We start from the raw sequence: 72,089 nt of genomic DNA on the forward strand, positions 1-72,089 counted from the left end.
GGTGTTGGAGAAGACTCCTGAGAATAGCACGGACAGCCAAGAAAACGTATGATTCGGTTACAGTGGCGATGGGGGCACCGTTGGAAGATCTGAAGGACAGATGACAACATTATGGAGAAATCTATGTGATCACTAAGAGCCAACAGTGATTTGATGATATGTAATCAATTAATTTGGGAAGTTTTAGGGTAGAGAGTTGTAAACACTGGACTCGTATATACGGGTTTTTACTCTGCATTATTTCGAGCTTCTGCAGAGGCCAAAAATGGCATCAACTACTCGCCCATTTCCGCCTTCTAGAGGCTGATCGTTTCCCCCTTTCAACTCCGACCGAATTTCAAGCGATTATTCTCCGCCGCTAGGGGGCACAAGAGACTCACGGACGCAACCTAAAGAGGGCAAAGGAGTTCCAAAAGAGGGCGCGGCTTTGATGAGATTGCCGGGCGAAGATTGGAGCGCTGGAAGCCGAGAGGGCGCGGCTACGAGCCGAAGGGTTATGGCTTTGACGTCATCGTTCCAAACGTCGCTCTTACGAAGGGGAGGAGAAGCGTACTTCAGGTGGAGACGCCTTGCGACCCGGGAGTGGGCGTGGCTGTCCCAGTAAAAGAACGATTCCTCTCCCCTATCAGAAGCAGGGGAGGAGGGAGAGGGCGTGGCTCCCGGGGAAGCCACCACCCACCCACCCACCCCCGCCGCGGCGCGTAAACTACGCTCGAAGGAAGGGGGCGTGGTTTCAGGGAGGGTGGGGAGGGGTGTGTGTGTGAGAGAGAGAGAGAGAGAGAGAGAGAGAGACGGCTGGTTGCCATGGGTTCGCTTCCGGCGCTGCCGGGCGGAAGTGGCTGGAATTCTGCTGCTGGTTGGTGTCTGGCGTCGTCGCCGTCGCTCAGTGTAAGCGAGGGTGGGGGGGGAGAGGACAGAGCAGGCGGGTGTCCCGTTTTACCCTGACTGCTCGCAGGAGGGAGGGCAACGGCTCCCAGAGGGAGAGCCTGGCCGAGGCAGTTTGGGGGAGGAACCGGGAGGGGGCGCGGGGCTGGTGGAGCTCAGGACGCCAGCTTTTCTCTCCGGAGAATGACTTGTCTTCTTCTTCTTTAATAAAACCTGTGGCGAGGGAAGGAAGAGGACCCCCTTCCCCCAACGTTGCTGAGGCCGGGATAGCGCCTGATCCAAGTCCCGACGTTCAATTCCGACAAGGGAAACCAATGGGGAAAACTCCTAAAGATGGGTGCACGAACAACCGCAGCATTAATAACTACAGATGAACGTGGGGAGCTTACCTACCTAAGACCGGGCCAGGGTATTGGTTTGTCTAGTCTAGTATTGGCCTTTCTGATTGGCAGCTGAGATGTCAGTGGAGATATCTCCCAAACTGGTTTTTTGGGCAGGGTATAGAGGCAGGTGTACAGTGGATGCGTGTGCACCCCCTATGTGAGGAGATAGCGAGTGGCGGGTTCTTTTCTTGCCTTAATTCTGGAGGTGAGATGGTGGAGGAACTCTGTTGCTCCCATCTTTTGGATCATGGGGATGTCTTTGCTGAGCCTAACATTTTAGATTTTGTTAAGGGGATGCCAAAAAAGAAAGCTGGATCAAGGGAAAGCTTGAAGCCCAACGATGCTTCGGGAATTAGCAACGCTGGTCAAACCGTATGGCAGTAACTTATCCCAAGATCAGGAATGTTTTCTAACCCGGATTTACCTGTTATGCAGGGCACGGTGGCTGAGACTGGAACAACTGGAAGAAGATCCTGCATGAATAATTTCAATCCAGAACAAATATGTTTATTTCTGTTTGCCTTTGAGAACTATTCCATGGACAGATTTAAGTTTGAGGACAAGATCTGAGGAGTCAGCCAGGATATGATAATGGGACATTGTGACTTGTGCACGCAACAGTACACATACTGTAGAATGGACATCGTACTGTAGAATGGACATCTATGTTATGAGATGGAAAATTCTTTAAGAACCTTAAAGACTTGAGGGGAATTATCTTGGGATCAGAAAACCAAGTCATAAACCCTGAAGTAGTGGCAGAGCTTACACGAATACTCTTTCATATTTCGGGCATAAGAAGATCTATCTAGGCAGCTAAAGAAGCATCACTCACTTTGTGCACTCATCTGCACTGATTCTTCAAGAAGCAGCTTGGAAGGGGGAGGGGGGTGTCAAGAGGGCCCCCCTCCCCCCAGAGAGTGTTTTTGACTCTCCATCCTACATCTATGGAGCAAAGTTGTTTACCAGGTGAGATTTATTATAGTGGAATGGGATTGGGTATAATTCATTTGAGGTGTTTTATTTATAACGCTGGAAGAATGTGGTTGCATGTCAACATTCAGTGCATTTTCTACATGCTTATGATTGTTTTAAGTTTCTTGCCCTAGGACAGGGATGTCAAACTGCTAGCTCGCAGGCCAGATGCATCACGAGGAAACCACGCCCACCCCATTGCGGGCAATGGGGGGGAAAGTTCTGATGAAAAGTTTGACATGTCTGTCCTAGGAGTAGGATCAGTTAAAAGCCAACTTCTTTAGATTTCTTTTTGTGTGTAATTTTCTTCTAGCATATAAGGTAAGTTGATTGATGGATTGATGTTTGTTTGGCTTTCATTTATTTATTCTTGGGCAGTGTTTCAATTTAGCTTCATAGTCACAGTACTTTAAATATTTGTAGTTTCTTGTGAAAATATTTTTAATGTTGGCAGTACTTGAACATTTGTATATAGAACTTGGACCTCCAGAAGTTAGCAATAATTAATGCAGGAACAGGTTTTATGGTCCTATAGCATGAACATATGTTCTTGAAGAAATGTACAACTTTCCACAGTTTCATAAAGGGATTTCAGGAGAATCCAGGAATTGGAACTATATTAGTCTTTAGGGCAGAGAAAGACCATATATAAATTTTGGGGGGGGAGGCCAATAACATAGGATAATTACATTGTGAATTGTACATATTAGTCCATATGTATTCTTTTAGAATGATAATGAGACATATTTGATAAGTATTCTCAGGACCATTATAGCTCTGATTCCTGGAAACTTAATGTGAAAATGTGTTCCTATTCATATGTTCTGAATAATGCCAGATTTTATAATCATTTGTACTGAGAAAAGGTATGAATAGGACAATGCCCAATTTGATCCTGACATTTGTCAAGCCCAGTTTTGACCACATTTGAATAGCTAGCTATCCTGGTTTGATAGTTATATCAAGAATTGTTGCATTCTTAAAATCTGCGACATCTTACAAGTAAAAGTTGTTATGCATAAACTATATCATTATTTTATTTAAAGCAGCAGATGCTAAAAAGGTTTTTTTTAGTTTATATTTATGTAATTTGCAGCTCTCTGATGCAAGTGTTTTGACCAAAGATTTAAGTACCCTTCTTTATAGGGGTCCTGATGATACATATTTATTAAAATATCTGCATAATTTATTTCAAGCATAACAAGTTTCAGAAGAGCCCGTAATTCTCTTGAGAGTTGAATGTGGATTTCTTCAAATCATTCTCGATACTAAATTGGCCAGTTATTTTGAACTGGAGTGAGAAGATGAATGATAAACTGATTTATTTCATTTAGATGCTGCACAGCGCCTTACATTATAAAAACAATACAGTGTGAATAATAAAGCACTACAAAGGACAAGAAAGATGTTTCCAATATGCTGGGTGTGCCAAATAAAAGAGGCTGTATGGTTTTGTTTCAACCAGTAGTGCAGGGAAATGAGAAATGATATCAGCTCTCTTAACTAGCAAGACAAGGAACGGTGGTAGACCTTCAAGACACCAAAGCTTTGCCAAGTAATTTATTATTACATACTATTAAAGGTAATAAAACATTCTGTGCCTCTTTCTCTCACGTGTCCACGTTGCAATGGACTAGGAGCCACTTCATTTTAGTTAGGAGGGACAGTTTCTACCTGGCCCTATTTCTGGTAATGGACTGATCTCTTTATCAGTCTCTCGGCTTTTAGTCATGTGAGACTGTGCTCTCACAAATTGTCTCCTTCAGCATAACTGATCAGTTGATATACTGAAGGAAGTAATTTGAGTAATCAGACATATGCAGCCTCTGTGTTTAAATACATTGTATGTACGTCTGTTCGGTTTGCACAGTATACGAACAGATCAGCAATGCTGAATTTGCTTCCATGATAATTGGTCAGGCTGGTCCCCAAAGGGAGGTTTTGGTCCACCTTTATCAGATGCTTGCAGGTAATCCTTGACTTAGAAACATTCAGTTAGCGACCGTTTGGAGTTACAGAGGTGCTGGAGAAAGTGACACGTGACCGGTTCTTGCACATACGACCATTGCAATATTCCCAGGTTATCAGAATTCAGGTTAACTTTTTTCAGTGTTGGGCTAAATTTACCCTTGCTGGCGTAAACATGTCTCTTGGCGATTATTGTTGTTAACATTTTGGAATGATGCCTAGTAAGAAGAATTGTGGTTTCAAGTCAAATCTGATTTCTAAAGTTCTCTGAATAGTGCTCTGTACAGGTAGTCCTCGAGTTACGAGTTCAGCGGAGCCTGCCCAGTCCACTCGTAACTCGAAAACTCGGAGTGAATTTTGTACCTCCAACAAGATCACTCCCTGGCTCATTAAAACGCATGCATGCAGCTCGTTAAGTGAGCATGAGGTATCTCAGGGTGGGGAAGGCCGTGGGGGACCTAGTGATGGAGCAGGTCCCCAAGGCCTTCCCGACCCACTAAGATACCTCATGCTTCCCCCTCCCTTCCTGCCGCACCAGACTCACCTTGAAAAGATCTGTCTCCTCTCTGCCTCAGTTCCTGCTGCCGCCCGGATCTGAGGCCAGGGGACGTTCCGTGTCCCAATCTGGGCGCTGGATGCCTTCTCCAGGCTACCACCAACTGGATTTCAGGCCAGGGGACACTTCCACAGCCCTCCGGTGGCCCATTTCCGGGCAGCAGCGGCCTAGAGAAGGCATCTGGGGCCTGGATCAGGCCGCCGGAGGGCCAAATAGCAGCCCCCGGCTTCGGTTCCATTCTCTGTTGCAGAGAACAGAGGCCTAAAATACTATGAGATCACGCGAGGTCAGTAGCATGAGATCTCGCCCCACCGATCTTGCTCGATCCTGCTTTACTCTAAGCCTCCATTCTCTCGAGAATGTACTGAAGGCCTGGAGCAGCTAAGAAAGCGAAGGGTCTCGATCTTCGCAAGGTGAGTGTTGAAGGCCTGGTGCCTAGGGAGACCCGGGGCGGGGCTGGCGATGGAGGGAATAACCAGGGTGAATGTTGCAGCGCCACTGAGGTCACTCATAAGGGTGAACGACTGCGGTGGTGCTGCAATATTTGTAATTTTGGGACTTGCTCGTAAGCACTAGGGGGCACTTATCGCATAACTTCAAACGAGCTATAAGTGATTACCTGTATTTCTTTCCAGAACTAGGGGGCTTTTTAAATGTCTGATAAAAAATTTTTTTCAGTTTGATGACATTTCCAATAATTACTACTATATATATTGTCAATAAAAGGGACGCGGTGGCTCAGTGGGTTAGGACGCTGAGCTTGGCGATCGGAAGGTCGGCAGTTTGGCGGGTCGAATCCCGAGTGCCGCGTAACAGAGTGAGCGCCTGTTACTCGTCCCAGCTTCTGCCAACCTAGCAGTTCGAAAGCACGTAAAAATGCAAGTAGAAAAATAGGGACCACTACGGTGGGAAGGTAACAGCGTTCCGTGCGCCTTTGGCGTCTAGTCATGCCGGCCACATGACCACGGAGATGTCCTCGGACAAGCGCTGGCTCTTCGGCTTTGAAACAGAGATGAGCACTGGCCCCTAGAGTCGGAAACGACTAGCACGCATGTGCGGGGGAAACTTTACCTTTACTTACGGTATATTGTCAATGCTGGCAATTATTGACAGAGTTGTATACCATCTATAAAATGTTTTCCATTGGTTTCTTCATAACTTACAATCTAGAGTAAATTTATATTCCATAATTCTTCCCTTTGTTGGTTTGTGATTGTTCCTTTAAGGTTTAAAACACTGTATCATGCAGGGTTTTTTTTAATTTCTTCAGTCTCCATGAGTATATATACACCCTAGTAAGTGACCTTGATTCTGTATGAACATTTCAAATTCTGTCTTATTGCTTAGAAGCTGTCCCTCATTTTTAGATCAGTTGTATTCTTCCAGAATAAAATGAAGAATTCATGTGTGATTCTAATCTAAAGAGTCTTCCCATGGCTAGTTAATTCAGTATGAGAGCATATAACTACTTCCTTTGCTGAAATTGGAACTAACCATTTTGGCTCAGATATGAGTCACATGTGGGAGGATCCAGGAAAAGCTCATGTGTCAATAATGACTTGTGTTCAAGAAGATCTCTTTTACTTTCAGAGCTGTCAGCAAAACCACTGCTCCAGGAAGAAATCACTCTATTTTAAATAAAGAAACATGATTTAGTAAGACTGTAAAAAAAAGCTTAATATCTTTTACAAGAATAATAATATCAACTAACTGGATTGGCTAATGGCCTATTCTCAAATAGAGTTAGGAAGCGATAGACAAAATATGAAGACATTTCCCCCGATCAGCAAATGGTCAGAGTTGTGCTGGCTTCATATGCGATAACTTCCACTTAGTTATCAGACTTCATCTTTAGTAATGTGTATTGTTTAGTTTATGCTAAGTTATTTAGTAATGCCTAGTGGTTAAGGTGCTGGCCCACAAAGCTGTGAGTTTAGTCCCAATTAAGGCATGAAAGCGGTCCCTCACTTTCAGTCATCCGATGGTGGTGGGTGTGGGGAACATAGGAACTAATATTAGGTATATTTGTTGCCTTGAGTTACTTATAAAAATAAAAAGGGTGGGATATAAATAAATAAAAACCTAAATTTATAAATTGACTTGATCTTTAAAAAAAAAAGCTGCCTTGAGCTTCACTTTTGCGATGAGCCATGAATTGCTAGGGTTTATTGAACAAGCTTGATACACAAATGAAGGCGAATAGACGTGTCCCAGGATAATGTTGCAGGAAGGTGACACAGAGAAGTTATCCTGAGGATGGGGGCTCCAGCAGGAATCCGAAAGCTCGGAAGACAAAACTGGTCTCAGTGACCAGCCCAGATTGGATCCTGCAAGCTTGATTTAATCTAGTATGTGAATAATGACCATTATACTCTCTGAAGCGATGAGATTTAGGGTTCAGCACAGGTTAACATGAATTCAGTGTTCTAGGAATGCTTACAGTTCTGGAGAAGAACTAATTTTATTAGCATTAAATATTGAAAGCCATTTCAGTGCAGTTGTGTGGCTTGGCAGAATCTATGAATAAACATTGCCAAGCTCAAGAGATTTTTTTTTTTTGCAAAGCTAGAAATCTTTGACTGGTTGTGCTGAGGTTTTATGCTCAGCATTTGGTTGCCAGTGTGCGAGATGGGGAATTCTGAAAGTTGAGGTCCACACTTCTTAAAGTTGCCAAGTTGGAAAAATGCTGATTTTAAATGTTTAAAGAATTGCGATGCTGGGTAATACAGCTTTAGATTTCTGGCTAGTCTTGGTGCACTTTCCCTCAACATAACAAACAGAATTGTAATAAGTAAATTGGTTGTCAATTTAGGATCACAATTGGGACCAGAATTTCTGTTCTTAAGCAAGCGCATTGTTGAGTGAGTCACGCTCAATTTGGCCAGAGTTGTTAAGTGAACCAGTCAAGTAAATCCAGCTTCCCCCATTGACCCATCAGAAACCAGCTGGGAAGATCACAAATGGGGATCACATGACCCCCTGGGCACTGCCATAGTCGTGAATAACAGGAGTAATAGTAAATATAAAGGCTACTCCTTACCACAAGTGCATTGGCCTATGTTAGGCCTGACTACTAGGAGAGTTTTTTCAACCTTAGCAATTTTAAGATATTTGAATTTCATCTCCCAGAATTCTCGGAGTTCAAGTCCAAATGCATTTAAAATTGCCAAGGTTGAGAAACACTGCTCTAAGGCAATGACTTGCGTTACCTTTTGACTTAAAAAAATGATTGCACAGAAGATGCAAACTTCCCCTTTTCACTTTTCAAAAGGCTTTTTTTTTTTAAAAAAAAAATAAGAAATTCAGCAGGTCATTGTGCTTATTTTAAAGCAGGGGTCCCCAACCCCCGGTTGCATGCCAGCAACCGGTCAGCACAAGCAAGCAAAGCCCCATCCATGGGATGCAGGCAGCACACAAAACCACACACACTCCGGTCCGCAGAAAAACCTTTCTCTATGGAACCAGTCCCTGGTGCCCAAAGGTTTGGGGACCTCTGCTTTAAAGTGTTTGCTAGCTAGGTATTTAATTGTTTCTCTCTGTCTCCTTAAAATAACAGTAGCCATGCAATCAAAAAAAAATGTGGCACTTTAGCAACTACATTATCTTGGATGTCCTGTTAATATAATAATGGTCCGTGTTTTAATCTTTACAGGCTGCCTGGAGTCACTGATGTGAGAAAGGTGGCCACGTAAACAATTTAAATAAAAAAGTAAAGATAAGTGATGCAAACGTTTGTGGGATGTATCCACTTCATCGGATAGATTGAATTTTAGGTTTATTGGGACATAATATGCCTCCTGTATCTTCTGAGATAGGGAGCAAATTGAAAACAATCGAGAAATGCAAAAAAAATACAGCCCTTACAGACCGTTACCTTCCTTATAGCGATCAACTTTGCACGTAGACACAATAAAAATACAGCCTGACCTGCTGGCTTTGCCTCACCATCTCCCTATTGACATTCAACCAGTTTAATAACATTCTGTCTGTTTGGCTCACTAAAGTTGCACTGCTCAGTTGGGTTGTATATTTTTGCACACTTTGTTCCTGACACCCTGTTCTTGCCTCCACTTTGAGTTGCCAGTAGGAAAAGCTAGGTCATATAGCCTAATTGGGGAAAGCAGCAAAACTTTGAAGAGAGTGTTGTTGGCAATTGGTGACAAGTCTTAAAAGAAATAGGTCAGGATGGAAGAGTTTTATAGGATGAATGCTGGCTCTTCTGTGGTTGAGCAAAAAACAGATCTCGCTATTGTGTGGCCAATGCTAATAAATGATCCAATCCAGAAAGAATGCCACCGGCCTGTGGGCATATTGTATGGAATATTTAACAAAATTTGGAAGATCACAATCAGCACTGCCAGAAAAGTGGAATCTGATGAGCATTAGCTACTTTGAAAGGTTGTATTTTTTTAAGCATTACATTCTCTGGAAAACTCTTAAGGTCTTCTAATATTTACAAGGAGGGAATACTAAATCATTTGTAGTTATAAGCCCTGACCTGCTTTCAGCAGTTATAGCTGTCTAGAAACTTTTGTAAATGAACCGAAACAGATTTTGAGTACTTTGACATTGTCATTTTTATATGCTTTCATTCTGGATAATGTACATTTTTCTCTGGGGGAAAATAACTCAAAAATGTAGTTACGTAGTTAGGAAATACTGCTCACAACTGTGAGAGACATATCAGCAGACATATGCAAGACTTTTGTTGTCCGGCTTAAAATGGTGGTTATGTACAAAAACATACAGGTGGTCCTTGGGTTACAGTGATAGTTGGGACCAGGACTGCTGTCGCTAAGCAGTGCAGCTATAAAGTGCAACATTAGTGATGGCAATCCCAATCCTGATTGCCACTATAACCCAAGACTACCTGTATATCTTTTGGTCATAATCATCCTAAATTGGATAACATTCTTCCATATGGTAATGCAATTATATTTAAATTATATTTAGACCCAGAGACCCTTTCAATCTTACTTTATTCTCCCATTTTGACATGGATCGATTTTTGCTTCCATTGTTGATACAGGTACTCCTCATTCAATGTCCACTTCTTTAGCAACCATTCAAAGTCACAATGTCACTGAACAAGGACTACTTGCAACAGGCCCTTGTCATTGTGGCTGTCACAGTGTCTCTCAGTCATGTGGTCACCATTTACGACCTTCAGTGCTGACTTTCAACAACAGGGAAGCTGATAGGAAGTCACAAATGGCAATCATTGGATCACAGGTCGCTGCAACAGTATGGGGTTTGCCTACCGGCAACTGGGACTGCCAGAACTGTTGTCCTAAATCAGTATGATTGCATGACATTGCACCTTACAACAGCATCACAGTTCCCAATCCCAATAACTTTCAGTAAGCAAGGACTCCTTTGTAACCCCCTAGAAAATAGCCATGTGATGACTTGACTAACATTAGCTTGCTGCGCACTGTCCCTCCTGTATGCAGAAGTGGAGGAAGAAGACAAGGGTGAAATCCCAAGTAAATGTTAACATTACGGTAGTAATTTCCTTTGAATTTGCAGTCACCTATCATCTGGTACCCTGCTTAAGTGTATGTGTTAAGAGCGTGGGGAACTATGGTAGGAGAAATATATGTAGGTGATGGTAAAAGAGGAGGAATCATGAAGCAACATACTTCTAGGTGTCAGTCATGAGGTTCTAATGCAGGGGTGTCAAACTCGCAATGTCATGTGACGTGACTTTTTTGCCATTGTCGGCAGTGGGGTGGGCACGGTTTTGCTATGATGCATCCAGCCCGCAGGCCCACAGCTTGACACCCGTGTTCTAATGGGTTAACAGATAGATGGAATTCTTCAGACCTCTATTCAGATCAGAAGCCTGGGTTTCATTGTAGTCTTATTTTGATGCTTTTTCTTATTAGTTCAATGTAAGTATATGATTTTTATCTTATCTATAGAGAGGGTGGCCAAAGTATTTGAGTACTTTGGCCACCTAATGAGAAGGAAGGACTCACTGGAGAAGAGCCTAATGCTGGGAAAGATTGAGGGCAAGAGAAGAAAGGGACGACAGAGAATGAGGTGGCTGGATGGAGTCACTGAAGCAGTAGGCGTGAGCTTAAAGGGACTCCAGAAGATGGTAGAAGACAGAAAGGCCTGGAGGAACATTGTCCATAGGGTCACAATGGGTCGGACACGACTTCGCAACTAACAACAAAAAAGAGAGGGTGGATAGGAAGTGTGTATAAGCATATGTACTAAGCTGAATGTAATCTGTAATTAAAAATACACCTAAGCATCTCAGTTTGAGGCATAACAAGTAAGCTTTCTGACAGATTTTTGTAAGGACTTTTTATGTTCCATCTTCTGCAGATACATGTGGAAATCATAATGACACAGCAGGCTACAATGGTGATGCTCAGTTGTTTCTTCAAGAGTGGAATAGCATACTTCTTAAAGGACATCTGGGGTTTTCTGAATTTTTGGAAGCGTGTATAAATTTGGCATATATGGCACCAAAGGAAGATTATGTATTTGTTTAAAAATACGAGGAGGTCACAGGCTTTAAAATGTCAGTTAAGTTGTATAATAGATGAAATCCTAGGATATACTTTTTAAATAACCTGTTAAATCTGGGCACAGTGAAATAGACTGAAACCTTTTGGAAACCTCACTTTCCAAAAAATAATACAAGGATTCTCATGTTTAAGATGTTGGCTTTAGGTTTGAACAGTAAATACAGTGGCTTCATCCCAAGTTCATTGCAAATATCAAATCTATCTTGTTTACGTTCTGTACCCTTTAAAACATGTGATATACAAAAAAAGCATTAGACCTACTTTTTTAAAAACAATGCTGTTGTGGTACTTTATTTTTCTCCCAGCACAATGACATGCTGCTACAAAGCACAGTGCTGTTTATACATTCCTTAAAAGAACAAAGCATAACCAAATAATAATTATTATAAATTTAACTTGAAAGTTCTAGTTTTGAAGATCCGTTGGCAACACGCCTTATGCTTCAAAGACTACCTTTAGGGTAGGATTAATTCTTTTTTCAATACAGTAGTACATCGTTAATGTTTCTAAAAAAGGGATAACATACATTAAGGAACCAATTCAAATTGACTTTTCAGTTGATTTGCCAAAGATACTAGCCCATTAATATTTTTTTACAAGTGCTCTTTTAGGATTGCTTGTGCTTTATGCAAAATCATATTCTCCAAAGCGTCTGAAGGCAGGACAAGAAGCAGTGGCGTAGCGTGGGGGGTGCAGGGGGGGCCGGCCGCACCGGGCGCAAAATCTGGGGGGGCGCTCGCACTCGCAGCTCTCTGCCCCTGCCTGGCTCAATCACTCTCTCTCACTGCAGTGCTGGCTGTGCGAATCTGAGCCGCCGGATCGCCGCCCACGGGTTAGGGGGCGCAAATTACTTGCTTTGCCCCGGGTGCTGACAACCCACGCTACGCCACTGACAAGAAGCAACAGATGGAAACTAGTCAAGGAGAGAAGCAACCTGGGAGAAACTTCCTGACAGTTAGGACAATTAACCAGTGGTGAATGCTCCAACACTGGAAGTTTTTAAGAAGAGACTGGACAGCCATTTGTCTGAAATGGTATAGGGTTTCCTGCCCGAGCAGGGGGTTGGACTAGATGACCTCCAAGTTCCCTTCCAACATTATTATTATTATTATTATTATTATTATTATTATTATTATTATTATTATTATTATCATCATCATCATCATCATCATCATCATCATCTTTGCTTCCTCATTTGGAAACAATTCTTATCACTATCAACTGAACAAATGAAAGATTGCTTCAAAGGTTTGTTATGTGTGTGTCTTATGTATTGGTCTGTTAAAATACCAAGATGTTTGCTGTAAAAGAGTGGGGGAAATTTTCACTGAAAAAGAAATGCTAAATCGGAAATGACAACTTAAATCTTTCTGATCTAAAATAAAATTGTTGTAAGCATTTTAAGTAATTGAAATGAGAGGAGAGCTGCTAAAATGAGTGCATTAGCTCAACAGGTGTCTGTCCACAAGGACGTAGCAACTTTCAGATTGGTACAATTTGAGAGCCAATTGTAGTAGTTGGAAACTAAAAGAGGCACATTTGCCTAGGGATCTCTAGCACAGGAAATGCTTCTGTGTTCAGTTGACTGTTATCTATATTCCTTTTCTAGAGACTGATGTGCTGCCTTTAGGAGTTTTATAAACAGAAAGATAGCAGATATTTTACTTGCTTATTAATGTATTTTTGCTACATCCGGTTGTAAATGTTGTCTAGGGGCCCCAAGTGGCACATATAAACAGAACCTCTGAATGTGTTGCACTCAGTCAGATTTTGTTTCATTAGCCTTTGAGTTATTCATGGACTAGAAGAGGTCCTTTGTCATGAGGCCACCAACTGCATTTCATGGTGGGAGTCACCGGCCCAGAAAAAAACGTTAAAAGATAAAACAGATGTAGCCTGAAAGAAATGGTCCTCCCAAATAATCTATTTTATGAAACATTACGAATGTTGTCTTATGTGTGTCTATAAACCTGCTTCGGATATTCAGTCTCTTTGTACACATTTGCTTTGCTGTTATCAAACACGGTGCCCCAGACGGAGCAAATAGGAGTCAGTTTCTTGTATGTGTAGGGATTTGTTAGTAGAATAGAGTAGAATTCTTTATTGGCCAAGTGTGATTGGACACACACGGAATTAAGTCTCCGGTGCATAAGCTCTCAGTGTACATACAAACATAAGCTCTCAGTGTACACGCAAACAACAAAGTGATAAATCATAAATTGTAAATCGTAAGATACCATCGTAAATCATAAGATAGAAACAACAAACTGATAAAGCATAAGATACCAATAGGAGAAGGTAATAGGAAAAATGAGAAGGATAATAGCGATACAGCCCTACTACATGGGTAAATATCCTTAGGCGTAAGACAGGGCTGTGGGAATTAGGTGTTTAGCAAACTGATGGCTTGGGGAGAAAAACTGTCTTCGTGTCTAGTTGTTTTGGCATGCAGTGCTCTATAGCGGCATCCTAAGGGTAGGAGTTGAAACAGTTTATATCCAGGATGTGAGGAATCTGGTAGATAGTTTTTCAGCCCTCTTTCTGACCTGTCCAGTACACAGGTCCTCAATGGAAGGCAGTGTAACAGCCTCTTTAAAAGAGTGGTTATAAATCAAAATAGTTAGTGGTACAGCATCATATAGTTCTGAACTCAGAACAGAGAGGAGAAATTGTCTAGTAGTGGGATTTCATCCATTCTAAGAAGACAGCCCAGCAAGTTTTCTTTTTTTGTCTAGTTTCCCAACTTAGATTTAAATCATCTCGGGCAACTTTACTGACTACTATAAAAAAATTAATATCTTGTGAAATCTTAAAGGTTATCAGATTGTTCTGTACCAGCCTGCTACCGGCCCTGCAGAAAAGGCAGGGACAACCCCTTTTACAAGAAGGCAAGAGGCTGGAATTACGCCTGCCAAATTTATTGCTACAAAAACAAATAGAACAAGACACGAACCAAAAAACAGGAGCTTTTCAAGCGGTTGCCTTCAGCAAACCAGCCCTCCCACGCATTCCCCCTTAAATACAGTTCAGGGCGTGGCTTCTCTCTGCCTCCTTCCGAGGAGCCCCATTGCCTTCCTCTGTTTACTCCTGATTGACTGCCTCCTGCGTCGGGCGTCCTTGAACAGGGCCAGCTGTGGGTCATCTTCATCCACGCTGTCAGGCTCACACGGCAGGGTCTGCGTCGTGACCAGGTGGGAGGGGCCTGGCTGAGGGCTCTCATCAAACTGTCCAACCACCTCAGCAAGCTCTTCAACACCCCCCTCCTCCTCCTCCTCTGAGTTGTCCGACCCAACTGCCGAACCCACAGGCTGACCCTGAATCACAACATAGATTCATTGTGTCATGAGCTAGAACAGGGGTAGGCAGCCTCGGCTCTTTTATGACTCATGGACTTCAACTTCCATAGCTGACTCAGGAATTCTGGGAGTTGAAGTCCATGAGTCATAAAAGAGCCGAGGTTGCCTACCCCTGAGCTAGAATCTACTTCGGGAAGTGCAAAGGCCGTTGTCTCTGTTACAGTAAATATCACTGGAAAGAAGGAAGGAAATTGGATGGAAAGGCTTTGAATTCGTTCACTGTAACATTTATGTAGAGCAATTAAGCATAACGACTGTTCATAATAACAGGACAATTGAAAGACTGTTCACACACATAATTCTAGGTCAGCGTATACTGGGGGTCTTCTGTAATAACCTTACATAAGTAAATTTATGGAGTTGTCATAGATAAATTGTAGAACCTGGCTTAGCTTCTGGATTTGTTACTGAGGTCAAGTAACTGCGATAAATGGTTTAAAGCCAGGATGAAGCTTTTTTTCCTCCTTCCTTAGAGCATTCAAGCTTCTCCCTGTTTGTTTCAGTTCAAAGCTGGATTGAATTAGGGACTTGCTAAAAAGGAACCAAATTATGCCTAACAGCCCACACATATTCAATATACTACAGCCCTAAGCCAGTTACACAATTTGGGTTAACAGGTGTACAAAAAGTTGTTGACCAGGAAGTTTCCAGAATGAAAAGTGTGGTCTCCAAGTGGCTCTAACAGCTTTTCCCCCCCCCTTAGTGCTAGAAACTGTCTTTGATCTTCTTGCTCAGCTAAAGATAAACTGAGTCTGTTTTTTTCTGTTTAACATCTGGTGCCTTCTTGAAAGTGCTAAGTGTTGTTTTTTTTCAGATAAGCCCAGTTGCTTGAGGAATGCTCTCTGCTCTGCTTCCCCTACTCTTCTTCTTTATGTAGATATGAGTCTGGGTTTGTACTAATATTTCACCCTGCATTTTTTTAATACTTAGTTTATACTATCAAAAACAGTACCATAAAAAAACAGATTAGAAACACAAGTTAAAATAGGCAGTAAAATGGTAAGTGAGCACCTGTCCACCCTAGACGAGCCCAAATCACCAGGACCAGATGGACTGTATAATAAGCTGACTTAATTAAGAACACCATAAGCAGTAAAAATACAGAGAAAACAAGCTGTTATAATTAAGATACGGTATAATAAGCAAAAAAAATGAGCAGGACCTGTCTGTAAAATGTATTTCGGCAAACCTGACTTAAGAATATTAAAGGTAAAGGTAAAGGTTCCCCCGCACATGCGTGCTAGTCGTTTCCGACTCTAGGGGCCGGTGGTCATCTCCGTTTCAAAGCCAAAGAGCCAGCGCTTGTCCGAGGAAGTCTCCGTGGTCATGTGGCCGGCATGACTAGATGCCAAAGGCGCACGGAACGCTGTTACCTTCCCACCGTAGTGGTCCCTATTTTTCTACTTGCATTTTTACGTGCTTTTGAACTGCTAGGTTGGCAGAAGCTGGGACGAGTAACAGGCACTCACTCTGTTACGCGGCACTCGGGATTCTACCCGTCAAACTGCCGACCTTCTGATCGACAAGCTCAGCGTCCTAACCCACTGAGCCACCGCGTCCCTTTAAGAATATTACATGAATAAAAATAATTTCCTCAGCTACCAAAAGAATGGAGCTAGTCCTGTTTTCCCTTTCATGGCCTTCCAGAAATCTGGAGTAACTGCCAAGACGGCCCACTTTCAAGTCTCTTTAAAAAAACATGCCACAAGTGTTAGCAAGAAAGAGAGCACATCTTCTACTGCAGATTCTTAAAATCTGAGAAAGCTCACGTGATGCGCTTGTGGTTTCTCAGTTTGAATTGATAAGAGTATCAGGCTTTGTGGGTCATAATTACCACTTTGAGTTGTATTCAGAATCTGACCACTGGTTAAGGAAACTGATTAGGATTGAATATACTCTCCATAATTTACTAGTCAGTACTGCATCTGCGGAGATTGTGAATTGACTGCAGTTTTGGTGTGCTTCCCAAAAGTAGCTGCGTACAAAATGTGTTACAGTCGAAAGTGCTAAGGCATCATGTATATTGCGCAGTTATTTTCATGAAGGATTGGACTCATTTGAGCAAATTTAAGTGTGTGATAAAGGTATTATTCTACTACATTGATAAGCTAGAACAGTGATGACGAACCTTTTAGAGACCGAGTGCCCAAACTGCAACCCAAAACCCACTTATTTATCGCAAAGTGCCAGGGCCACATCAGCATTGTGGTGCCCTTGGGGGGGGGCAGGGAGGCGCTTCTGAGTGCCACCTCTGGCACGCAAAAAAAACGGGGGCGCAAAAATGGGCCACCGTGCTGCAAGGCACAAAAATGGCTGCTACCGTGCTGCAAGGCACAAAAATGGCTGCTACCGTGCCGCGGGGTGCCGATACAAGGCTGGGTGGGGCTCCTGCTCCGGGCGGCGGTGGTAGCCTAATGGACCTGCTGCTGGCGGCGGTGGCGTGCGTGCCAACAGAGAGGGCTCTGAGTGCCACCTCTGGCAGGCGTGCCATAGGTTCGGCACCACTGAGCTAGAAGGTAAAGGATTGGAATGTCCTTTTGCCATCAATATTTGTGAATCGCGTGCAGGTGGATTTGGAGATGTTAATATCGGTGACTGATCTGAATGTTCAGCGTTGCTATTTGTGCTCAGACATGAATGCTTGTCTAGTTCTTCTTTTATAAGTGCCTTTATTGTTGGGTTGTAAGTCCATTGTTTTCTAGCCTTGTGGACAGTCCAGGGAAGTACTTGACCTAACTGAGTAAGCTGCTGCATTTTGAGTCGGAGCGACTGGTGTTATTTCTGCGGGAGAACCTGCCGTTAGGCCTGATCAAAATCTGGACAATCGACGGCTCCCTTTCCGTCTGAAGCAAAAATAGTCTTTGGAAAAGCTTTGCCCTTACAAGCATCCCTCCCAGCTGCACGTTCCTTTGTGTCAGCCAAAATGTAAGGAACCGGGAGTGAGCAGCTGAGGCGATGGATGGGAGAGTCCTGCCAAAGCCTCGTACGCTGTTTGAAGAAAGTAGGTAATGGCGGGCAAAAATTTGAAGAGCAGTTTGTTGACGTCTTAAGTTACATGAAAGAAAGTGGCTTAAGGAGCGAAGCTTTTTTTTTTTTCCTTTTGAAGGTCGGAATGAAAACACTTTAGGCCAAATTGAGATGTCAGTCTTCTGCTTCTCTACTTCTTTTCAAGAAACCGGTTTTGAAACAGAATGGAGAATTATTTGTCCTTTCTTGGAATCAAATAATACCAGTTCTCTGGATATCCTTTCTGGTTGTCGAGTCCCTCTTCCTTCCTGTTGATTCTCATGGAAAGACATGTTATTCCCATGGTCAGAAGGCACGTGATATAGCAACAAGAAAGGAAAGAAAGAAAGAGAGAGAGAGAGAGAGAGAGAGAGGGAGGGAGAGAGAGAAAGAAAGAAAGAAGAAAGAAAGAAAGAAAGAAAGAAAGAAAGAAAGAAAGAAAGAAAGAAAGAAAGAAAGAAAGAAAAAGAAGGAAGGAAAGAAAGAAAGGAAAGAAGGAAGAGAAAGAAAGAAGAAAGAAAGAAGAAAGAAAGAAAGAAAGAAAGAAAGAAAGAAAGAAAGAAAGAAAGAAAGAAAGGATTTGATTCTTTGCAGATAGAGGTTTCCATGATTTCAAACAATTCCCTAGAACTACATCTCTTTTGGATTTGGATTTTCTGGTTTTTGTTGTTGTTGTTCTTTTGTTTTTTAATTCATCCCAGTATTATACAGAAGATCAAGTTGATGCAGATTTCTCTTTCCCGTTGGTGATCAGGCAGCTGTGCTGCAAATGGAGGTAGATTGTCTTTTCCTAATTTTATGTCAGGCTTTCTTCCCTGTCTCTTGCAGACAGAGTAGAATTTTGATTTATTCCAATAAAAGCCAATTTAATTAAGAGGACAAAGAAAATTTAGAGTATTTTTCTTGACCTTCCAAACCTCTCGATAACTGATTTTATGGATTTGCCTGGAAAGCAAAACCAAATGTAATCAGTTTAGAAGTGCTGCTTTTACATAACAGAGTATAAATGCTAAAAGGCCTCCATTATCTGTTTACAGTTAAACCTGGTCCTCTTAAATTTATTTGATTACCAATAGAATAAATCAAAATCCCTCTACCCTACAAACACTTTTAATTGGAAAGAATTTTAACGTAATCTAAATCAGGCCTGTGCAGTACAGCGCTTAGTTCCAGAAGGGTGCTTTTACCATGTGCACATAAACTACGTGGGAACTGCAGAGTACAGCCTTTTATTCCCAGGACAAGACACAGCTGCTTTAAAGAGTGGCAGGTGGATGCTGTGTTCATGTTCTGAAGCACCTTTTAGGGGTTAAACTCAAAGCACCACATAGCTCTTTGAATAACATCTGTCACAGAACAGGTAATACAGGCTATCTTTGATTTACAACTGTTTGTTTAGTGACTGCTTGAAGTTACAATGGCACTGGAAACAAGGGTTACTCGGGACCATTTTTCACACAACCGTTGCAGCATCCCCCCCACAGTCACACGATCAAAATTCAGACACTTGGCAACTGGTTTTTTGTTTTGTTTTTTTTATGATGGTTGCAGTGTCCTGGGTAACAGGATCCCCTTTTGCGACCTTCTGGCAAGCAGGGGGAAGCCAGATTCACTTAGCAGTTTTATTTTTTTTATTTTATTTTAATTCCATTTATATCCCGCCCTTCTCCAAAGACTCAGGGCGGCTTACAAGCTTAGCAGTAGCCTTCATTCTATGTATATGCCTGCTTATTAGGGCTTTCACACACACCCCAAGCGGCATTATTACAAAGTCAGCTTAATTGCCCCCAACAGTCTGGGTCCTCATTTTACCTACCTCGCAAGGATGGAAGGCTGAGTCAACCTTGAGCCTGGTGGGATGCGAACCTGCACTACTTGCAGGCAGCTGGTGTTACTTAAGGAGGCATTAGCCCACTGCTAATCACTAGTTGCAGTGATTCACTTAACAACTGTGGCAGGAAAGTTCATAATATGGAGCAAAACTCACTTTAACGACTGTCTTTGCTTAGCAACAGAAATGTTAGGCTCAGTAGCGGTTGTAAGTACTTATAAGCTATGCTAGATGCGCCTTCCCGTTCAGCCAGAGCTCATTGTGCTGGTGGAAGAGTCAACAGTGCATCCCAACAGGAAGGACGGATTAGCGCTTCCGTCTTATCTTCCAGCCTCTGTTGCGTTACAGGACTTGGGCGGGATGGCCAGAGTTGGGGATCTAATGCACTAGAGACCTCAATGTTTTGACTGGCTTCCCTTCAGTTCTGCTTTCCCCGTCCTGTATCCTGTTTATTCCTGAACAGCTTTCTCTTCCTTCGGATTGCCCAAAAGAAACAAGCCAACAATTGACTGGGAAGAGAATAGTTAATGGTTAACTCTCCTCTGTGGTGAAACGTGGCAGCAGAAATTAGCTCATTGTGGTCCTTTGCTTGCTTTGCTAGCTAATCATCTCCAGGAAAGCTGTTTTCTCGACTAGAGTCTTTCCCCCCCCCCCCCCAGCATTTTTAACTTGTCCTTTTCTACCGATAATTTGTATTCATCTTTTCCCTAAGATTGCTAATTGGAGGTACTAACTCCGGCCCCATCCCACACGCACGGCTAATAAAACAGGACCTCATTTGATTTGATTTTGATTTTATTTTTTTTCCCGGGTTGGCTAATTGCACCTTGATAAGGATCTTGTCATATGATGTGAAAGGAGGAATTGGAATTTGTTTCCTGCTTCGACTTTAGTGGAATTGCGGCATCCAGTGCGATACCAATAACGGAAATTAAAAAAAAAAAATCCAAGCCTTCGCCTTTCCCCACGTTTGTGTCAGGGCAGCAACTCCAAAGGTGGCCTGACTAAAAAGCACAGCCGTGTAGAGAGTGCGAGAGCTTGTCTTACCATCTTCAGCTGGCTGCGTAGGTTTGTGAGTATTGGAAGCGAAAGGCCCCGTGGCTTTCTTTGGGCATGTGAGACTTCAGCCTTTTTCTCTGCTCAGGTTGGAGGGAAGAAGGGGCCCTGACTTCCTGACTGCGAGGGCCGTCCTGTGCAACCTCTTTAACCCTGCCCTCCTTCCCCCTCCAAGGGAGGGGTCACGATTTCGACTTCCCTTTGGGGAAATGAAACAAGCATTCAGGGCTTCAGACTTGGCAGGGCTGCTGTCCCAAGCATTGGCTTTGCCGTTTTTTTGCTCTGTATCCCCACACAGATCTGACAGAGAACGGCAACTTTGCTGCCTTCTTGCCATTCGGAATTGGATCCTGGTATCAAAAGATTGTTCAAGCGATTCATGGTGCCTGACGGACAGCAGCTTCATAACAATGGGTGAGCATGGAGAGCGGTAGAGAAAAGGGCTGAGCAAACAGGTAAAGGCAGAACTTAACAGCAGAGTGTTCTCGAGCTGGCTCTGTTTCTGTGTTAGGACACAGGAGGTGGTGTCTCCAAAGTAGGCTTGATACTAATCTGCTTAGTATCTGTTGATTTAAACAGCTTTGTAGAGGGAGGAAAACGCTGGTACCAAATGTGTGACAGGGATATGGTGATGATGGTACAAGCTGAACTTTTTTTTTCCCCACCCTCAAAAAATGGCTGTACAGAGAGAGGGATTAAGGAACACTATAAGCAAAAGTTTAAAGTTGCGAGGGCCTTTGCATATTTCTAAAAGTGAATGAATTCCAGCTGTACTCAGTAATTCCGTGAAGGATTATAAGGAATATGGTGCGTAGGGACAGTATATAAGCAATCATATATGTCTTGGAAAGTGATTGTGGCTCTGTGTAAAAATTTGGGAATACAATGCGTGGTCTTGGAAATAACTGATTGCAGGAATTTATATTCAGGTGTGGACTTGAATTGCTGTACCATATACAGCACATGTATCTTTTTATTCTTTAAAATAGTATAATTTCCTAGCCGTGCTGTGTGAATTGTGGGTGTTCCCGCAGATTCCTGCTACCTTTGTATATATTTTCCCTAAAATAAATATCCAGAATCATTGAGAGCCTGAATAGTTTCTTTAATGAATTGTGCTTTTGTCACATCAGTCCTCTTCGTTCCTATTGGTGTGGGGCAATGAGAGTTGAAAGCCAGTACTTACAACCGCATTTGGGAGCAGAATTTCCATTGCTGAGCAAGGTGGTTGTTAAGTTAGTCGCAGGCAATTTTGCAGCCTTTTCTGCCATGGTTGTTAAACTGAATCTTGCAGTCATTAAGTGAATCCAGCTTCTCCCAGTGATTTTGCTCGTCGGAAGCCAACTGGGAAGGTTGCAAATGGCGATCACATGACTTGGGGATGCTGCAACCATGGTAAATACATGCCAGTTGGCAAGCACCCAAATTTTGATGACATGACTTTGAAGAGGTTGCCACTGTTGTAAGGTCCCTCTTGATGTAACTTTGAACAGTCGCTAAACCAAGGATTGTAAGTTGAGGAATAATAAAACTAGATAATGTGTTCTTTTCAATAAATGTGGGGAAATTGTATTCTCCAAAGGTGACATTTATTTATAAGAATTTATTTATAAGAATTTATAAGTATTCGACACTTTTCAGTTTGTCTTCTTGGAATGGATTATATATATAAAAAAGAACTGTTCAAGATACTCACAAACTGACTGAAGCTAAAGGTAAATCATGAATGGTCACTGATTTTTCATTCCAGCTTTGCTTTTTTCTACTAGTAAGAAGTGCTAAACAGACTTGGTGAGCCTTGCTTTGTGCACTGCTAAATATTATTTATGAGAATTGAAAATGCTGCTTTGGTAAGAGAGAAACAAGCTAGGGGTCCAGGGTGCACATAGCCCAAAAATAAGTAATGGATGTGATTTTGCTTAGTTACACCCCCAAGAGACGAAGACAAGCAGGAATAATTTGGCAGTATCACATACTATGTATTTATAATTAATCTCTCCACATTCTGGCCCAACAGAATGTGCACTAAGGGATGTATTCTTTGAAGCTGTGCCATAATTGCAACAAATTTGTGGTGGCTTCTGGACACTGTTTAGCGTGTGTGTAGAAGTATAACTAAAACTCAAGGTTAAAGGACTGCTTAGGGATAGCCTGTGTCGCTAATCTACCTTAGGATAACTTGCTGATAGTTGCTATTTACTTTTTTTTGTTGCTACAATGTTTGCTGAACCTGATTGTACCATTTTGAGGCAACTGAAATTTTGTAAGTTTCAATGCTTTTTGGTCTTCCTTCCAGATTGAAGAATTGAACGCATCTGTTTTCTCTCAATTCCCCCCCCCCTCCCCATTTCTTTCCTGGACAGCAGAGTAGAGAGCAGAACTGGGTTCCTGTGAATATAAAACAGGATGGAAGAGGGTGTTTCCATCAAATTTAAGCTGAGGCTGCAGCTGCACCGAATTCCTGAATAGCCCAAATTAGTTTATTTAGCCCAATACAGCATGAAAACACATTTTCTCTGGGTAGGACTTGATTTAGAATTTGCTAAACAACTTTTTTTTAAAAAAAAATATGTCTGAAGCACACCTATCCAATTTTATTCCTGTCAAAGATAATTAATGTTGTTAAGCTATTTGAGAAGTGTTTCTCATATATCTTCAGCTGTCTGTTTACACATGGGCTATATAATCCTAGTCAAGGATAAAGGGAGTTATCATCTCCAGATGGAGCTAGAAATAAACTTAAGAGAATTGGAGTTTGATCAGCCTTGTGCTTTACAATTTGCTGAATTAGCTATTTATTTTATTAGTAATTAGATTTAAATCCCTAGAAACATGGAGGAAATATCTTCAGATCCTCCATAAATATAATGAGAAGATCCAAACCCAGTTCAGAATTTAGAAATGGCCCCCTAACTTTCATAGAGTTTAATTCTAACGGAAGCAAAGTGTGATGTTAGAACCGATTGCTCATTTATTTATTAGAATAACATATTTCTTTCAGGCACCCAGGTACAGTGCGTAACATTTAGTTTTAGTTTAGTTTAGTTTTATTAAATTTTTATACCGCCCTTCTCCCGAAGGACTCAGGGCGGTGTACAGGGCAATAAATATCAGAATATAAATACAAAAGTTAAAAGAAGTTAAAAGAATTAAATAAACATGCCCTCCGGGTGAGATTCAAGGTGTTAGTAATGACTTACAAAGCCCTACATGGCATGGGTCCGGATTACCTACGGCAACACCTGCGGCCGGCGTCAACTTCCCTCCGTCCAGGGTGCCTCCGATCAAAGAATGCCGATTGGTGGCCCCCAGGGGGAGGGCGTTCTCTGTGGGTGCGCCAGACCTATGGAACCGCTTGCCGGTTGAGCTCCGGACGGCCCCCGACCTTCGCTCCTTCCGGCGCGACTTAAAAACATATCTATTCGAGCAGTCTGACCTGGTCTGATGGGTTAGGGTTGGGGTTTTAATATGTTTTAATACTGTTTTAAACTGGGCTAAATATTTAATTGTTTTTTTAACTTTTGTATTCCGCTTTTTTATATTTATTGCCCTGTACACCGCCCTGAGTCCTTCGGGAGAAGGGCGGTATAAAAATATAATAAATAATAATAATAATAATATAATACAATGATTAAAACTATATTAAAATTAGACCCAACCCCAAACCCATCAAACCAGGCCAGATTGTTCAAATAAATAAGTTTTTAAATCGCGCCGGAAGGAGCGAAGGTCGGGGGCCATCCGGAGCTCAACCGGCAAGCGGTTCCATAGGTCTGGCGCGCCCACAGAGAATGCCCTCCCCCTGGGGGCCACCAATCGACATTGATTTCTTTCTTTTTTCCTGCCACAACTTTCCTATGAGATCTGCTGAATTGATAGACCACTAGTGACTAATTGGTCCAAAATTACCCAATGAGAGTGGGGTTGAGAATGGGATTGAGCCTGGTTCCCCAATTAGAACCAGCACCTTGTTCACTCTATGATCTGTGGTGACTTTGAGTTGGGGCCACGCTGTGGTGGTGGCTTCTCTGAAGGAGTCTTGAAGGAGGTGAGAGTGCCCCTCCCCCTCCTCAAGAGGCAATCCCTGCACTCAGGGGTTTTATCCTTGTTTTTCCTAAAAAAGGGAAGGTAGTCTTATGGTTAGGCACCAGGCTAGAAACCAGGAGACTGTGAGTTCTAGTCCCCCTTTAGGCGGGAAGGTTGGGTGACTTTGGGCCAATCATTCTCTCTCAGCCCAGTTCAATTCACAGGGTTGTTGCTATGGGGAAAATCGGAGGAGGAAGGAGCATTAGAAATGTGACCGCTTTTGAGTTATTTATTTTTTAAAAAAAGGCAGGATTTTTTTTTTAAAAAAATTGTGGGATTTTGGAGGAAGTAGATCATCTCCCCGTAGAATGGTTTCAGTTCAGCTTCAGATCAGGATTTAGTATGGAGATAACCGAGATGGAGGTGGTGCATCTGTCCTCGTGCTCCATGATTTTTTTAGTGGTTTTCAGTGTCATCAGTTGTAGTAGCCTTCCAGATTGGTCTGGGGGTTTGGGGATCAGGAGTGCCATTGGACGGGTGTTCTCTTGTCAGTGTTGGCTGTTGGGACAGTTCAATCTGTCCACCCCTCTGGGGTGCTACAGGCCTTGACACACTCTCTCTCTCCTTCTCTTCAACATTTATGTGAAACCAGTTACCAAGTTATCCCCTGTTTTGCGTTCTGAGATCAATTGATACTACTCTTTATCTTTTATATATTTTGACACCCCCCCCAAAACCTGGCTAAATGATATTGTCAGAGTTTTGTCCCAGCGCTTGGAGGTTATGTAGGCCTGGGATGGGGAGAAACTGACTCCAACTCAATCCCACCAAGACTTGAACGGATTTAACAACCAACTGGATCTGGGAATATTCCCCCCTTAACTTTAGATGGGATTGCACTTCCCCTTCAGGATCTTTCTGGACCTACCACTCCCATTCAATTGGCAGGTGACAAGGTCTTGGTTAGACTTATACAGGGAGTCCTCTTTTAGTGACTACAATTGAAAACCTGATCTCTAAGCAAAGCGGTTGATGCTAAGTGAAACTGGAATTCTTTCTTATGATCTTACTTCAACTTTTTCTTTGCTTTTCACAGGCCTGCAAAGATCGCAAATGTGATTGATTTGTAAAGTTATTTTTTTTCATCACTGTCATAAGTGTGAACTGTGATTGTTAAATGAGGCAATTGTTAAATGAGGACTACCTGTAATGAGGACTAACACCATGGGATACAGTCTTTTTTTTATTGAAAAGTTTTAACATACAGTTTATCTTTAACAGTCCCCCCTCCCCCTCCCCTCTCCCTCCCTCCCTCCCCCTCCCCCCCTCCCCCCCCCCCCGACTTCCCAGAGCTAAATACAAGGTATAAAAAAAAATCATAAACAACCATATACTAACAACCATAAACTCTAAAATCCATCACTCTCTAGCTTATATAGGATAATACAAACCTTAATAATATTAAATATATATAGAAAAGAATAAAGAAAGAAAAAAAAGGGAAATAAAGAAAGAAAAAAAGAAGGAAGACTTATTCAAATGCTACATGAAACTTCTTAACCCTATATTTGTTCTGGATATACTCAACCCATTTTCTCCATTCCATAATATAACGTTCTTGCGAGTGATCTTTCAAGTAAGACGAAATCTTTGCCATCTCTGCCAGGTCGGAAACCTTTAAAGTCCATTCTTCTATGGTCGGCAGTTCCTCTTTCTTCCAATACTGACCTATTAAAAGTCTTGCTGCCGTAATTAAGTTCAACATCAACTTAGTGTCCACAACCGTAGCATCTGTGATTATTCCCAACAAGAAGAGTTGCGGACAAAACTTTATCCTTTGCTTGAAAATCTTCTGCATATTCCACCAAATTTGTATCCAAAAGGCCTTAACCTTTTTGCAAGTCCACCATACGTGAAAATATGTTGCATCTTCATCACCACACCTCCAACATTTTGGTTGATAATTCGGATACATACTTGCAAGCTTTTTAGGATCTAAATGCCATCTATAAAACATTTTATAAAAGTTCTCTCTTAGATTTTGAGCTTGTGTGAATTTTACGTTCCTCACCCAAATCTTTTCCCACGTGTCTATTGTAATAACTTCTTGAATATTTTGGGCCCATTTTATCATACAATCCTTAACAAGTTCTGTTTCTGAGTCAATCTCTATCAATGCAAGAGATATCCGTTTAATATGTGCTGGACCCTGATTTCTGATTTGCTTTATCAGATTTTCATCAGTCATTGTAAAACCATTTTTCTGATCTTCTTTCCACCTGGCCCATAGCTGAGTATATTGAAACCAATTCTGAACAATCTTCTCATCTCGCAAGAGACTATATGATTTCAAACACCAGACATTTCTTTCCAAGCTCAGAATCTCCTTGTACGTAGTCACATCATGTTTGAAACCAGCATGTATATTTTCTATTGCGTGTTTTGGAATTGCCCACAATGGTATCTTACAATCTAGCTTATGTCTGTACTTCTTCCAAACCCTCAGCAATGCCTGTCTTAAAATATGCACTCTAAACACATTATCTACCTTCTTATCATATAACAAATATGCATGCCAGCCAAACAACAAATCGTGGCCCTCAAGATTTAATAATCTCTCTTGTGTCAAATTAATCCAATCACTTATTCCTACTAACGCAGCAGCTTCATAATATAGTTTAAGATTGGGCATTTTAAGACCACCTCTCTCACGAGTATCCTGCATAATCTTAAGTTTAACTCGTGGCCTTTTCCCTGCCCAAACAAATTTATTGATACCTCTCTGCCATTCCTCCAAATTAGAATCTTTCTTAAGAACCGGTATCATTTGAAATAAAAATAAGAATTTAGGCAGGACATTCATTTTGCTGCGATCCATCCCAACAAAGACAATTGCAATTTTTCCCAACTCTCCATTTCTTTTTGGATTTTTCCCCATAATTTTTCATAATTATTTTTGTATAATTTTGTATTAGAGGGCGACAGAAGCACCCCCAAATATTTGACCCTTTTAACAATCTCAAATCCAGTTAATCCTTCTAAAAGAGCCTTTTGCGAAGCTGTCATATTTTTGGCCAGAATTTTAGTTTTTTGTATATTAACCTTAAATCCAGAAACCTTCCCATATTGTATTATTATCTCCATCAGGTCCACAACAGAGTTCTCCGGCTGGGTCACTGTAACAACCAGATCATCTGCGAACGCTCTCAATCTATAATCCTGATCTCTAATCTGTATACCCTTAATTTTTCCCGAATTCCGTATTATGGGATACAGTCTTGATTATCTGAGGGAATGCCTGTCTCTCTTAGTGTCTGCCGTGCTGGTCCCTTTGATTAAACAATGTCATCTATTGAGATCCAGGAAGCATGTCTCCCCTATGGAATGAATTCCATATCTACGTAGCTCCCACACTTTTGGTCTCATGGGAAGTCTTAAAAAGCTGGTTATTCTACGATATCTTGACCTAAGGCTATTGGGGCACCTATTGGATATGTTTGTATGCGTTGGGTTGTTGGTTAGATTCACTATCTTGTTCCCTATTTTTTTTTGTATGCGTGTGTCTATTTTTCTCTATATTATACTTCTTTTGTCTTGTTTTATGGTGGGCCGAGGTGGGGCAGGACCTAAATTTAAATAAATAAATAAATCTAAATTGTCACCAAGTTCAGACTAAATCCATCTTGAAGTACGTTGGAGGTTAAAATGCAGTTATCTCAAGGTGGAGGTGCATATGTATGTATATGCATGTTTTAATATGTACGGTAATAATTCTGAATTCAGTGTTTTTGAGGGAAGCATGTTTACTAGATAGGTAACTGAAGCGAATGCTTTTTTCTTTTTCTTTTAATGAATCCAAAGGAGCAAAGCACTTTGAGAAATTGGCCTGCGTGTGCTCTTGGTGTTCTCTTTTTAGACCAGATTTTCCCTTCTGAGGCTCCAAGCTGGAACCACATGAAGCAGGGGAAGCCCCCGATCTGTTGACCTCCTTTTCCTGTTCAAATGAGGTCAGAGTTCAGTGGTAGGCAATCAAACTGGTTCAGCTGCCAGAAACTTTCCTCTGACAGCTTGATAAATGCTCCCGATGTTCTAGAGTAGCTATTAAGTCTAGCAGTGTTTCTCAACCTCAGCAGTTTTAAGAAGTGTTGACTTCGACTCCCAGAACGGTCAAACCAACATCTTAAAGTTGCTGAGGCTGAAAAACACTGGCCTGGTGATAAGACTCAGAACATGAGTTACTGACTTCTCCTAGATGGATTTGTCTGGCCTTTCCTTTCTCATGAATCCACAAAGGCTTGACTCCTTTGTTTAATTGTGTTTTAATACTCAGGACTGTCCTTTTCCTATATATATATATATATATATATATATATATATATATATATATATATATATATATATATATATATAGGAAATATATATATATATCTCATATATCTCCTCTTGCTTCTCAGCTAACAAAGCGAGAGAGATCCTGTGGCTTAGAGGTGAAAACAACTGCCTAATGTGCAATCAGCCCAGGTTCGAATCTCAGAACGGTATGGCTGACTGATGAAAACTAATAAGTTTGAAATGCATATCAGTCTCCCTTAATTCTTTGTTAGCAATTTAAAATTTACACAAATATGAGCTGTCACCGGTGTGACTACTGCCTGTCGATGGCCTTCAGGTTAGGCTGACACAGGAAATAAAGATTTGTCCCATGTTTGGGGCCTAGCAAGGTAATCTAAAAATAGTTAACAAGCATTTTATATATATATATATATATATATATATATATATATATATATATATATATATATATATATATATATATATATATATATATATGTATATGTATATATATGTATATATGTAAATTGTATATATGTATATGTATATATTGTATATGTATATATATATACATATATTGTATATGTATATATATATACATATATTGTATATGTATACATATATTGTGTATATATATATATATATATATATATATGTAAATTATTCAAATTGCTAATAAAGAATTTTAGGGAGGCTGAAATGATCATTTCGAACTTCTTATGTTCTCATCAGTCATAAGTCAACTTCTGTCCAACACACATAATCTCCCCCTCCTCGAAGGATTGAATGTCAGAAGGTGAGTACTTAAGACACTCTTTGCTGTCATTGTCCTCTACTGCTTAGAACTGTGGCTTACACGATTGCTATGCCCTGCCGTTCTTGAAGGAAAAAAATAATTTTGTTGCAATCATGTACTCTCTATCTAGTTCGGCTGTGAGGAAAAGTGGGATTTTACTTACCATTGGGTTCTAAAAGTTTGATGGTCTTCAAACTGGAACTCCACAGAGGCATATGTGAAAGAATTCTATTATGTCTCCCTCAGTTAGGACTTGCATCTTACGAATTCATGCAATATGCATTTGAAATGTTTTTTCTTTAAGTGGGGTGGGTGGGTGGGTGGGTGGTAACATGATGCCACATTTAAGTACCTGTTTTTCTTCTGTTCAATCATGTTAGTTTCCAGACTGCCTGGACAAGTCCCTGCAGTCTACTTGGCAAGGTTTTTCAGAAATGGTTTGCCATTGCCTCCCTCCTACGACTGCGGCAGAGTGACTGCCCCAAGTTCACCCAAGCTGGTTTTGTGTTTAAATGGGACTAGAACTCACAATCTCTTGGTTTCTAGCCTGGTTCCTTCACCAAACTGGCTCTCCTAAGTTCATTTATTTAGCTGCAAAAGGCAGAATCCTGCATGCTGAATAAAGGTTAAAATAAAAGTTTATTAATTTAGCACACTATTTTCGTTAGCGATTCTTAGGGTCGAATACATAAAACAAGTTACAATTTTGTTGCTATAATTTTTGCATTTTGGGCATATGGGTACCGTTTTCACATCTGCTTTTAAATTTTTGTGAAAACATGATTTATGTGGTTTTTTTAAAAAAAAATAGCTTCGTAGAAACTTGAAATGTAAAATAGCGTGTTCTGCTCTGTGCATATTTGAGAAATTCAAATTATTTTGCTTTGCATTGAAATATAAATCAACCAATGTAACTATGATCAGTGGTGGGATTCAGATATGTGAACAACCGGTCCTGTGTGCGGATGCCGCTTCCGGAAGTCCATTCTGGGCCTGGGCAACAAAAAATTAGCTACTGGTTCTGCTGAACTGGTGCGAACTGGCTGAATCCCACCACTGACTATGATCCTTGATTTTCTCCCAAAATATAAAAACATCTTTCTGCCTCTTGTTTCTGAAGAACTGATAATGATTACAGTGCAATTTATGGGATGGATGTGCTAATACATGATTATTAGTCATTCCAATTGAAATGACTTTGCAAGAGTTCATTGTGAGACAAACAATAGTTCCTGCCTGAAATCTGAATCTGCCTTGGATTAGTAAATAACCTGTGTTGGTTTTAAAACTGCCTTCTTGATCCTCTAGAGGATGATCCTCTAGAGCAGGGGTCTTCAAACTTGGCCCTTTTATGATTGGTGGACTTCAACTGCCAGAATTCCTCAGCCAGGCAGGCTAGCTGAGGAATTCTGGGAGTTGAAGTCCACAAGTCTTAAAGTGGCCAAGTTTGAGGACCCCTGCTCTAGAGGATCAACCTCTGTTCTGTTTTGCTGTGAGACTGAGATAATCAGCCTAGTGTCCTCCAGGAATTGTTAATTTCAGCTCTTGTAAGTCGCAGTCCAAATGGCCATCAGAAACATGTAGTAGGAGTTCAAAGTCAAAGCACTAGCCAGGGGTAGGCAACCTTGGCTCTTTTATGAATTCTGGGAGTTGAAGTCTACGAGTCATAAAAGAGCCAAGGTTGCCTGTCCCTGCACTAGACAAAGTGAGACAATCTTCTTTTGCTGTAGTTGGAAAGTACAGGTAATTCTCAACTTAAACTGAAAGTGTGACCGGAATTTCAGTCATAAATCATGACAGTTGTAAGTTGAGGCATCCACATGACCAGGCCTGATTTTATGACCATTTGGATGGCATTCATTAAGCAAATCACTTGATAAGTCTGAATCCATTCTCCCATCTGAGCATTTTTTGCCGGAAGCCAGCAAAAATCACTGTCATGTGACCATGTGACACTACAGCCCATCATAATGTCAGCCACTTGCCAAGTGCCCGAAATGTGTGGAAGCACAACATTTTACAACAGCAGGAAGATATTTACCTGCCATAAAGCACCCTTTCTGAGACTACTGTAATTCCAAATGGTCATTAAATGACCATTTGTAAGTCAAGGACTACTTGTGGTGTCTATATGGGTGAGTGTATATGTATAAGAGAGAGAAAAGGAATTATTTTGATTTGTAGTTCTCAGTTTCAGAGGAATGCCTAATGGAATTATTGTCTCTGAGATTTACTAAAATAAAACTTGTGTGCATTCCTAAGCACAATTATCTCACATTCTGTAAATTGACTATCTTTGTGGTCATGTTTGTAGGTCAAATCACTGATTCCACTGTAGGCAAAACTTTGTTCGGTGAAACATAATAAGAAATTGAAACATAATAAGAGGTTTTGTGTTGTGGAATATTCTGGAAAGACAATGCTAATACTGAAGTACTCTTTGTCAGCACATCCTAATCTTTATTTTGCAAGGCAAATACGAAAACCTAGTTTCCTGTTCTGAAAAGGAACTGAACTTTGTTTTTATTAGAGGAAAAACAGTTTTGTTGAGAATTTTTTTTTTAAAAAAAGACTAGTCTCAGTTACTTGCTGCTGCTTGGATAAATTTCAATTGATTTAAGAGGAGGAAAAATAGAGTCCGATCCACTTAGACCTTTTCTCCCAATTAGTAAACTACTATCTAGAAAACTGTTCTTCTGCTTTAAAAGATAAAATAGTAAAACCCCTTGTTAACAAGACTGCATATGGGTGATCCTGATGGGCCTAGCTCACCACACCCACGCCGGCAGAAGAGGCATGTTCTGGGCCCCCTTGGTGAAGGAGTCACGAGTCCAAGAGAAGAGCCTTTCATACTGCTGAAAATCTCCAAAATATGAAAAAGTATTGGTATGTTTCCTCATCAAAAGCTGCAACTTAGGCCCGTAAGACAAAGCCTAAAGGCACACAGCATGTTACCCTTTGAAAAAAAAATGCTGAAATCAGACAAGGCAAATCTTTGCAATTGGAATTATGTAGGTATGTCTGTGCAGGAATGCACTGTTACATAAAGGCAATACTTTTATTACAAAGTCATGGATGCACTTCAGAATACTGTACGTGTTTTGCTCTACTGTAAACTTTGTGGCGTGTCTCAAAAACTTTCAGTGTGTGTTAAATAAAGAAACAGTGGCATTGCGATCCCGGAGAAACCATTTTGAAATAAGCCAACTTTAGACATCCGGGAGCCTTATATAGCGTATTCCTATTACAAGAATGAGGGCCAATTTTTTTTTGTTGTTGTTCAAAACAACTTCTGGGAATGTCCCAGAATGTCAGAGAAATTGTCCCAATTCTGTTTCTCTCCTCCTCCCACTCTTCTCTGTTAAAGCGTAGTCAAAATACACTTTTCTGATGTAATGCCATTGAAACCTGTGGGTTTACAGTTATCGGAAAATTGCCAGAGAACCAGTTTGGTGAAGTATTTAAGGCACTTGACTAGAGACCAAGAATTCTAGTCCTGCTTTAGGCACAAAGCCAGCTGGGTGGCTTGGGGCCAGTCCTTCTCTCTCAGCCCTAGGAAGCAGACATTGGCAAACCACTTCTGAAATCTTGCCAGGAGAACTGAAGTGCCATTTCAACCCAGTGGGACTAGCCTGCCCCACTCCAGCAGAAGGGGCCTGCTATGGACCCCATGTATTCAGCAATTCCCATAGACAGGGTCAAGGAGAAAGAGCCTTGTCCACTGTGGCCCCCAATCCTATGGAACGATCTTCCACCATTTTGGCCTTCCGGAAGGGTATTAAAACTTGGCTTTGCCAGTTGGCTTTTGGCCCGGTGGGGTGGGGGGAGGCGGCACTCACCGCCGGAGTGCTGGTTGACAGGGTAAGAAGACCTCAAAAAAAAAAAAAAAGCTAGAAATCCTGATCTGGATTGGATGTGCTAGCTTGAGATCACCATAGGCTAATTTGTCTGGAGAAAATTAGACTGCAGAAGACTGGAGTTCAGTTGACACTGCTGTTCATTTTATTTTATTTTTAATTATTATGTGTTGTGCCTTAGTTCTGGCTACATGTCAGTTCTCAATAGAGTAAACCAAATACGGTGTTGCCGTGGGGCTCTTCTATTTCCATTCAACACACTTGTTTCACATCCCACAAAGAGCCTTGGTGGAGCAGTGGGCTAATGCCTCCTTAAGCAACACCAGCTGCCTGCAATTAGTGCAGGTTCGAGTCCCACCAGGCTCAAGGTTGACTCAGCCTTCCATCCTTCCGAGGTAGGTAAAATGAGGACCCAGATTGTTGGGGGCAATAAGCTGACTTTGTAATAATGCTGCTTGGGGGCGGGGGGGAGCGAAAGCCCTAATAAGCAAGCATGTACATAGAATGAAGGCTATTGCTAAGCACATTGGTTTGTGCTTCTTAGATTGTAAGCCGCCCTGAGTCTTCGGAGAAGGGCGGGATATAAATGGAAATTTTTTTAAAAAAAAGAGCACTAGGTAACAGCTGTGCCTTCTGTAGATGATACCGTCTGTAACAAGTAGGAATGTTTTCATTTGTTTAAAAAGTGCAGTAAGATCAGGTACCAAAGCGCCTGCAGACCTGCCCTGTTAATTATGGGGAAGCTCCCCAAAGACTTAATGGAGTGCTGGAACTTTTGCTGAAGGGGAATTAAGAAGGCTACTGATCCAGCTGCTAAGCAGCAGAGGCCACAGCAGAGTTAAGACGATCAGGGATTTGTTTTGAAGAGACCAACTGGTCTATAGAGTCAAGTCATTATTTGTTTTAAGTTTATGTCCCACTTTTTTTTTCTTCCACAACATTCTCTTCAGTTTTCCCTGAAATAATCCTGCTTTGATGTAAGTTATGCACAGAGAGAGCTCGATTCACTCAAAAGTCACAAATTGAGGGTGGAGGTGAACCAGATATCGTTTGCCGCAGTAAATTAGGCGTAAATGACGTCACAGGAAATTGAAATGTCAGGCAAACCCGATTTTATATTGTCTGATTCTTACCGCAACATACATCACAATGATTCCAGTCCCACAGTTAGGTTTCCATGCTGATATTCTCTGGAACTTCCTTCCATGCGTTTGCTCAGCACACATTATTTATAAAAGTACGCTAGCTACCTTGCCATCCTGCTCATTAAAATTGTGGCTTAGTTAACAACAGTCCCCACTATTATTGCAGCCCCCCCCCAACAGTTCAGTTTTTTGTGGGTTTTTTTGTAGCAGAAGATTAAATCTAGACCATGGAATTATCTCACCTTTGGTTCCTCTCTGCTGATAGACAGCCAATTCAAAAGCTGAGAGTTGACAGATTCATTATGTCAGCTTTTGTATGTGTGTTCTTTCAAGAATGCATAATCGTCACTACATCTGTCTCTGTGTGTGTGTGTGAGAGAGAGAGAGAGAGAGAGAAAGAGGAGAGAGAAAGAGAGAAAGAAAGAATGAGAATGAATATGAGCAAGAAGGACATGGTCCACATTTTGGAAATATAATTTAATGGTAAAGGTAAAGGTTCCCCCACACATGTGTGCTAGTCGTTTCCGACTCTAGGGGCCGGTGCTCATCTCCGTTTCAAAGCCGAAGAGCCAGCGCTTGTCCGAGGATGTCTCCGTGGTCATGTGGCCGGCATGACTAGACACCAAAGGCGCACGGAACGCTGTTACCTTCCCACCGGAGTGGTCCCTATTTTTCTACTTGCATTTTTACGTGCTTTCAGGAGATGAGATAGCATACAGGGCTTATTCTGTGATTGTGTGTGTGTGTGTGTGTGTGTGTGTGTGTGTGAGAGAGAGAGAGAGAGAGAGAGAGAGAGAGAGAGAGAGAAGGAAGGAAGGAAGGAAGGAAGGAAGGAAGGAAGGAAGGAAGGAAGGAAGGAAGGAAGGAAAGGAAGGAAGGAATTTTAATATAGGAATTCTAAACTCTGCAATACAATTTCTAAAGGGGTGGTCATGTTAGTCTGTTGCAATACAATTAGGATATTTTCTGATTCTTATAAAGCCTAATTGTATAGGATAGAAATAAAACCTTGATGGGTTTTGTTCAGTTGGTTTTATCATTTGCATGCCACCTCCATCCAATAGTCAAAGAAATACTGGGTGACTCATAGCACAACAAGTGGTAGGACAATGACGCAGTAACAAATGAAACAATATTCTAAGAATTATAAAAGCATCACATTATAAAAACACATATAGGCTGTCACGTAGCAATGAGTCAGCATGGAAATCAGAAGTTGCCCCAAATCACCCTTTCCCCCCCCCAAACATTCTACAAAGGAGTTGATGTCAGTTTGCAAGCTGCTCCATAGTGAGAGGACTATATCTAAAAAAGCCTGTTTTCAAATCCCAACCCACTGACATCCTGGGAAGGGTGTCATCTGGTGGCCCCCAGGGGGAGGTCCTTCTCTGTGGGCGCCCCGGATTTATGGAATCGGTTTGCCGGTCGAGCTCCGGATGGCGCCCGACCTTCGCTGCTTCCGACGCGATCTGAAGACTCACTTATTCGAACAAGCCGGCCTGGCCTGATGGGGGATGGGTTGGGATTTTATTGTTGTTTTTAATATATTTATTTATTTATTTTATTACATTTATATACCGCCCTTTCCCGAAGGACTCAGGGCGGTTTACAGGGTGATTAAAAAACCAAGATACAAAAGTTAAAAACAAATTTAAAAAAAAAATCTATAAATATCTATTTATTGTTTTAGTTTGGGCATTGTGTTTAATTCTTTTTAACTTTTGTACCCTTGTATTTTATATGTTTGCCCTGTTCACCGCCCTGTGTCCCTCGGGAGAAGGGCGGTATACAAATAAAATTATTATTATTATTATTATTATTATTATTATTATTATTATTATTATTATTATTATTATTATTATTATTATTATTATTTTCTACTACATGCGCCTTTGGCCTGCTCCTACTTCATGAGCAGATTCTAATTGCTTACTTTTTAATTAATACATTTAGAAACCACCTGACCCCAGACAGTTTTGGGCATTTAGAGCAAAGGGTCTTGAATATAGTCTGGACCTTAGTAATAACCAGCATCTTGAATTAACCCGGGGGAAAAAACAGGAGCCAGAGTAGTTACTAAAAGCATTGGAATTCTCCTGCCATGGCAGCTTTCATCTGTCGGCAGGTGGGCAGAAATATTTTGCGCCAGGTATATCCAGCAGCAGCTCTATATAGACAGACTGTAGTAGTCTTGGTCAGCGGTTGTCAAACATTGTCAGGATCCCTTTACATTCTTAAAAAATTTTTGAGGACCCCAAAAGAACATTGATTCGTGTGGGTTATATCTATCAATATCTACCGTATTGGAAATATAAACAGAAATGTTTAAATATTTCTTTATTTGACTTTGCAGATCCCTTGAAAAGGTGTTGGGGGCCCTCAGTTCTCCCTAGGCTGCTGTTTGAGAACTGCTCATTGGGATGATAAGGGCTTGAGTCCCTGTTCTGTTTACTTGCTTATCTTACAGTCTATTTTTTATGTTCCTTGTTCTAGAACAGTCATTTTAAACTTGGTGATGCTGTAGATTGGGAATTTTTTTTAAAAAAAATATGCTGGTTTTTCTATTTTGCCATTTTGTGTGCGTGTGTGTATAAATTTTTATTAAAACGTGTAAACAAGAATATAAAATCTAGCACAAACATATAAAGGAAGGAAGAAAAAAAGAAAGAAAAAAGCAGAAAGAAAAGAAAAAATAGAAAATAAACAAGAATGACCTTAAGAAGTCGCTTCTGATATTCTTCAGAGAAGGTACAAGCACAAACGCATTTTAACCACTCTCTCCAAAGTTACAGCATGTTCTTTCTATAATTTGGCCCGTCAATAATAGTCAAAACCACATATCACAAGCTCATTTTTTATTCTCGTGTGAGATTTCCTGTTCTATTTTATGTAAGAGGTGTTTAAAGTGAATGCAAGCATGTAACTTCCTTGTTAACTTGCTTACATGGGCTTTTTACACAGTGCATGGAGTACGTTCTCTCTGCTGACAAAAACGTACATTTAACAGAAGAGAAGCATGATTGGAGAGTAATATTAACTATACTTTATTAATTGAATTGAATTAAATGGAAATAAATGAAATGTTATTCTCATTCTAGACTGACCCACGTCATTTAGAGAGCAATTGTGGCCTTCAGTCTAGAAAATGTATATCCTGATCTCGGTAGATTGGTCTTGCCTTGTGTAATGCAATTTTTTCTCTCTTTGTTTTATACCTCTGCTCTAGAAATCAATGAGAGTGCCTGTTTACATAAAGTTCCACAGTGAAAGGGAATTGCAGGTTCATATATACTCTTTGATTAGATTAAGAAGCAAGTCCAAAAACCTTTGGGAACCATTTAGATTAGAGAGCAGCTAATCTAATTCACAGCAATTTCTCTCAGTAAGTCTCTTTAGCAAAATCTAATCTTATCTGATATTGAAAACAAATCGTGAGAAACAAAGAATTCCATTTTAAAAGGTAGATAGATAAACTTTATTGTCACTTTTCTGGGTACACAATGGCACACATTAAAATGAAATTATATATATATGTATGTATGTATGTATGTATGTATATATGTGTGTGTGTGTAATTTTTTTTTAACAAAGAATTAAAGCAATTTTTAAAAAAATTTACACAAATATGAACTGTCACCGGTGTGACTACTGCCTGTCAATGGCCTTCAGGATAGGCTGACACAGGAAATAAAGATTTGTCCCATGTTTGGGGCCTAGCAAGGTAATCTAAAAAATAGTTAACAAGCATTTGACACACACACACACACACACACACACACACACACACACACACACACACGAAGTTAGTAAAAATAATAAAAATGATGCACTCTGGGATATAAATGGAATTTAAAAAAAAATAAGAGAAAATCCATTCCATACACACACACACACACATATATACATATATACACATGTTAAAAAGAAAAAGAATGGAGCACCAGGATAGAAAAATAAACTGTTTAATATGCAAAACACTTAGCGTCAGAGTAAAGAATAGGAGATCCGGGAGTTTGCCTATATAGCCGGCTGCTTTTGCACCCTGCTCATTGAGCGGGTCACCGGTCTATTGACTTCAATCGGCCGTAGCGTTTCTAAATGTCCCGCATTTCTTCGCGTGCTTGTAGGATCAAGAGTTGTTTTCTTATTCATGGTCGCTCCCCTGCTGAGCGTATTCACATCAGGGAGCCGATGACCAAGTCGCAGTTGTTTTGTACCTCCCCACCCCCTTCTTTGGCCGAACCTGAGCCTCCGTCTCAAGACCTAAAGCCGGGCATGTTGTGGATTCATCCTTCTTGGGGATCATTGTTGTGGCCACGCCCTCCAAATCGGGATCTAATACAGGGCATGTCCCAAAGTCTGACACAGGGCACATTGAAGATTCATCCTTCCTGGGGATCGCTGTTGTTCTGCCTGTAGCAGTGTTGTTCAGGTCCTGCCAAGAGCAGGCTCATTGTGCCCGTCGTAAGTCATAGCGTCGTTCCTCCCACCCCCTGAGCGTCTGGTAAGTGGGTAAAAGGTCTATATGACGGTTAATGGAGTTTTCATCGGATAGCCAGGTCTCCTTGAGCAACCGTCCGCCCTTGGTGTTATCCCAGGCTATGGTCTCGGCGTTGGCAAAATCAAACATATGGTTGTAACTAGCCATATGTGCCCACACCTGTGAGCATTGTTCTTGTCTCCTGATTGCCAACTCATGCTCATGAAGCCTGGTTTTGAGCCTCTTAGTTGTTTCCCTAACGTAATTGCATTGGCAATTTTTACATTGAATCCTGTATATAATTGACGATCTTTCTTCGTTGGGGAGTGGCTCTTTAGTATGCATTAACCTGGCACGCAGGGTTTGCTCCGGTCTATGGGCAACATTGACATTGTAAGGGGCTAACAACCGCGCAGTAGCCTCGGACACTCCATTAATATATGGGACTGTCGTCCGTGTGGTCAGCATTGTTGATATGTTATCTGGTCAGTTACTTCGAGATTTGTGTGGCCTGCTGTATCTCCTAACAAACTCAGCAGGGTAGCCGTTAAGCCTGCATATACGGTATAGATATTTCCTCTCCTCGACTTTGGTCCTAACTGTACTCCATTAACGGTCATATAGACCTGTTACCTGCTTACCAGACGCTCGGTGTGGGAGGAACAACGCTATGACTTACGATGGGCACAACGAGCCTGCTCTTGGCAGGACCTGAACAACACTGCTACAGGCAGAACAACAGCGATCCCTGGGAAGGATGAATCTTCAATGTGCCCTGTGTCAGACTTTGGGACATGCCCTGTATTAGATCCCGATTTGGAGGGCGTGGCCACAACAATGATCCCCAAGAAGGACGAATCCACAACATGCCCGGCTTTAGGTCTTCAGACGGAGGCTCAGGTTCGACCAAAGAAGGGGGGAGGTACAAAACAACTGCGACTGGGTCATCGGCTCGACCATGAATAAGAAAACAACTCTTGATCCTTCAAGCACACGAAGAAATGTGGGACATTTAGAAACGCTACGGCTGATTGAAGTCAATAGACCGGTGACCCGCTCAATGAGCAGGGTGCAAAAGCAGCTGGCTATATAGGCAAACTCCCGGATCTCCTATTCTTACTCTGACAACATCGGCGGTTTGGCTGACGAAAGCTAAGTGTTTTGCATATTAAACAGTTTATTTTTCTATCCTGGTGCTCCATTCTTTTTCTTTTTAACATGCACACACACCCAGGATTGGCATTTTTTAGTCTTATTAAGGAGATGTGTGTGTGTGTGTGAATTTTTTTAGCTTGCTAACAGAATAAAGGGAGACAGATATGATCATTTCAAACTTATTTGTTCTCATCAGTCAGCCATACCCTTCTGAGATTCGAACCTCGGCCGACTGTGTCTTAAGCAGTTGTTTTAACCCCTAGGCCACAGGCTCTCTCTCTCTGTTAGCTGAGAAGCAAGGGAGATAGATGGCCTTGGGCTAGGCTGAAACAGGAAATAAGATTTGTCCCGTGTTTGGGACCAAGCAAGTGCATTCTAAATACTTAACAAACATATTAATCACAGTTCATTTTGAATACATAGTGGAAAAAAGAGTCTTGAGATTTAACAAGGTTGTTACTTTATGCTACAAAGCTATTACAGAATCCAGGCATTCTGCTTCGGATACCACCAAGCCTCCTCCCAAGAAGGTAAAGAAAACCGGGTCACGGAGAGAATGTGTAGTTTCCCTAATAATACTGTGGACCCTGGTTAAGCCCTGCTTACATGCCATATCTTGGATCGAAGGCAGTGAACTTCCCATAATCTTTTCCGCCATCCTCACCACTCTCTCTCTGCACTGCTTTCCTGTCCGGAGCAGTAATGCTTCCAAACCAGACAGCAATGCCATATGACAGGATGCTTTCCATCTGTAGAAAGTGGTCAGGACAGGGGAAAGAAGATGTGTTCTTCTCATACGCAGGAAATGCGGGTGCTGCTGTGCCTTCTGCACCATTGTCTCACTGTTGAGCGACCAAGCTAACCTACTTGTTAGCTGCACACCCAGAAACTTAATACTACTAACCATTTCCACAGTTGAATAATTCATACACAGAGGCATGTGGGTGTGCCTGCCTTTCCTGAAATCAATGATGATCTCTTGTTTTTCCTACATTTGGAACCACACTGTACTTATTACACCAGTCCACCAAACCCTCTACCTCCTCCTGAATAAGGCTCACTACTGTTGCATCATCTGCATACTTCACCATAAGGTTGGTAGCAAACTTTGCACCACAGTCATGGGTCAACAGGGTGAATAACAGTGGACTTAGCAGCCTTAAGGAGAACCTGTGCTCAAAAAAATATTGAGTCCCAACTTGCACATACTGGAGTCTTTATCAGTGAGAAAATCAAGATTCCAGTTGCCCAAAGGAATATTAAAACCTAAAAGATCCAGTTTGTCTACTAAAGGCTGAGGAGCAATTGTATTAAAAGCCAAACCAAAATCAACAAACGGCATTCAGACATGAGTATTCCTTTGCTCTTAAGTGCGCCAAGCTCAGATATAGAACAGAGGAAATAGTGTCCTCTGCGGAGCAATTCACTCGGTAAGCAAACTGAAGTGAGTCGAATGCTGGAGGGAGGCTGGATAGATTAAAATCCTCTTATCAGCCTTTCAAAAGTTTTCATCATGATGGACATAAGTGCAACCGGATGGTAATCATTAGAGTAGTGAAGGAGGGGAAAGACAGATGAATCAGTAATACTGTTTTATCACTCATTTTTCAGGTGGATGGTGACCATTTGAAGCTCATCCGAGGGGTGGACCTAAGAGGATAGAGTGCGGCCTATGCCTGTGAAGGATGCTGAAGAAAAGTAACCTGATTCTCTGGGGCCTGGTGCTTTTTGTGGCCTGGAACGCTGTCATCCTCTTCTTCCTGTGGACTCGGCCACAGTCTTTATCGGACCATAGCCGCTTAACTGAAGAGGTGATCCGACTGGCCCAGGATGCTGAGGTAGAATTGGAGCGCCAGAAGGAGCTTTTACATCAGATCTACCGCTATAGTTCACTCTGGAACATACGGAAGTCCAAAAATCTCCACCTGTCAGCTGTGGCATCGGTCCAGCCTTCCACAGCTGCGCTCTTACCCCATCACAGTCAGATATCACCTGATGCTGTTTTACCTGTGGTGGTGATTGCCTGCGACCGCAGCACAGTCCGCCGTTGTCTAGATAAACTGTTGCATTACCGTCCCTCAAAGGAGCGATTCCCCATCATTGTAAGCCAGGACTGTGGACATGAGGAAACAGCTCGAGTCATTGCCTCCTATGGAGATTCTATCGTGCACATCAAGCAGCCCAATTTAAGTGATATCCCTGTGCCTACCGACCATCGCAAGTTTCAGGGATACTACAAAATCGCTCGACACTATCGCTGGGCTTTGAGCCAACTTTTCCGGACCTTCAAATACCAAGCAGCCATTGTAGTGGAAGATGACTTGGAAGTCGCTCCAGATTTCTTCGAATATTTTCAAGCGAGTTTCCCACTTCTCCTGGCTGACCCAACTCTTTGGTGTATCTCTGCCTGGAACGATAATGGCAAGGAACAGATGGTAGATGTTGCCCATCCCGAACTTCTCTATCGTACTGATTTTTTCCCTGGCCTGGGCTGGCTTCTGCTCTCTGACCTGTGGGATGAGCTGGAACCCAAGTGGCCCAAGGCTTTCTGGGACGACTGGATGCGACAGCCTGAACAGCGGCAGGGCCGTTCGTGCATCAGGCCTGAAGTGTCACGCACAATGACTTTTGGCCGTAAAGGCGTGAGCCACGGTCAGTTCTTTGACCAATATCTGAAGTTCATCAAGCTCAATGACCGTTTTGTGCCTTTCACCCAGATGGACCTTTCTTACCTCAAGAAGAATAACTATGAACACTCATTCTTGGCCCAAGTCTATGGGGCCCCCGAGCTGCGTGTCGAAGAATTACAGGGGAACCAGCGCCGGGAGTTAGGTACTGTCCGAGTGAAGTACACCACTCGTGACTCTTTCAAGGCTTTTGCAAAAGCCTTGGGTGTGATGGATGACCTCAAATCAGGAGTGCCCCGTGCTGGTTATCAGGGCATTGTCAGCTTTCTCTACCGAGGCCGCCGTGTTTACCTGGCTCCTCCTCCTGACTGGACAGGCTATGACCCCAGCTGGAGTTAGCAGCTGAGGATTTTTGAGCATGCTAAACCCCATTGGGAAAAGGGTGCTGGGGTGGGGGTGGGGGCAAAACGCTGTATTTCCTTCCCCTGTGTGGCATTCAAGGTGCATTCCAGGAATGAGGATTGTTTTGTGCGCTGAATTTGGGGGAGGAGTTAAAAGGCAGGAGGGATGGATTACAGGGGTATTCCGAAGCCCCAACATCGTAGATGAGAAGGAGCATTCTGGGTTCCCTGTTCTCTTCCCCAGTGCCTGTCTTCCTTCTTGATGCTGCCACCTGTCCGCCGATTAGATCCTGGGTGGCTTGTCCAAATTGGTAAATTTTGAGGTCAGAAGTGAATGCTAAAACCAAAGCAGTGACCCACTGAAGTTCTCCCAGTTTCGTTGAGATACAGCAGGCCAGAGCAACTTGTGACCTTATGAGGCAGGTGTAGCTCCTCAGTCGAGTTTGGCCACAGACTTCATGCGTATCTCTAAATTCCAGCCAAGCAAAATGGGGGGACTTGTTAAGTTCCCGAGAAACTATTGATTCAAAACCGGCACACTGCATTCAACTTGTTAGGTCACAGGTAAGCTGTAGGGAGAAAGTAAAAGTTTTTCTTTTTCTCAGCTCTTGGCTGCTGCTTCACGTCTCACCTGGGCATCTGTAAGGTTTGGAAAGCAGGCAGCTCTTTCAGGTGATCATTGAACCCCTCAAAAGGACCATCTTTATTGACCATATTGGCCATTTTTATGTTGATCTCTTAGATATCCTAATTCTTTAACCCTAATTGAATGGGACGATGGAGACACAATGTGCACAATGACAAACTTAATATGATTGTCACTCAGATGAGATGGAAAGGAAGGTCAGAGCCTCTTTTATTGCTTTTACTTGGGCACGAAGATAAAGAGTAGTCAGAGAGCATGAAAAACGTGCTACCTTTCTACAGCTCCATGCTGGGACCTGTTAACTGTAGCTTAAATAAAGTTTTGGATGGAGGCGGGCATTTTCTTCTCATCCTCTTACCTGGTCATATGAGATGCATGAAGGTCTGGCTTTGCAGCCTTCTAGCCACTGCCTGCTATCAAATGGCCCTTTCAGCAAGCCACAGTTGGGAAATGATGGGCTGCAGGTGGGCCATTAAGTTTGAAAACGGCTCTGGGGGAGGAAGGCCCAAGGCCAGCCCTTTATGACGCATGCGGGGACATCCAGACATTTCAGCCTCCGCTTGTTATCTGAAGTGAGGGAGACTTCCAAGGTATCTATTGACTGTATATTGAAAGGAAGCCGACCGATGTCTCGATGTTGCTGCCATGTTCTCTTCCCAGGTTCACGAGGAGAACTTGCCCAAGGCTGCCTTAATTTCCACGGTGTAGGAACACCATCCAGATCTACGGCAGAGCATGCTGGTGGCTCGGTTGCATTTTTTTAAATTGCTATGTTGTTTGTTATTTTCTGAATGGCCATATTGGAATTGGTCACTGCTACGTATCTGGGACACTGTGGGCGCTAAGTAGAGCGGAGGGAGGAGACTTCTCCAGGCATCGGAGCATCTCACGAAAGGACTTCTCCAACCAAGGAGTCCAGCCTTATTCAGTGGGGCAAAGTCCACCTTCCCCATCCTTGCCTTTGGGAGTTGCCACTGAGCTGCTCCTCCAGATGCCACTGTACGGAGGCAGGCATGAGGAAGCGACTTCACACCTCCTTTGGCCAAAATTTAGACCACACCAAAGGGTATATATATATATTGCGTTATTTGAATGCTTATTGCTTTTTTTTCCTCTCTTTTTTTTTTAAAAAACACAACATTGCATAAGACCATCTCCGTTCATGAACGGAGGAAGGAAGATTGTGTTTTGCCATTCCACGTCAGTGAGCGGGGGAGGTTTTTCCCCTTCTTATATCTGCTCTTTTAGTTGGTGCAAGGGGGCAGGTAGGAGAACGGTGCCTTGGGGAGACCGCTTTGAATGGCTGGATGCATCTGCTTAACGTCCTGAGATTTTTCTTTTTTGGGGGGGGGCAAAGAAAGAAAGAAAAAGAAAACTAATGCTGCAGAGAATGAGGCTCTCTTTTAAAAAAAAATTAAAAAAATGACCTACTGTGACCTGCATCTGGAAGGTTGATCATTTGGACGTGTTTCGTATGTCGATTTCGCTTTTAATTCTCTGCGAGAGATTATACCGTCTGACGATTTTCTAGGTCAGGCTTCCATTTGAAAAGAGAGCAAAGTAGGGCAGACACGTGTATAGAATATGAGTGGAAAAGTCTCCACGGAAGAGCTCAGATCTTTCGGCGTGATCTCGCTCACCTTTAACAATGTCCTGAATGGACATGCGGAAATGATCACTTGAGTCATCCGTTTACAATGTGCTCCCCTTCAGAACCGCTGTACTCCCATCTTATCTGGATGGGGAGGGTGTGTGTGTGTGTGTGTGTGTGTGTGTGTGTGTGTGTGTGGAGGAGAGGGTTGTAATGGAAAATTGGATTTATTTTTTGGGGGGTAGGTTGTTTTAATCCCAAATTTCAAGATCCGCTGGATCCTGGGTAAAAGAATTGCCATTTTTAAAACTAGAAACAGCAAGAGAGCTGTTCTTACCTTTAGTATTATGTTCTGGGACTCAGCCTTGATGTCTCAGTTTGCAAGTATATTGCCATCTCCTTTCGGTAGAAGGCAGCTACTGGAACTTCACGGAGGAAGGGAAGGGAAAATGGAAATCTCTTTTTGGGTTCTCTCCTCTGGTGCTCAGTCAGCCAACCAATCAGGGAAATGAAAATAGGAGGACAGAAATAAATAAATCATTATTATATTTTTTTTTCCAGAATCCTCAGATCTGTGTAACTTAATCCACACCATCTGTAGCCCAAACTCTCTCTCTCTCCTTTGGCCTACTGTCCTTCCTTATTAGCGTTTTGTCCTAGGTCACAGCGAAATGATCACGTTTCCCAGTCCAGTTTGTGATTTTGGTGAAACGATTTGGAAGACGCTCAGCGGGAGATCCCAGCAGGAAAAAAAAAACCACCAGCAGCCGCCATTCTTCTCCCTTTCTGTCTGTCTGTCTGTCCTGAGCTGTTTTTTTTTTTCTGTTCCTGAAAATATCTCTGCAGCTGAAAATTCCAGCTGAAAAATAAAAATAAAAGTATCACTACATCTGGATGTTTGAATCAAGGTGGTTTGATGGAGAGACGCTAATTTTATGTTCACAACGAATTGGTGAGAAGAGCTTAAAGAAGCCAAAAAAAAAGTTATTTTCCACAATAAAATAAAAGCCAGTTCCTTTTCAGACAGCCTGTGTAATTGACCTCATGCTGGAATTTATTGGGCTCATAAGACTTTAAGTGAAATTCGACAAAGGGGAGGGGGCATAAGGTCGTCTCTTTAGAGGCCTCCGACACCCATTTGTTACCCTCCACTTGAACCAGGAATAACTCCCGGCATCCAAAGTGGCTTTGGTCTTTCGGGGAACATCAAATACATATTTACATCAAAAGGGATCCTCCTTTTCGGTTGTTCCAGAGTGCTGGACATGAGACAATGGGTTTAAGTTACAGGAAGACAAATTCCAATTGTTTTTCACTGTAATGCTTTTTTTCCCAAGCATTTTGATAGGGCTAACTAGTCAAAAGAAGCAGTGGACAACCATCCCTTGAGGAAGCTTTAGAGCTTGGGTTGCACTGAGCAGAGGGTTAGACTCAATGGCCCAAGTGCTCTAATTCTTCGATTCTACCTCCAGGTTTATGAAGGTAGATCAGGAGAAATCGGGGGGAGATTCTGGGATCTGAAGTCCACATAATCTTAAAGGTTGCTGAGGTGGAGAGACTGCCCTACAGCAACAAGGAGTATTCCGTCATGGAAATCCCAGGACCATCACTTTCCCCGCTGATATTTCCCCAACACTTCAAAAGCAATCAACCCTAATCCCACCCCCCACCTCTCTCTTTCCAATTCCTGCTTCCTACCTTGCTATCCTGTATTTATGCAAAGCCCTATATTATTATTAGCATTATTATGTAACCCAGCTGTCAAAGCTCCAGGAAGCTTCCTTGTATTTCAGTACTGATGTGTTTGACCAAAATATATGGAAGGACGCATTAGCACTCCCAATGATCTTTTCTGGGCAGCTGGTGTTGCTTTGTTGAGCAAAAAAAAAAAAAGATATTTCTCAAAACCGCTTACATTTCCTCCCACCTCTTAATTGGTGGGGATATGCAGTTTGCTGCCTTAGCAAATTGAAAAATTACTGCTCTCTGAAATTCCCAAATTCTAAGCTGCTCAGGTTCTAGGCACTTTTTTAATTTGCATTTATTTAGAATGGATGTTGCTATTTATTTTGGTATTGCAAATGCAACACAATTCCACTTGGTTAGCTTTTTATGGGATTATTTCTTGATTATTCAATTTCAAATTGAACAATCCAGATACTGCATTTGTCATACCCTTTTTTATCTGAGATTCGAACCTGGGCTGATTATATATTAGGCAATTGCTTTAACTTCCTGAGCCACAGGTTCTTTCTCTGTTAGCTAGGAAGCAAGGGAGATATATGTGTTAAATATTTGTCAAGTCATTTGAATGACTGACTGATGAGAACATAAGAAGTTCGAAATGATCATTTCAGCCTCCCTAAAAAATTCTTTATTAGCAATTTGAATAATTTACACAAATAATGAGCTGTCATAAGTTATGACTATATCCTGTGGATAGCCTTGAGTTAGGCCAAAACAGGAAAGAAAGACTTAATTAGCAAGGCATATTCAAATGACTTGACAAATATTTAACACATATATCTCCCTTGCTTCCTAGCTAATAGAGAAAGAACCTGTGGCTCAGGAAGCAACTGCCTAATATATAATCAGCCCAGGTTCGAATCTCAGATAAAAAGGGTATGACTGACTGATGAGAACATAAGAAGTTCGAAATGATCATTTCAGCCTCCCTAAAAAATTCTTTATTAGCAATTTGAATAATTTACACAAATAATGAGCTGTCATAAGTTGTGACTCTATCCTGTGGATAGCCTTGAGTTAGGCCAAAACAGGAAAGAAAGAGTTAATTAGCAAGGCATATTCAAATGACTTGACCAATATTTCTCACACACACACACACACACACACACAATTTTCAGAATCCTGTGGAGCGGCAGCAACTGGTAAAAGGGTACTAGTGCAAGCTACTAGTGGAGAATTGCCATTCTTCCTTCCTTACTGATTTTTCAGGAAAAATACCACTGTGGCACTGCTTTCAAGGCTCTCAGAAAGTGCCTTAACCTTATATAAACACGGATGTGGGCACTGCATGTTAAAAAATTGGCAATAGGCTAATATACTCTGAAAAGAACATCCAAAAAACCAAGTAGTTGTGCAATGCTGATTGATTTTTTAGTCTCAGGCATTTTTCCTGCCAGGTGGCAGGTTCAATCTGATTAACAATTAAACCGAAGAATGGTTTACAAATCCTGTGTCAACCAACCGTTTGCAAAAGAGAAAATTACGTTAGTTTCTGGCAGTGCTGAGAAAAGAGAATCAAGTGCCTAAGGACATGCAGAAAAGAACTAAAGCGAACCTCTCTTTTTTCCATGTTCACCGTCTCAAACTAAGCCCCAGAGAGAAGTTCTCCAAGCAGATGTTATGATACTTTTTGCTGACAACTAACAATATTTTTGAGAGAAAGAACGTCTAGTTTTGTTTGCTTGGTTCTTTTTTCGAATAAGGAGCCTGGATTTCATTTGGATGAAAACTACTGGGATATATTATAAAGAAATGGCAAGATTAGACATTCCGCTCCCTAACCTAAAGCTGCATTTCAGAAGATTGCTCCTATGTGGGATCTGGGCTTTTTATGGGCAACTGATAGTCCACTGGATCCATTGCTATGACCTGAACAGGACAGGCTCTGAATATACGAGGGCAATTTGGAAATAAACCTACGTTTGGTTATCAATGACAGACGCTCGCAGATACAGAACTTTTATTATACACATTAGAAAACTACAACATTACATTACCTTTTGACATAATCGCCATTCAAACTGAGGCACTTGTCATAATGTCTGAAAAGGTTTGAAATTTCTTGGTCGTCGCTCAGTGCCAAATCTGGGCTATTTGTGTGTGGGGGAGGGGGGAGATCAAAAGCCTCCCAACAAAACTGCTTCAAAAGTTCTTGCGTGTGTCTAGTGGTGTGCGGGCGAGCATTATCGTGAACCAACACCACAACGGAAGAGGTGCCATAGGAAATCCTACCAAATGTGAAGATGTCAAAGGAGTACTGCTAGTGAAGTTCATTGAAGATGCCAAAGGAGTACTGCTAGTGAGGTTCATGGAACCTGGTTCGACCATCAATTCAGAAGTCTACTGTGAAACATTACAAAAACTCAAGACGAGCCATCCTTAACAAGCGCTGGGGCATGCTGACTTCCGGTGTGGTGTTGGTTCACAATAATGCTCACCCGCACACCACTACATGCACCCAAGAACTTTTGAAGCAGTTCCGTTGGGCTGTTTTTGATCACACACCCCCGCATAGCCCAAGTTTGGCGCCGAGTGACTACTACTAAGGAATTTAAACCATGTAAGACATTATGACATGCCTCAATTTGAATGGCAATTATGTCAAAAAGTAATGTAATGTAGTTTTCTAATGTGCATAATAAAAGTTCTGTATCTGCAAGTGTCTATCATTGACAACCAAACAGGTTTATTTCCAAATTGCCCTCGTATATTGAGGAGACCAAGAAATTTTTCATTTCCTTTTTTGAGTGCTATTACTTGTAGAGCTTACTTGTGGTGACTTCTTATTCCCCTAGCCTTCCCTATCTTTTCAAAGGTAGGCAATTGGATGTCTTCTGGATTTTTGTTTTTACACTTTTACCATTAGCAGTACATCTTGAAGTTGATGGAGTGAAACATACAGATCAGCCTTCCTTAACTGGTGTTCTTCAGATGTGCAGACAACAGCTGCCAGAATTTCTAGCCAACGACCATTGCTAAATTGAGGCTATATCTATATCTGGAAGTTGCCAGATTGGAGAAAACTAATCTGGACTACAAACGGAAGACTGGTAATCCTCCAAATAAAGATGCCCAGCTCTTTGGCTGCCACAGTTAATTACTGGTAAGGACTGCAGTCCCACATCAGGAGAGCAACAAGATTTCTCTCCCTTAATCATAGAGGGTACCAGTTGACCTACATGTAGTCCTCAGTTAACGACTGTTCAGTTTAGCCACTATTCAAATTTACAGCAGTGCTGAAAAAGTAGCTTTACAACCAGCCTTCCAACTTAATGACTGTCTCAGTGTCCACAATGACATCATCTTCATCCAGGTACTTCACAACTGGTACACATTTATGATGGTCGCAGTGTCCCAAGGTCATGGGATAGCCATTTGTGAGTTTCTGATAAGCTTATGTACCTTTGGCTGACTTCTGATAGGAAATCTTGATTTTAGAGCAGTTGTCCATTGTTACACAGATTCATGCACATTCCTTTAACGGAGTTACATATGTGTTATCAAACTGTTGTTGGCCGTTGGTGATCACACAGACAGTCGCTGCAATCAAGTCCATCCATCTTGCAGCTAGTCCTCCTCCTCTTCCACCATTATTATGTTGTTATTGTTTGTCACAGTCAACCAGATGTTCAGACTGGATTTGCCATTTTTGTCCATCTACTGAGTTCTTCCCAAGGAAGTGGGATAGGCAGATGTGGATGTCTGACAGTGTTACATTATTATTACCAGTATTCAAACTTGCATGTGGCCTGACTCTCCATGAGCCTGGAGGAAGTTACAATAAAATCAATGAAACATAACAAATAAATATAAAAGGTAGCAAGCATGATGAAGTGAAGGCCTTGTTCCTCTCATGAAAGGCCTAGGCAAACAGATTTTCTAGCACTGGTGATGTTACCTAATTTGGGTAATGAAACATCTGCAAGAAAAGAAGCTCAGAGAGCACCAAGGAGCTCCCTAGATTTTCAGGTCTTTGCAAATGTTCCAAAATAGAATAATCTGAGTCTGGTCATTTCTGCTTTGAGTAAGAAGTATGGGTTGATTTATTCTATGATGCACTTATCTTGACTTTTCATGGCATTCTCAGGAATCTTCTCCAACGTGAAAGTTCAAAGTATTTGTTCCTGTTTCCTCAAAATCCAAATTGCACTTACAAAGAGAAAACCACTCTTTGTGCCATTCTGATTTTTGCAGATATAGACCCATTGTGGCATTTGAATGTTTTTCCAAAAAAAAAACCCTTTTATTGCTATGTATCTAATTTGTGACATATTTCTTGATTTCTGGTTCCTTTTCTGTAGATAGTCAAACTTACAGAAGAGAATATTTGTAGCTCAAAGTTGAACTGTGGGGTCCTTAGTGCTCTCTGAATTTGGTTTTCTTGCAAACATTCCATTACCCAACTAGGTAATATCATCAGTTCTAGTAGACAGTGGGGTTTGCTGTCATTTTATAAACTAGTGGCTTGCCCTGTCAGTTTGGAAATAAAACAAGAAAACAACCAACCTCAGAGAGCACCAAGGTACCCCATAGCCAAACTTAAAAAGCAGAAAATATCCACCACTGATACGCACACAAACACAGAAGTATTTAATATTGGACTAGAACAGGGCTTTTCAACTGGTGGTACTTTAGCACCTGGCAGGTAGTACACGACCCCTAGCCAAGTGTAGTGGGGGAGGGAACGAGCTAAAGCGGTGCTGCGCAGGCCTGGAGGAGACCAGCTGGAGCTGCAGGGTTCGGCAGAAGCCCCAGGATCTGTGCACGCGGCTGCATGCTGGTTGGAGCTTCGGGCACACCCAGAAGAGAAGAGGAGGAGGGCAGAGAGAGGAGAATCTATAAAAGGAGCAGGTTTTGGCGGGAGAGGAAAAAAAAACACGGAGAAAAAGAGAGAAGAGGCTTTTGTTAGCGAAGCGGTGAGGAGAGAGTGAGCGGCCTTTGTGAGCAAAGGGTGAGTGAAAGAGTGAGCGAGGGGCTTGTGCAAGCAACGTGTGAGTGAATGGGAGTGAGAGAAACTTGCGAAAACGTGTGAGTGAATGAGCAAGAGAGAAGCTTTTATGAGCAACATGAGTGAATGGGAGTGAGAGAAGCTTTTGCAAGCAACGTGTGAGTGAATGGAGAGAGGCTTGTACGAGCAACCTGTAAGTGAATGGGAGCGAGAAGCTTTTGCGAGCAACGTGAGCGAATGGTTTGAGAATCTTGTATGAGCAACATGTGAGTGAATGGGAGCGAGAGAGAAGCTTGTGCAAGCAACATGTGAGTGAGTGAATGAGAAGCTTGTGCAAGAAACATGTGAGTGAATGAGATTGAGAGAGAAGCTTGTGCAAGCCACGTGTGAGTGAATGAGAGCAAACTAGAGGCTTTTTCTAGCAAAGGGTGAGGGAGGGGGTTGTGAGCAAAGGGTGAGAGAAAAAGGGAAAAGTGAGGGGGAGAAGGGAGAAAGAAAAGACATTGACTTCTGAGCTCCACTGTTGCAGTAGGAAGGAATCATTAACATTGAACCTCAACTTTTTACTTTTCCATAATATTATAAACTAGCCATTTCTATAACAAATGAATCTAACTAGTAAAGCCCAAAATCCCACCCACCCCTTTTTTTTAGTCATCAAGTTTTTGACACCTTGCTAAGCACTGGTGGTACTCGAATATTGTCTTGTCCTAAAAGTGATACAAAAGTGATGTGAAAAGGTTGAAAAGCCCTGGACTAGAAGACCTCCAAGGTCCCTTCCAACTCTGGTATTCTGTTAATATTTTGGGGTGGGTTTTTTTTTTCTTCACTGTGCTCCTTGATTCTCATTACCAGTATTTGCAGATAATTTGCATTTTCAGCTATTGAGAATAGTGTCATTAGCATAAAACAGGTTCCTCCAGTTTTAAAGCCACACTCATCTTCTTTTAATTGATCTTTTCTCAATATATATTCAACATAAAGGCTAAATAAATAAGGAGAGAATATGCAGCCTTGTCTCTCATCCTTTGGTGATGAAGAAGCAGCCTGTTTTGCTGGCATTCTGTCCTATGTATAGGTTTCCCATGAGGACAATGAAATCTTCCAGGATTTACATTTTCCTAAGGACATTCCAACTAACTGACACAATGAAAGGCCTTTGTGTAATCAGTTAAGCACATATTGACTTTTTGTCTGTTTGCCATTCTTTTGACTTTTTCAATTATCCAGCACGCATCAGCAATAATGTCTCTTGTTCTTTGGCTTTATATAAAACCAGATTGAGCATAGCTCTTTCCATTACAGCTCTAATCTGTGTTGAATTTTCATAAGCATTGTTTTGCTAGTATTTGGAATTAAGGCTATTGCATGACTGCTTCTACACTGTGTTAAATCTCCTTTTTATGGAATTGCTATGTAGGCTGATCTCTTCTAATCTTTTGGCCATTGTGTCATTCTTTAGATTTCCTGGCCTAGTTTGCTTTTTTTTTCCCTGTGGTTTGCCATGTTTCTGTAGACATTCCATCAATTCCTAGAGCCTTCTGAATTAGTAATGACGAGTTCTAAATGTATCTTTTATATTAGAGGTTAGTGCAAATAGTGTAACTAAACTCTGGACTTTACCAGTGAGACTCAGAACTTCAAAGTAATTTCCTGAAAATGATGGGTCATATGCTCAAGATCATATCATGAAAAATAATTGGCTGTTTTTTCCTGCTTGAGCTTGATTTTTATCAGCTGATGATCTGTTACAAAATCAATCCTTAGTCATGTCTTTGCTGTTATTACTGAACTCTTTCATCTCCTTGTGGTAATAATATAATCAATGTGACTATACGCCATCTGGTGATATCCATGGGTTGTTTGAAGACTGTTAGTAATAAATTGGATTGGCAGAAAGTGGTAAGTCAGGTTTAATTTTGGTTACCTCCTAGGCATATAGTCCCAACTACTTTCCTCCTAAATATTTCCAACTTCACTATTCCAGTACCAGAGCATAAGCTGGAGAACTTGCTTATATGCTTTGCTGATTTCAGATTGAATTTGATAAACTAATCAGCCTTCTTCTCTTCTGCATCAGTGGTTGTAGCATAAACCTGGATAAAGATAATATTAAAGGATTAATCACAAAGTCTAATTAATTATCACTGAGTGAGTTGTATCCAAGTGCTATCTTTGCTAAGAAAGGGGATGTCAGAATACATTTGAGCTTTATCCCTGGATGTTCAAAACAATGTATGTTACACCAGTTCATAAAGAATTATATCCATCAAAATCTAGAACTGTGCAGATATTTAAATATTCCCATTCTGTGCAAATCTTATTTAGGACAAAACTCAAGGCAATAAATGAGATTATAAAGACACAGATATATTCCAAGACCCGGTAATTTTTCACCTTTCTGTCCAAAATGGATTTTTTTAAAAAGTGGCTAGTGGTTTCTTTATTAAAAAATAAAAAACATATTGTCTTTTGGCACATGGTTATTTCCAGCTGAATCCTGGGGAAGCAACACAGATACGCAGAGAGGCAGCTGATTTGCCATTGCAATGAACAACAGGTTGCATTTCTGTCTCTATGGGTTTGCAAAAATTGGGTGCTAATCAGCATGCCCAGCAATCACTCTGGGTTAATTGTGCATCCAACACCTCAGAATTCTCTAATCGCATGCAGGTGTTCAATGGCAAATGACAGTCTCCTACAGGAAATGTTGCAAAGACACTTCTTTTAAGTTATGAGAAATGGTCATAGGGGAAATGAGCAGAGGAAAGTGTCCCATCTCTCTGTCTTGTCTTCTGATGATCCAAGCAGCAAAAAGGCCAGGACCAATTTTAAGAAGGACTTGTTGTCAATCATGCTCCTTCAAAAAAATTTTTCTCTCAGTGTATCAGCTATGAACCACAAGGATCTCTGCCATTTGACAGTCAATCACCAATTCAAACTAACAATTCAGTCCATCACCAATTCAGATGCACACTGGATCGAACCCACTGAGGAGCTGGCACTTGGGTCTGATGACAGCTGGGAAGTATGAAAATTGTTAAACAGACTGTGCATAGGTACAAGATCCAGAGACATTCTGAACAAATGGGGCCATCCAATGGCTTCTGTTCTTTGTGATTGTGGTGACATGCAGACAACACATATGGTTTACCTGCCCTTTGTGTCCTGATCGGTGTATACTTGAGGACCTCATGGCAGTGGGACAGAACACAATGTTGCTAGTTTCTGGGCAAGATCTGTTTAATCTGTACACAGTTTAATCTTGTGTTTTATATTTTAAGTCATATCGGATGTCTTATTTTAATCGCGATGCTTCTGACCCAAATAAACAAACCAATTCAGAACAAGCTGCCTTCAGAAAGTATGAAGAAATTTGGGACCCTTGAAAAATAAAGAGGGACACCTTTGCAATTGGGGACTATTTATGCACACACCTCTACTGAGCAAACTCTTCCTGTCCACCCTCTAACCCAGGAGTCTTCAAACTTGGCCCTTTTATGACTTGTGGACTTCAACTCCCAGAATTCCTCAGCCAGGCAAGCTGGCTAATGAATTCTGGGAGTTGAAGTCCACAAGTCATAAAAGGGCCAAGTTTGAAAACCCCTGCTCTAACCCAAAACTAATAAACTTGAAACTGCTTAGTAGTGGCGCAATCCTACCACGTAGCTAAATGAAAAAAAAAGTGGGGGTGGGGAATAGAAGGCGACTCAGCCCCGTATAGACGAGTTGGCCCTTTGCAACCCCGAGCATACGACTTTGGGGTGCGTGTGTGTCATCGGAGGAAATACCCCCAAATTTAAGGCGTCCCGTGGGGATTCGGTACAAAGGGAGCGGACAGCGCTGCTCTTTAAGCTTAGTTCAGAGCTACGGTTGAAAAACATCGCTGAAACTGATATGCACTTCCAAGCAAGCGTGATGTATGCCAAGAAAGCCTAAACTTTGGAAAAGTTGGAAGGGGCCCCAAAACCTTCACAGGCCCTCGAGCACCTCTGACTCGAGCACGTGGGAGACCAGGAAGCTTCCCGCTTGTTGACGCCACGCCCTCTGCTGGGGGAAGGCTGGAATGGCAACCGGTTTAGTGGCCGGATGAGCGAAGTGCAGTTTGGCTGTTCAGCTATTAAAAAATTTGTTCCCGATGGAATATGCAGAAGATATTTAAGAGAAGGATAAAGTTTTCTCCGCAATTGTTCTAACTGGGCATTATTACTGATACTACTGTTGTGGACATTAAATTGATGTTGAATTTAATTACGGCAGCAAGACTTTTAGTAGGGCAATATTGGAAGAAGGAAGAACTGCCGACTATAGAAGAATGGACTCTAAAAGTTTCCAACCTGGCGGAAATGGCAAAGATTTCGGCGTATTTGAAGGACCATTCGCAACAGAGATATATTGTGGAGTGGAAAAAATGGATTGATTACATCCAGAATAAATATGGGACTAAAAAGTTTCATTTAGCATTTGAATAAGTATTGATGTGATATTTATATTGCTTGTAGTCATTTTACAAGAGTTAAAGTGCGATAGACTTAATAACTCGTTGTTAGCATATGGTAGATTATGATTTTTTTTACTTTTATACCTTGTATTTAGCTCTGGGAAGTCGGGGAGGGGGGAAGGGGAGGGGGGAGGGGTTGGGTTGGGTTGGGAAGGGGGTGGGTGGGTTGGGAGGGGTTGTTTTGTTAAAGATAAAATGTACTGAAAAACTTTTCAATAAAAAAAATTGTTCCCGGGAATCTGGATGGATTATTCACTTGGATATCTTCAGATATACTTGTTTCATTTAACCCACGTGGACACACATAGATGTGGGTGTTTTTTCTGCCACCTAATATGGTCTTGGGCACTTTGGAAACCTTTCCCTGCAGGCTGTTCAGTAGGCTCGTCCTTTCTCGACTTATCTTTTCCCAAAACGAGCTCAAATCATCCGCCAATGCCAGCCATGTTCTTTGTCTGCCGAATCCTGTCTTTATTTATTGCATTAAAAAAAAACACAACAACCTCGCAAAGGAATCGTAGTGCACAACCAAAGCCATCTGTTTATATTTTCTCAGATTACTTGAATCAGGTTTACCAGTCACGGTTGGACTGTGACTTGGTTTTAGCATGAGGAAATATATACTGTATGGCTGTAGGGATATGCTTGGATTAAAAAATAATAATAATAAGGGAAATGAAACGGGGGAGGCGGGGTGAAACCCAGCACTTCCTACCAACGAGATATATAGGAAATGACCCAAGCCATCTTCCGTGTTCCTTCGATAGCTCAGCTGGTAGAGCGGAGGACTGTAGAGGCTTGCTAGAGTCAGTCATCCTTAGGTCGCTGGTTCGATTCCGGCTCGAAGGAGATTTGTTTTTATTTTTTCCTCGAAAGCCTTATTTTAATTTCTTGATCGAGCAAACAGCAGCAGCCGGGCATTTTGAATAGGTTTCGCTTTCCTACCCTTTGCCCCTTTGCAACTTTTTAAAATTAAATAAGTATGATATGCTGGATTAGGCGCCACATATTTCTTGAAAGGTGCGTTTTTTTTATAAAAATGAACCCTTTGCTTCTATGTTTTCTCAGCCTGATCTCCTCGTGCGTTGGGATCTGAGTTTATGCTTATTTTGAAATTAAAAAAAACACTTGGAGCGCGAGTGATTTTTTTTTTGCTCACACGTGAGAACGGAGAAAACGAACGGCCGCAACTGGAGCCAGAAGAAAACGTAAACCGCAAACCAGTTTGTGAAAAAAACAAACTTGCGGCTCTAAACTGGAAACGGGCTTCGTGATTGGCTCCTACAGACGGGCATGAGCCTTCCTATTGGTTGCTAGTGGATGGAACGCCGGCCCAAGGAAGTTCGTCCAGTCATCTGCAGGCGGAACCCAGTTGCAAACTGTGATCTCTGACTCGCAACCTATTCATACGTGCTTTATAAAACGCAGGCACTATGGAGTCCACATCACAGTAGTCCTGGAGAGATTGAAAGCTTGCAGGCGCTTCTGGGGCCTTGGCTTGACCTAATTTTTAATATTTATTGCCCTGTACACCGCCCTGAGTCCTTCGGGAGAAGGGCGGTATAAAAATTTAATAAATATAAATAAAAATATAATGAAGTTATTGCCTTCTGGTAGTTTTTGATATGGATTTTGCTTTTGAATGAGGATTTGTTTCGCTTTAGCCTTAAGTCGGAAATCTGGTGACGCCTTTTCCGACTCACAAAATTTATTCAGAAGCATGAACTTGCACCCAACTTCCATCAGATACATTTCAATACAATTTTGCCACCATAGACTTAACAGGGCTGTCCACCTACAGTATCTTAAAATGATGCATAATCTAACAAGCCATAGTCAAATGAATGAAGTTTGTGTCCTCACATCTAAACTGCATAACCATTGTGTCTTGCCATTTGTGTGAGGCAAATCTCACGTTTTTGAAGTTACTATGGCTACTGACACTGCTATGAATTTACAGTTCATTTAAGACTTAAAGGAGAAATAAATCCTTTGTCTGCCTCCCCATGTTTTTTGTGAATATTGTCCAGTTAATATTTGTGGTTTGAATAGTATGACTGGGGCACATGTAAGATTTAATTTTGTTGAATCATATTACAGAAAAATATCCAATATTATTAAGCGTTAGGGATACATAACATACCACAATGAAGGAAAAAGCTTCTGGAAGGTCTTTCTTTTTCTGTGTAATTTCTGAAAAAGATACAGCTGCTTTAAAGGACTACAAAGGTGCAATATAAGCCACTTGCTGGCTATAAATCTGAAATACAGTCTAAGGAATTTAGGACAGCATTCAAGGATTGTGGGTCTCTCCTATAACCTGTTGGATTAGCTTGTTATTGGACTGGAAAATGGATTATGACTGAGGGGAGCAAAGCTTTTTCATACATTCTAATATAGAGCCAGTATATTTCCCTCGCTGTCAGTTTTTACCAATAGTATCTACATTTTTAAACCTCCAGCCTTCTCTTCCTTTTCTGTCTGCTGCCACTTAGTGGCCATTTTGAGGCAATTTCTTTTCAAAGATGCTGCTCTATGCAATAATGGAAGTATGCATGTCTACAATATACAGCCTCTAGTCTTAAAAACTCAGATAACCATTCAAAGGAAGTAAAATACCCAAATGTATACACTGGTGAAAGCCTAGGCTTAGACTAATTCTCTCTCAGCAGTCAAGCTTTGTCAAGTTAATCTAGCATGGTGCCTTTCATCTCTTATATTTTTAGGAAAAAATGGACACTGCTGATAACTTTTGTGTGTGTGAAGGAAAAATTGAGACTCCACCTCCAAAATGTAATGCCTTGTCCAATTTTGATGGGTAGAAGATCAAATTTTTACGCAATTTTCCTAGATTTTTATCTTAGCATTCCTTCTGACTACAAAGTCCTTGCTTTCCAGATTACAAGGAATAGGTTGTGATGAATCAGCATCAGAGAAAAAGCATTTTCCCCATGTTCATGGTGATGACACATATATCCCAGGCTTGAAAATTTAGTCCAGCAGACTCTACAATATCCAAGCAATGGGTAGAAAGAAAAATGGGATGCGCTGATAAATCTTCAGGTGAGTTGCAGTAAGTCAGCAAGGTCTCCTGACTCCCAGTGTTTTCACAATAGTGAGAATAAAATCACTTTCTTCCTCCTAAAATAAATATCTGAAATCAAGAATGCTTTGGGGCTAAAGAGGAGAGTATTTGCATAGGAGGTTAGTTCAGAGAACAAATTTTGGGGCTGAACATGTGTCCAGATAAATCCTTTTTCTCCTAATGTCTGCCAGTATTTTGCATCCAGTTTTCAGTGTCTGCAGTTCAAAGTTTTAGTGACTAAAACTAAATGGGATTTAGTGACTCAGTCCCTGATGACTTGGTTCGGGCCATGTAGCTGGTTGGATTTTAATTTAAGGGATTAGATCAGGAGTCTCCAAACTTGGCCCTTTTATAACTTGTGGACTCCAACTCCCAGAATTCCTCAGCCAGTGTGCCTGGCTAAGGAATTCTGGGAGTTGAAGTCCACAAGTCATAGGATTAGATAATTTAACCATTGTTTGTAACCTATTATTTAAGTCTTACAGGTGTAAGTAAAGCCAGCTACTGTTGCTTGGTCAAATCATGATGAAGTAAATCATGGCTTAGCATAATGTTTGAACTCAGTCAATGAATGCTGGCAACTTTCTAACTAGAAAGGTGAGAACTTGTGTTCTTGAATCCATATCCTTTTCTTTCTTTAGTTTGAATTATTATTTATTTGGCCAATATGCCACCTTTTGTAGGGGAGCGATTTTTTTCCCCCTGCAGCACCAACCTTGTGGAAGAAGTTGGGCTGAGACAGTGAACAGCCCAAAGTCCTCCAGTGAGCTTCTGTCACTGAAAGGGGACTAAGGCCTGAGTCTCCCTCCTCCAAGTCCAGGGATAGGCAACCTTGGTTCTTTTATGATTCGTGGACTTCAACTCCCATAATTCCTGAGCCAGCCAAGCTGGCTCAGGAATTATGGGAGTTGAAATCCATGAGTCATAAAAGAGCCAAGGTTGCCTCCCCCTGTCCTAGTCCAACCTTAACCCACCATACCAGACTGGCTCTCAAAATAATTTGCTGTGTTTTGAACCAGCAACCTTCTACATAAAATACAATGTCCCTTGCCACTGTGCTGCTTTTATACTGATTAAAAAATTACCGTTTCATTTTATCCTTTGTTTAGTTTCTACAGGTACTGTAGTTCTTGACTTACAATGGATCACTTAGCGATCATTGAAAGTTATGACAGACCTATCAGAATTCTGGCATTTGATAATTGGTGTGTATTTACAATGGTTGCAGCAACCTGGGATCATGTGATCCTCATTTGCAACCTTCCCAGTCAACTTTTGACAAGCAAAGTCAATGGGGGAAGCTTAAGGACTCTATGATTCAACAGCAGTGATTCGTTAACTGGACCAAAAAGTGTTGTTACATCAGGCACAACTTACTTAACAACCCCTTTGCATATCAAAGGAATTTCTGGTCCTAATTGTGGTCATAAGTTGAGGATTACCTATGTTTACTAGGAAAACTTAATTGCTCCAATAAATGATAGGTGAAATAATGTGTTTAAAAAGCTATGCTGTGGATAGGAAGACAATTCTTCTTGCATATTATCTAGGATATTTTCATTTCCATGAACGTGTGCTGAAAATGAAGCCCGGGCTGATCTTCAGCATAGGATTATCCATTCTGCTTGGAAAGGGGAGGAACATTTTCCTGGCTTATCAAAGACAACATAGTAGAAGCATTGGAAAAAGTGTCAGGGCACCCTGGGGCACCAAGAAGCTAATAAACAAACTACATCGGCAAAGAAGAAAAGAGAAGGAGCCATGTGGAACTTGGCAAAAAGGATGAATTTCTGTTTGCAGATGCCGTAGCAGTTGCTTCCCACTCTATTGTTTTAAAATAACTATCTTTTGACAAAAGTAGGGAGAGATTATGAGAACTTGTCAAACTTGTCCAGTTCGTCTATGTGAGAGGCTCTTACCACTAACAAATTCATATACTTACCTCTCCTTTGAGAGGGCAAACGGGGGTACCTATATCCTGCTTTTATTTTTTCTAGTTTGTGGCTGAATGAACAAGCAGTCAAGAAATATGCCATGTCTAGCACTTGGTACAGCAGCCATGAAGGCCTTGGAAAATACCCCAGTGCCCTGATGTGTCTATACCTACAAAGATCAAACTTGTGCAGACCATAGCATTCCCTACTGAAGTTCAAGCTGTACTTTGAAGAAGTAGGGTGAGAGGAGTATTGATGCTTTTGAGCTTTGGTGTTGGAGTAGACTCCTGACAATACCACAGGCAGCCAACAAAACAAATGAATCATTGACACATCGACCCAAAAGTTCTCACAAAGGACTTGGTTCAAATTGTCCTGCTTCAGATATGTTCTGGGAAGATCCAGCTCTCTGGAGAAGGCTCTAATGCTGGGAAAGGTAGAAGGAAAGAGAAGATGATGACCAGCAGCAAAGTGGATGGACTCAGTTATACGGCAATGGGCGCAACTGTTGGAAGACCCAAAAGAGCAAGTTAGGGATAAATCATGTGGAGAAAAATTATGTGGTCATTAAGAGTCAGCAACACATAATCACTTACTTGGATGATATTTAGCAGGCCCTGTACTGTGTATTGTTTGGCAACTCCCAGGTACCATACTAAAATGTCACACATGCAAAACACTGGGATTTTACTCTTCGTGTTGTTTTGATCAGAGGTCTCCAAACTTGGCAACTTTTAAGACTTGTGGACTTCAACTCCCAGAATTCCTCAGCCAGCCATGCTCAAGCCTTTGCATACATTATCTTTAGAGGCTGACCTTCACATTAAGCAGCGTGATAAAGGGGAGCTGGAGTCATTTCCTGGAGAACTGCAGGTATTGTACAACCAGATTGTGCTGCACCATGAGGTTGTCATAGCTACTATAATGCAATATCCAGTGTTGACAGCACCAACATGAAAAAATACTAGCAGTCTGATCATGTAATGAAAGGGAGATAACTGCATCTTTTCCTTAAGCAAGGAAGCTATATTTAGGAGCACTGTGTATCCAGTGAATTGAAACAGGCTCTAATAATAAGAGGGAGCCTGCTAAGGATACCTTACGCAAGCCTGTCCCCCACCATCGGCAGTTTGCACTGGAGGTCCTTCAGCTTCAGGGCACCATTGCTGAAACACACACACACAAAGCAAATACACACCTATGCTTGCCATCACAAAGGAAGACCACTCTCTGTACAAATATTTGTGTTTCCTGGGTATAGCTTGGAACTGCACTGGAGTCCACTGTGTGTTTTTGAACACCACATTGTGCAGGTTGCCAATTTCTCATCCAATTCTTTCTACTTATGCCTTACATAATGCTTGACCTGTGCATCCTTTCAGAGCTAAGACGTATGGGTCTGCTCATGTCCAAGAAACACAATTAGCGCTCAGAAGATAGTGATAGCGACAGCCACTCATTTTATCTATTTATTAGGCGTACATCCCTCCCCTCCAGCCCCTGAGATTCAAGGTGATGACTTAACGTGGAAATCTCCTTTTCGTGCTAGCCCCATAATTAATTGCCCTTTGGAGTGGCTTGTGACTGGCCCCCAAGATCGAATATTTGTAGTTGGGGATGGACGTGAACCCTTGATCTCCCCAAACCATATCCAACTGTTATGCCACACAGCTGGAACATCTGGCATCTGTGAACCTTGATCTCCCCAAACCATATCCAGGGGTCTTCAAACTTGGCCCTTTTATGACTTGTGGACTTCAACTCCCAGAATTCCTCAGCCAGGCATGCTGGCTGAGGAATTCTGGGAGTTGAAGTCCACAAGTCATAAAAGGGCCAAGTTTGAAGACCCCTGCCATATCCAACTGTTACGCCACACAGCTGGAACAGCTGGCATCTGGAGGGAATTTAGGCCAGGCTGAAAAGCTGGCAATCAGCGGCCTCGGGACCTGGTGGCTGGCATCTGGAGCAGGAGGTGGAATCGCGGGTGCGTCCTCCAAGCCACTGTGGCTCCGCGGAAGGCCTGCAAGGGCAGCCGTAACTTCCTGTTCAGCGTTGCCTCTTAGGACCTGGAGGGAACCGAAATAATTGAGCACCGCGGAGGCTGCGAGGAGGAGGAGGAGGAGGAGGAGGAGGAGAAGCGCCACCATAACTGGGTCTGAAGTCGGGCTGTTGGCGCAAATTCAGCCTCCTTTCCTTCCTCCCGGACCTTGGCAGCCTCCGCTTCTCTCCGCACCGGCAGAAGATCCCTGTCGGTCGCCTGCTCTAAGCCGGAGGCTTTCTTTGGGGTCCGACAGTCGCTCGGCTTCCCAAGGCAAGCCGGGAGGGAAGGAGCCGTCGGCAGAATCCACGATCGACGACCGCCTCTCTCGCGGCCGAGGGAGCGGAGACTGTGAGGGGCAGCCCTTTTCCTCCAAGGGCGGCTGGGCGGGAGGAGGGAGGGAGGAAGAGAAACAAACAAAAGTGCACCATTAAAGCAGGGGTCTTCAAACTTGGCCCTTTTATGACTTGTGGACTTCAACTCCCAGAATTCCTCAGCCAGCTTTGCTGGCTGAGGAATTCTGGGAGTTGAAGTCCACAAGTCATAAAAGGGCCAAGTTTGAAGAGCCCTGATTAAAGGGTTGGAGGCACCGCGCAAGGAGAAAATGCGGCCTAGGTAAAAAAAAGTCCGGTGTGTCGCCTACAGAATGGCAGGGCAGTCGGCAGGCAAAAGCTGCTTTCTTTGTATGGAGCGGAAAGCCCGTCTCGCCTGAGTCGTCTCTGGCGGCCGTTCCCATCCTCCACCGCCTGCGGAGAGAGAGCCACCCAGGCCGAGGCAGGGGAGGCTGGCCTGCCGATGCCCAAGGGCGCACTCCGGAGTTACTTAGGGTTGCCCTTGAAATGCCTGACCTGGAAAGGCACAGCATGGGAAGAGGTGCTGAATGCAGCTGCCTTGCCTTTAAAAGCTGTGCACTCATCTTGGTTGATGCTGCTGCTGTTGTTATTTTTTATTTATTCATTTATTAATTATGCCACCCATCTCCACAGCAGGAAATAAGGAACTGGGCACCACTCACTTTGCTTTTAATACGTGGCTGCTGGATCATCTTTCTCCAAAATAATTGCACCAGCGGGGCCTTTCAAAACCTTTTTTTCCTTTCTTCAAAACCAATATTAAAAAAAACAACAATATTTACATATTCTTAATTTAACTTTTAACACATTAAAAATGTATTAAGTATAGAAAACCCATAGCCATTTAACAACCCATAATATTTCTCTGGTCAAATCAAATATAATTAAATCCCAAAGTCAAAACTTCAGCTTTCTCCTTTTCCTGTAGGAAATCTAAAAGTGGTCTCTAAGCTGCAAGAAATATAGTTAAAATTGTTGTCTCTAACCAAAACAGTCAATTTTGCCATCTCAGCTAGCTCCAATCCCTTAAGATTATTTAAGTTCCCCGATCAAACCTTCCCCCAAACTGGCATCCATATACATTAGGACCATAAATCCCTGAATGTACTTACAGAATGTGGACATGTAACATTTTTCCCAAAATACAATCCATGATTGGAAAGCTGCCATCTTGCCTCAGCATTTAAAAGTTTCATGCATGAAACTTCCCACAGTTTTGCTGGAATGCCTCCATGTCTAATTGCAGTTCTGACTTGTTTTCATTTCCATTTCCTTTTTAAAAAAAACCTGTTCTTTTCTATTTAGGATTTCCTATCTTAAAGTCTAAACTAAGATCTAGGATGGAGAAAGAGGAAGAAGTACAAAATCCAGATTCCCAAAGCACAGGAGAAGAGACAGTGAGAAATGAGACCACCTCAGGTAAAGAAGTGGATGGAAAAACATAACAATATTTTTAAATGATAACTGTGCGGATCATTCTGAGTTCATCAGCTGACAAATAATTGGTCTGCCCATCATTGACTTCCCAGGAGTCAATGAAGGAATTAAGGTGTTTTCTTGCATCTTTCCTCAAGTGCAAAATGATACAGGAGAAGTCTTGATACTAATCCATAGATGAGGTAGGTTTCACATTTCTGTAACTTGTTGCTTTGTAGATATGTTGAAACCTACACGGCCAGCCTGATGAGTTCTTATAAAGTGATGGTGAAATGAGATTGAAATTTAGCTAAGATGGCACATGGCTTCGGTATTGGGAGGGAGGGGTATTTTCGATGTCCTGGAGTCAGTGTTGATTCCTGGTGACCCCCTGTAGTTTTCTCAGCAAGGTTTTTCAGAAGTGGTTTGTCCTCACTTCTTTCCTAGGGCTGAGAGAGAATGAGTGACTCAAAGCCGTCCAGCTGGCTTTGTGCCCCAAGGCAGACCTAGAAATCATGGTTTCCCGGTTTCAACCACTGCACCAAACCAGCTCTCCCAGTATAATAAGTGTGAAATAAAAGATTCCAAACTCACACTTGCAGATAACTTGTTCAGTGGATAGAATAAACATAAACTCTTTTTGTAAGTCATGGAAGGTGACCTCCCCAAAATATCATCAGGCTACTTGAGATGAATTCAGAGTGGGTGGAGTGTTAAGAGGATCGGCTGAAGTGCTAGTTGAGAATCTGGAGATTTTTTTCAGATTAGAGATGGGCTGATCTTTGTTTTCTAAAAAGAGTTTTCCTCTTGCTTATCTTCTGACTTTCAGAAGTTACTGTTGCTGGTGACAAAGTGGCCTCTGCGGCCGTCACTGTGGCCACAGCTGCTGTAGCGGCTGTTAAGACTGTTGTTGGGATCCAGTCACAACTTTTCAGCCGCTTGGCCACCCGCCGGACGTTTCTGCCCCGCCATCGTCGTGACCTACTGGAGCTTGAGCAGATGGTGGAAAACGCGGCTGCCGTGCGCCTCCGAGCAGTGGTGGAGTCCAGCATTGACTCTTTGCGTGCCATGATGTGTTCGTGCCTCTTCCAGTCCCCGGCGGTTCTTGCTGGGCTGATAGACGAACTCTACATCATGGAGCGGGCTTTCTGGGTGCAGCCAGGCCGCTCCGAGTGGTGGGAAAAGGTGGTGCTGCCCCATTGGGATGACCATCTTTGGCAGGAGAACTTCCGGATGAGTCGGCAGACGTTCATGGAGCTGTGTGACAGATTGAGGCCAGTTCTTGAGCGTCAGACAACCAACATGCGGGCTCCCATTACTGTTGAGAAGCAGCTGGCCATAGCTATATGGAAGCTGGCCACCCCAGACAGCTACCGCTCGGTAGCAGAGTGTTTTGGCGTTGGGCGCTCCACTGTCTCCAGGATAGTCATGGAAGTTTGCCAAGCTCTTTATGATGTCTATCACCATGTGGTCCTACTGACCAGGCCCCGGGAGGTCATAAAAGGCTTTTCAGCCAAAGGTTTCCCTCATTGCATTGGGGTGATCGATGCCACCCATATCCCTATCATTGCTCCTGCTCACCGAGCCACAGAATACATCAACAGCCGAGGCTATTACTCGATGGTTCTGCAGGCCCTGGTGGATCATGAAGGCAAATTCATCGATGTGTATGCTGGGCGATCCGGGAAAGTTCACGATGCCCGGATCTTTCGCAGCTCCCCCATCTTCCGGGCCATGAATCAAGGTGCCTTTGGTCCTAGCACTACGATGGACCTAGATGGGGAGCCAGTAAAGCCGGTCATCCTAGGAGGCCTTGCTTACCCTCTTCTGCCCTGGCTAATGACTCCTTACAGCGGCCAGTTGGACTCCCGAAAACAGCTCTTCAACAGCACGCTCGGCCACTGCCGGACAGTGGTGGACTATGCCTTTGAGCGGCTCAGGGGCCGCTGGCGGTGCCTCCTCTCCCGCCTCGACGTGCGAGAACGCTACGCCCCACGGGTCATTGTAGCCTGCTGCATTTTGCACAACATCTGTGAGAGCAAAGGGGAGCCTTTGCAGGAAGGGTGGGAAGAGGTGGTGAGGTCTGTGTCAAGATCTTACCAGCAGCCTGAAAGACAGCTGATGTACGTGTCCCACCCACCCGCCCGGGAGATCAGGGACCTTTTTAGCACCTACTTGGAAAGGAGAGAACAGGAAAAGTAGGATGGAATTCATGCTTATTTCTCCTCCCTTACCCCACCTTGAAAAAGAAGTTGGGGAAAAGACAGCAGGCTCTTGTCTGCTGCTTTTCTAAGTACAGGTAGTCTTCTACGTACAATCATTCATTTAGCAACCATTCAAAGTTATAATAGCACTGAAAAAAAAGTGAGTTGCGACCGGTCCTTGCACTTATGCAGCATCCCCACGTGATCTCAATATGGGTGCTTGGCAATTGTTACGTACGTACAGCAGTTGCAGGGGCCCAGGGTCATGTGACCTCCATTTGCGACCTTCCCAGCCGGCTTCTGGCAAGCAAAGTCAATGGGAGAAGCCGGATTTGCTAAAAACAACCACATCAAACAATTCCAGCGATTCTCTTAATAACTGTGGCAGAATGGTTAAATTTGGGGATGACTCACTTAACAACTGCTTTGCTTAGCAATGGAAATTCTAGCCCCACTTGAGTGTGTCTGTAAGATGTTACTACTGGGGGTTAAAATGCAACTGACCCATTTCTGATAGTGGGTGGCCAGTTTATCCCGCTCTGCCTTGGCTGAAAGCAGATGGCCAAGGCTGAATTCTGCCTCTGGGTTTCCCGTTGCCTTCCTGTGGGTGGTGCTTCTGCCCAGAAAGCAGCAACCTTAATGCTGCACCTTTCTTATCTAAGGCTGCTGCCTTTACAGGCATCAGCTACCCAGGTTAGCACAATGTGCCCTTAGACAGGGATTTTCAACCTTTTCACCCATTGTACCACTTTTAGGGTATGGCAATATCCAAGTACCACCAGTTGCCTAGCAAGGTGTCAAAAACGTGATGACCAAAAAAGGAAAAAATTGAAGTACAGGTAGTCCTCGACTTACAACAGTTCGCTTAGTGACTGTTCGAAGTTACAATGGCACTGAAAAAAGTGCCCTCCAAGCCACAGCCGAGCAAGAAACCTGCCTGCCCGCCCGGCGGCGCTCTTCCTCCTGTCCGAGGTTTTCATTGTTGTGAGCATTTCTGTTATGGATTGGCAGCGGGGGTGGGGTGGGGGGTGTTTGATTTTTATTCCCCCCCCCCCCCCGTCTGCTGGGTGGTTGCAGCAGGTTTTGGTCACTTCACCTGACCCTGGGACACTGAACGTCATAAATATGAATCAGTTGCCAAGCATCAGAATGTAAATCACAAGACCCTGGAGATGCTGCAACATTCCAGCTGATCGGCGCTTCTTCTGGGCTCACCAGAAGTGCCAGGATCAGTGCCGAGCTCCAGCTGGAGCCTGGCGCTGATCCTGGCGCTTCTGCTGAGCCCTGACAGCCCTGCAACTCCAGCCATCTCTCACTCAGGCTTGTGCGGTGCTGCCACCAGTTCAGCTCATTCCCCTCCCCCGCTACCACTTTTCTAGGATGATCGCATGCCACCTGCCAGGTGCCAATGTACCACAGGTGGTACCCGTACCACTGGTTGAAAAGCCCTGCCCTAAGACACAACTCATTCATTAGTTGTGATTCATAGAATAAATGACACTTGGCCAGATTAGTACCCAAACCAAAGAAACCATGTTCTGACCATATGCAACGTGCAATCCCAACGTTTTTTTGCCAGGATTGGTTTCAGATTTGAAGCTGGAAAGAGCTTTTGAAGAACGCTGTCTTCCGTTGGTAGACTTCACTAGCAGCAGCCCTCTGTTTGGGGCTGGAAGTTGCCCTTTGCATTTTCCACAGTGCCCCCACAGAGTGTTACCCTTTGGCATTGTGCTATATTTAAAATGGCAGCTCCCTTCACGTGATGCCAGTCTGAAAATGAACGAATGTCTTTTTTTTCTACCACCTTCCTCCTGCCAACATGCCTTGCAAAGAACAGAGAGGTTCCCAAAATGGTCAGTCATGTTCCTACGAAAAGCTACTTCTAACCTGAGGGGACCATCTAGTTACTATATACCTGTTGCTAATCTGATGTCCATGGATGTGTTTAAGCTTACTTTAAAGTTGTCCCCCCATCTGCGGGGAATGAAATCCTTCCCTGTTACTCAAAAACACTGCAAAAAGCAAGCCACAGCTTTTTTATGGTCAGGAATCAGTGGTCGAACATAAGCATTAAATTACTGAATCCTATTTGCATATTTTTACTCAGAAGTTTCTCTCTCTCTCTCTCTCTCTCTCTCTCTCTCTCTCTCTCTCTCTCTCTCTGTGTGTGTGTGTGTGTGTGTGTGTCTCTGTGTCTCTGTGTGTCTCTGTGTAGGGATGAATAACCCTAATGGATTTTACACTCTTCTTGTTAGGATTACCCAAAAATTCACATTGCAAGGTTTGGATGCCCTGAAATCAGGGAAGCTGTCCTAGGTATTATGTATCAGAACAGAATGCAATTAGAAAAGAGGTAATTGCATTGTCATGATTAGTGTCCCCCAAATGAAGAGTTAGTACTTTCCGCCCTATGTTGCCATCCTTTCTACCTCTGATTCTTCTATCGAAACCAGACATTTGCTAAGAGGTAATGTGAGGTACTTGACTGGCCCTTCAGACACAACCTAGTCCTGTGGTCCTGCTATTTATTTTTAAATTACATCCAGTTCACTTAATTACCTGCACAGCATACTCATAAATAAATATGATATTCTAATAATCATGTACCTTACAGAGTTATTGCTGAAAATTATAGACATGAATTATATGGGGTATTCTGACTATACCCCTCAGCTTTACATTTGTTCAAGAATAGACATTTTCTTTGCCCTAAATTCCAGGCCTTTCATCTTCCAAGCCATTCTGTGATGTGTCCCTTTGGGGGTCCCGTTATCCAAGGGGACATTACACAGATTCCCTTGAGGTTATTTAACTTGGGATTTCTGATCAATTTTACCGGCAAATGGGTATCATTATTTGGAGGGCTGGGAGTTGCATTTCACCATTGAATACCAGGATAGGAATGTCACTCAGAAAGTAGCAGAGCCAGACAAAAACAAATCTTTTTAAATTTGTAATAATACACTTGCAATCGTTCCTTTTCACCTGCTTCATTGTTGCCTCTTCTTATTATAGATTGGCAACCCAACTGGGACAGAGGTTGTCTCTCAAAATAGATTGAGTAACGATTAGAGAAGTAATTAGAAAAGAGAAGAGAAGTAATTAGATAACTGGTAGCTCAGATATAGAATAAGAGAGTACGTAGAAAATATAGAAACAGGAAGATGGGCAAAAAGAAGAAAACATGAGGAAGGAAAAAATGGAAAGACCCAGGAAAGTTGCTGTATAGTTCAGTGGAGACCTCTGCATACAGATCATTCCTCTCTCATCCTAAGAGACTTGCCGGGATGGTGGAGCTGGTTGGAATTGGGAACTTTTAAGCAATATTTAAGAGAGCTGGAAGATCTCCACTCCTGTTTGTTACAAATCTCACAGCCAGACCATTTGAACTGCTTCAGATCCTGGATCTACCAATAATGGATGGGAAATTTGGCTATTTTAATCTAACAGATTTGGAAGTGGTGGAGGAGCTGCTTTACAGCAATGATTCTGTTTTGTCCTCAAACACACAATTTTGGAACAAAGTAAGATACGATATTGGTCTATTTTAATGACGTATAAAAATCACCAAACTGGGATTAATAGTTTTTCTGTGTGGTTGGCTTGGTTGCACTAAACCATGACTTTTCTAGATTTGGTTCGTGGAATAATTTTAAAAGTGGCTGGCTTGATATGTCACGTTAACTTAAACCACCCACGTTATCAATTAAAGTATTGAGTGAACCAGTCGAGAATTCTGACATGACTTAACTTTTCGCTCTTGTTTGATTTGCCTAATCAATAACATTTTAAATTAATTTCCTGTACTTCCTGCAAATCCTAAATAAAACTGTTTATTGAATGCTAGTGTCTTTTATTTTTTATCATAATTGTAAAAATATGTACCACAGCGGGTAGCAGCTCAGCTGATCTTAGTCATGGTTGCTAAGCAAGGTTGGGTTTGATGATGCGTAAAAGAGCACAAGATCACAAGACCATCATTGGAATTGGAAAGTTTTTTTTAAAAAAAACTTCAGGAACAAACCAATGAAAAGCTCTTTCAATGGCCCGTTGAATGGCTCTGCCTGTAAATTAAATAAACTCATTAGCCATCTGTTGGGATAGCTTGCCAACAGTTCAGGTCCTGTATTATACAGAAATTGGTGGAGCCAAGAAGTATTAAACAGGGACAGTTGAGACCTTGTGGAATAGCTACTGGATAAGTAGGAGATTGCTGGTTGTGAGAGCATCGCAATAACTAGTTAAAGATG

At 42.2% G+C, this 72,089-nt stretch overlaps 2 protein-coding genes across 13 annotated transcripts; both read left to right on the top strand.

Moving 5' to 3' along the window:
• Positions 1–766: 766 nt before the first annotated feature.
• MGAT1 (alpha-1,3-mannosyl-glycoprotein 2-beta-N-acetylglucosaminyltransferase) lies at positions 767–46,517 on the top strand. Of its 12 annotated transcripts, XM_083356048.1 has the most exons (5): positions 19,691–21,013; positions 37,941–37,994; positions 41,373–41,443; positions 41,961–43,181; positions 46,275–46,517. In XM_083356048.1, exons 4-5 carry the CDS (start codon positions 42,035–42,037, stop codon positions 46,475–46,477), a joined length of 1,350 nt encoding a protein of 449 aa, XP_083212174.1. In that variant the 5' UTR covers positions 19,691–21,013; positions 37,941–37,994; positions 41,373–41,443; positions 41,961–42,034; the 3' UTR covers positions 46,478–46,517. The 12 variants fall into 12 exon arrangements, 11 of the variants coding, with proteins under 11 accessions (XP_083212177.1, XP_083212175.1, XP_083212174.1 ...); XM_083356051.1 differs by lacking the exons at positions 19,691–21,013; positions 37,941–37,994; positions 41,373–41,443 and adding exons at positions 767–888; positions 1,704–2,237; XR_014491683.1 differs by lacking the exon at positions 41,373–41,443 and having other exon boundaries at positions 37,941–38,096; positions 41,961–45,288; positions 46,275–46,501.
• Positions 46,518–65,467: 18,950 nt separating this feature from the next.
• On the top strand, positions 65,468–69,048 carry LOC310636308 (uncharacterized protein). The gene is made up of 2 exons (XM_083356035.1): positions 65,468–65,638; positions 66,465–69,048. The coding sequence occupies exons 1-2, from the start codon at positions 65,560–65,562 to the stop codon at positions 67,835–67,837; spliced, it is 1,452 nt and encodes a 483-aa protein (XP_083212161.1). The 5' UTR covers positions 65,468–65,559; the 3' UTR covers positions 67,838–69,048.
• The last annotated feature ends 3,041 nt before the right edge of the window (positions 69,049–72,089 follow it).

The sequence above is a fragment of the Vipera ursinii genome (genome assembly GCF_947247035.1).
Source record: "Vipera ursinii genome assembly, chromosome: 2".
Taxonomy (NCBI): Eukaryota; Metazoa; Chordata; class Lepidosauria; order Squamata; family Viperidae; genus Vipera; species Vipera ursinii.

Bases quoted from the DNA above. Each gene is read 5' to 3' on its own strand.
- MGAT1 (XM_083356051.1), top strand. From the start codon at position 42,035: ATGCTGAAGAAAAGTAACCTGATTCTCTGGGGCCTGGTGCTTTTTGTG. The intron at 43,182-46,274 runs GTACTGTCCGAG...GTTTTGTCCTAG, and splicing joins GAACCAGCGCCGGGAGTTAG to GTCACAGCGAAATGATCACG.
- LOC310636308 (XM_083356035.1), top strand. From the start codon at position 65,560: ATGGAGAAAGAGGAAGAAGTACAAAATCCAGATTCCCAAAGCACAGGA. The intron at 65,639-66,464 runs GTAAAGAAGTGG...TCTGACTTTCAG, and splicing joins GAGAAATGAGACCACCTCAG to AAGTTACTGTTGCTGGTGAC.